The 69,901-nt window shown below is 43.7% G+C and overlaps 4 protein-coding genes across 11 annotated transcripts; all 4 read right to left on the reverse strand.

The window, feature by feature from the left end:
- Positions 1 to 15,975: 15,975 nt before the first annotated feature.
- PRRC1 (proline rich coiled-coil 1) lies at positions 15,976 to 46,133 on the reverse strand. 8 transcript variants are annotated; one of them, XM_072030977.1, is made up of 11 exons: positions 46,022 to 46,041; positions 45,529 to 45,563; positions 45,347 to 45,401; positions 39,621 to 39,737; positions 35,076 to 35,459; positions 33,621 to 33,784; positions 29,844 to 29,946; positions 24,893 to 25,056; positions 23,460 to 23,563; positions 20,816 to 20,918; positions 15,976 to 17,530 (listed from the first exon to the last, which is right to left on the reverse strand). In XM_072030977.1, the coding sequence occupies exons 4-11, from the start codon at positions 39,715 to 39,717 to the stop codon at positions 17,321 to 17,323; spliced, it is 1,329 nt and encodes a 442-aa protein (XP_071887078.1). In that variant the 5' UTR covers positions 39,718 to 39,737; positions 45,347 to 45,401; positions 45,529 to 45,563; positions 46,022 to 46,041; the 3' UTR covers positions 15,976 to 17,320. The 8 variants fall into 8 exon arrangements, with proteins under 8 accessions (XP_071887078.1, XP_071887077.1, XP_038026413.1 ...); XM_072030976.1 differs by lacking the exon at positions 46,022 to 46,041 and adding an exon at positions 45,757 to 45,855; XM_038170485.2 differs by lacking the exon at positions 45,347 to 45,401 and having other exon boundaries at positions 46,022 to 46,133.
- Positions 46,134 to 51,955: 5,822 nt separating this feature from the next.
- LOC140000760 (uncharacterized) lies at positions 51,956 to 54,280 on the reverse strand. The gene is made up of 2 exons (XM_072031499.1): positions 53,229 to 54,280; positions 51,956 to 53,096 (listed from the first exon to the last, which is right to left on the reverse strand). The coding sequence occupies exons 1-2, from the start codon at positions 53,450 to 53,452 to the stop codon at positions 52,034 to 52,036; spliced, it is 1,287 nt and encodes a 428-aa protein (XP_071887600.1). The 5' UTR covers positions 53,453 to 54,280; the 3' UTR covers positions 51,956 to 52,033.
- A 4,031-nt stretch (positions 54,281 to 58,311) lies between these two features.
- Positions 58,312 to 60,592, reverse strand: LOC140000763 (uncharacterized). Its single transcript, XM_072031504.1, has 2 exons — positions 59,541 to 60,592; positions 58,312 to 59,408 (listed from the first exon to the last, which is right to left on the reverse strand). Exons 1-2 carry the CDS (start codon positions 59,762 to 59,764, stop codon positions 58,346 to 58,348), a joined length of 1,287 nt encoding a protein of 428 aa, XP_071887605.1. The 5' UTR covers positions 59,765 to 60,592; the 3' UTR covers positions 58,312 to 58,345.
- A 4,001-nt stretch (positions 60,593 to 64,593) lies between these two features.
- On the reverse strand, positions 64,594 to 66,222 carry LOC140000779 (uncharacterized). The gene is made up of 2 exons (XM_072031539.1): positions 65,861 to 66,222; positions 64,594 to 65,728 (listed from the first exon to the last, which is right to left on the reverse strand). The coding sequence occupies exons 1-2, from the start codon at positions 66,082 to 66,084 to the stop codon at positions 64,666 to 64,668; spliced, it is 1,287 nt and encodes a 428-aa protein (XP_071887640.1). The 5' UTR covers positions 66,085 to 66,222; the 3' UTR covers positions 64,594 to 64,665.
- Between the last annotated feature and the right edge of the window lie 3,679 nt (positions 66,223 to 69,901).

The raw sequence follows: 69,901 nt of genomic DNA on the forward strand, positions 1-69,901 counted from the left end.
ATTTTCTTATTCAATTTCCAAAGAGTTTTAGAGAATTTTGTCAGCAGCTCTCTTGTGATATAAGATCAAAACAGCCATGGTGAGTCTGGCTAAAGATCCCTCTAGCTATGCATCATATTTCTGACCCTGTCAGAAGCTGATTCCATAAGAAATAACATAGGAACAGCTCAGCACACAGCAAAACTTCTCATGCTGAGGCCTCCCATTTTCTAGCAGAGGTAGTTTAGAGGTACAGTTGCATCTATATCCTTGTGATTAATGACATTTTGTACTTCTCCATTAAACTCTTTTTGAACTTATTTATACTTCTGATTTACCAGGATTTGGTTCCTCAAAGAATACTAGTTCTGACTCTGCAGCCAATATGCAGAGCAATGACCTTGACTAAAGCTTTTTTTTTTCTTTTTTTTTTTCCCACAACATGTTTGTGTGAGCACAAAACTTTATGACACATTTTTATTTCAACCCTAAAAAAATCTATAAGAACAGTTTTTCCTAAAGTAATGAAGTTTTCCACAGTAGTCCCTGTGATTTTAACATGCCGAAGACCACAGTCTGCATCTCTTACCTCTTGAGCACAAATAGAAATCTTGCTTTAAGAGGAGAAGGGACTGGACTGGCAAACCTGGAATATGGCTGTCCCATTGACTCTCAATCTGGTCTGGAAAGTATGTTCGTTACTTTTGGTATTGATGCCAACATAAGAATCTCTTCAAGAGGAGAGCATTTTTCCCTTCAGAAAATGAACTGAATCAGATACAGAATGTGTCTGCATAGATTCATTTCTGCTCACCTCCATGTGTGGCATTAAGTTCAATGGGAAGAAACAGGCTTCTGAAACAGAAGCATTCACACATTTAATTACTCAGAAATAACTATTGTATTTCCAATTCACATCCTACATCAACACTCACTTGTAGACAACACAGCCTGTAGTAAACAGAAAAGGAAATGTCTGCCAACACATTTGCTGTGAGAGAGTATTTCCAAGAAGAACAATATTTCAATTAAAGTAGATGTATTAGTAACCTTATCACAGAATACTGAACAGCTGAGGTTAAAAGGGACCTCTGGAGAACATCTGGTGCAGCCACCCCGCTTAAGCGGGGATACCTACAGCAGTTTGTCCTGGACCATGTCCAGGTTTCTTTTGAAGATCTCCAAGGAGGGAGACTCCACCACCCCTCTGGGAAACCTGTGTCTGTGCTCAGTCACTCACACACCATAGAATTGCTTACTGGTGGTTAGAGAGAATCTCTTGTGTTCCAGTTTGTGCCCATTGACTCTTGTCCTGGCACTGGGCACCACTGAAAAAAGCTTGGCTCTATCCTCTTTGCACCCTTACTGCAGGTATTTATATGCACTGATAATATCTCCTCTGAGCCTCCTCTTCTCCAGGCTGACAAGTCCCAGCTCCCTCAGCCTTTTCACAAAGGACACATGCTCCAGTTCCCTCAATCATCTTCGTGGCTGTTTGTTGGACTATGCATTATGTCCATGTCTGTCTTGTACTGGGGATCCCAGAAGTGGGCTCAGGTATGGCCTTACCAATACTGAGTAGAGGAGGAGGATCACCTCTTTGCAATTTGCTACCTAAAGCTTCAGTAGAGTCAGTAAATACAAAAAGCACAAAGTACAAAGTTCAGCTATTAGCTAGACTGAAACCTTCTCCAGTGTACCTCCCTCCATCTGCTTTACATGCTTTCCCTGCTTTTTTTTTTTTTTTTTTTTTAATAATGAATGAAAAGAATAGCATTTTTCCTATTTCTATTAAAAAGGAAAAAGAATATCAAGTGAAATATCAACTAAACAAGAAGTCGCAGTTCGTCTGTAGCCTAAAATACACGAGTGGTGTTCTGCATTCATACTTTCTCTACACACATCTAAGCTGAGTGAGATCCTCTCTCAACACTGTTAAAAAGCACTTCTTTACAATCACCAGCAGCCTGCAAAATATTCTCAATAAATCATGTAATGCAGTGCCCTATGAATCACTTCAAGAGTTATTCTCTCTCATACTTGTTATGTGAAGACTACACATAGATTTTAAATATCATAATCTAATTAGAATTTAGGAAGATATTTTTCTCTTGCCCCTTTTTTCGGGAGAAGTTTTTATATAAAACTGTGGTTTTATAGAGAGTCTGCCATGTACATGAGAACATAGTTCTGATGGCTGCTTAGACAAAATAGAACTTGAGACATATTACTATTCCACACACACACACACACAAAAGACTTCACACTTACTCCCACCCTTATTTATAAAGAATTATACAAGAGTAATTCATAAAACACCAAAATTCAGGTTTTCTGTTAATGCTTATAAATATATATATGTACATATATATATATATATATATATATATATATATATATGTTAAAATAGAGTTTGGTTCAAAAACCAATTTGACAAAGGTCTAAGTGCATCTACTCTGGAAAGCCTCAGGTTGTATCTTGTTCACTTGGCAGGTTTGAAGCGTGGGAGCCAAACACCAGCAGGAAATTGGTAAATATTACAAAAACTACCCCAAAATAAAGTTTTTAAATCAAACATTTACTAGACTAGAGTCTTGTATGTCTCCTGTAAATGTACAGTGTATGTACTGTGGTGGCTACTGCATGAACAACACTGCCCTCCTCTGTAGGAAATCAACATCTCCATAGCTGCTAACCTGTCTCTTAAGGCCTTCTGAGCAACAGTTCCTTTCAATATTTGAAGAACTCTTCAAACATATTACAAAAATAAATAAATTATTAATAATAATGGAGAAAAACAACCTGAGGTGTCAAGCACGTATCTCTGAGTGTCAGATCAACCCTCCTGAGTGATGTTAAATGGCAAAGACAAAGGTGGAGGGCCAAAAAAGCAAGCAGCATTGACCAAGTTGTTCTTCAGAGTAAAGGCAGAATGAAGCTTTGTCAAAGGTTAGAGGAGCTAACATGTCCCTAATGGGACCCAGTGTGAGGGTGACAGGCTTCCACAGCAGTGAGGCTTCCTTAAAATGAATGTAAGCCTATAAAACCAGGTGAATAGAATTAAAAGAAGAAGCGGAGGTGAGGTAAGGGAGCATCAGTTAACCAGAGTAGGCTGAGGGGAGATTAATAGAAAGACAGATTAGGATGGCTGAAATGATATAAATCAGGAAATGAGAGTTAAAAATACAGCTGAACAAATCTGTTAGATGCTTAGAAATTATTTTTTTCTTGTGCTCTGGTGCTTGTTAAAGCTGCCTGCAGATAAATGTTTGACATGGTAGTCAAAACAGCCACGAATTATAGAAGTGTCCTTGTTAAGAACAATAACAGCAACAGATAAAACCCAGATAAACAACAAAATCAGCAGTTCATTTTCTTTGGAGACTGCATAACTGGTGCAAGGCATCTGGGAGTAACAAAGAAAGTATGTCCACATTATGTTTACATATATCACATCTTACCTTGTCTCCATTTTAAAGTTTTCATCAGCTGTGCCTGAAAAGTAGCACCTACACCCACCCATGATAAGCTGTTGTAAAACCTTCTCCACTTGGCATCAGATGGAGCAGAGCATGGCATGTGTATGTCAGCTTTCCCTTCCAGCAGGTGGGAAGAAGCCCCCAGGTATACATGGCTGCATTGGCTACAGTCACTGGCATCTTTTGTGTTTTGCTCTGCTGTCTTGGCACTGATATCCCTGGAGTGGATAATTACAGGATTGCTTTCACAGTAGCTCATCTCTCTCGGAGGAGTACACAGAAGAGAATACACAGTGATGGATTGCACATCCAAAATTTAAAATGCCAGCTGCCTTCAGTCCAACACCTCTCATGTGTGACTCAATACTTGAGGAAAAACAGACCTCTGAAGACTGAGAGATATTTTGCCTTGATCCAAAACCAAAGCCAAATAGATTTTGTGAATGTGTGTGAAATGTGTGAAACCTTGTCAACCTCAGTGTTCTTATCCAACAAATTCATGTAGAAGCACAGAATTAGGGATGTCATATAAATAATGCTAAATACATGCAAAGAATGAAGGAAGTGAACATACGCATTTGCTCCATGGGAACTTGCCATCACCAACACACTGGTATAGTCAAACTGAAAGGGATTGATGTCGCATGTACAAGTGATCTAGCTTGCTCTGCAGACAGCTTCCCAGCCCATTAGAGGAATGTCAAACCTTTGGGTTATTTTAATTGTAACCTCTCACAGATAGTATGTCTTCACTGAATGAAGTAACATAAAGAAGGAAAATCTTCAGTGCTTTAGGGTACTAAGACTCAACGGGATGACTGTGAAAAAATACATGCACAGATATACCTTCTCTTTGTTGTGATACTTTTGCAAACAACAATCACTTTTATGTAGCTGCCTAGGCAGAGTGTGCAAAACCATGTGGTGTCTCTGATTGCTTACTAAAGTTCCCAGAGGACTTTTGTGTTTTCTGCCTCTAAGCTGCTTTCCTGCAGTGATTACTGCACTGAGGATGTGTTGAATATATAATTACATTATTTACTAGCGACTTTCCTCACACTATACGAGCCTAAGTAAATTAAAAATTATGCACTGAAACTATGTTATTATAACTGTTTTATTCATACCAACATATTAGGAATTTGCTAGAATTTGCAATACAGTAGCAAATTTCTGATTAGGTGCTTTGAATTGATTCAAAAAAAATCAGCAAAGATAGGCCTTTCTTTTGAAAAGTAAATTTATAGGCAATCAGGCAACTCTGCAGTTAGGATTCTGTGTTGTCAGAGGCAAGAAGTTCTGCTCAACTTCAGCCTGAGAACGTGTCAACACTGACCAGAGAGATCTGCTCTCACAAAACAGTGTTTACTCAGCCCTTCTCTTTAATACCATATGAGTTCTGTTAGCACTAACTAGAAGGGTGACTTTGATCACAGCCTGAAATGCTAGCAAAGGAAGTAGTTTGTTTACAAACTCATGTTTTCATCCAACAAAAACAGGAGAGAGAGGCTTCTGCACCAAGAAAATAGAGAGCAAATTGTAGGTAATATAAACAGGCAGCAGTGAAGGGTACCTAAAATTAGCAAAGCAAATGAAAATCATGCATTCACACACATGACTCTATGTAAGTATTCTATTGACTTTGCTAGTACTGATTCACATACATAGTTATTCCTTATTCTGTTTCCATGCATCAGTCTAAACTTTGAATACATATCTTCAATTGCTTTTCACCCAGCATTAGACAATCATCTAAAAATAATGAACAAAAGCAAAATCCTTCATGCAATGTCTTCCAGTGTTAGTTTGGATAGTTACAGTGGCAAGAGAAGATACTCTGATACTACATATAGGTACTGTCATCAAGAGTAGCTAGACTTTGCACCACCCATGACTCCACGCTTCCACCCACCTCTCCTTTACACACACACAGTCTCCAAAACACAGCTCCAATTTCATGTTTTCCCTCACCCTTATCATTATGTCATCATAAGTGAGGTTTATGAACTTCATTCCTTTCTCAGATTTGTTCTACATACTTCATCACTATTTAGGTCTTCCTCATCTTCCTAAGGCTAAAGTACAGTTCCCATCATGGATAGATTCCTATACAGCTAATGAGAAACTCCTAAATCCACCCAAAGTCATATGTGACATCTACAGGTCATGTTTCTTTTGTTTCTTGTTTGTACGTAAGAATCCAGAAAACATGAAGTTTTTCAAAGTTATTTGCTTGCTTATTTGTCTGTCATTCATAGTAAGAGAACCCGTCCTCACAGATTCACAGGATTTGTGGTATCTAAACTTTTCAGAACAGAACAGCACTACCACAACACCCTCTCTTCAGTAACAATTTTAATTTCTTAGACTTAGCAATTTGTCACTAGATTTTGTATGTCTGGTACTAGTGTGTTGAAGGGAGATGGAATGTCCAAGAAACTAAACTCTGCAAAGTAGTTTGCAGGAGATACAAAGACTGCATCCACGTGGCAGAGAGAGACCCATTTCGATCATGGAATCATAGAATCTCCTGAGTTGGAAGAGGCCCTCAAGGATCATTGAGTCCAACTCCTGGCTCCACACCAACCAAAAACCAGCCTGTGTGTCTGAGAGTGTTGTCCGAATGCTTACTGATCTCTGACATGCTCAATGCTGTGACCACTGTCTTGGGGAGACTCTTTCAATGCAACCATCCTCTCAGTGAAGAAAACTTGCCCAGTATCAAATCTGTACCCCTCCTGATGCAGATTCAGCCAATTGTTCACCCATCATATTATGTCCTTGGCTAGCCGTCTGATGGGCATTTTGTCCAGAATGATCCTGTGAGAGACAGTACCAAAAACTTCGCTGAAAGCCAAGAGTATGACTATTGGCTTTCCCTGGTCAGCCAAGCAGGTAACCTTGTAATAAAAGGAAATTTAATACTAATAATAATCCCCTTAAACAGGACTTTCCCCTTATGGACCCATATTGGCAGTGACCCATGACTACACTGTCTTTCAGTAACTCTCAGAATAACCTTCTCCATAAAAAGAGGAACTGAAGTGAGACTGACAGGCCTCTAATTACCAGTGTCTTCTTTCTTACCCTTCTTGAAAACTGGAAAAACATTTACTGCCTTCCAGTCAATTGGGACCTCTCCAGATTCCCAAGACCATGGAAAAATAACTGAGAGAGGTCTTGTGATTATGTCACCCAGCTCCTAGAGTACCCAGGGATGAATCCCTTCTGTAGAATTTGTGGGATAACTGCTTGACCTATATAAGCAGATTTTCTAAACGTGCTACTCTGCAGTATATCTATTTTTACTGCTTCTTGGATGGCATAACTACCCTTCAAAATCCCATGACTAATCATAATACATTTCTTTACACAAAATACAACTTCCTGCACTTTCCCTAGAACATGTGTTAAAAATCACCTCTTGTTTGCAACGGTTGTTCCTGCAATTGTAAGAATTAAATCATGAAACAACTTTAAATGCATGGTCTGTTGTAAAAGCAGACCAAACAGCTCTCTGCTTAATACTTGAGAATAAAAATAAATTATTAGAGTGCATCTCATTACAGTTGAGTGATGTGCTTTACAGACTGTCTCACATTGGTATATTTAATTAAGCCTATATCTTACATGTATTCATTTTCTCACCAGCAGACTTATTAAATCCAATTTTAGTATAAAAATAAGGCAATATCTATTTGTTTTTATTACTGAGCTGAAAATAAATAAATTCCTTCCAGTGTCCTCTTAGATGAGAAAAGTGTTTTCTTCCATTAGGAAATGGTCCTAAAAAATCACAGTAGAATTGACTCAGCTGCACAAGATGTAGAGCATGCAAATATAGATAGAAATAAGCTTTTTCCAGTGAAAACTTAAACCTCAGAAAATCTGTGATGGAATACAACAGAAAGTTGAAGGACAAATTTGACTCCATGGCTCAATGCACAGTTCACAACAAGCTTCTACACTAGTTAATTTTAAGCTTGATCTTTATCAAATACATGCTATTTTCTTTGATCTGCCAAAAATAGATTAAAATAAATTTCAGTCTAAATTCATCATTACTAGCACTAGGTTTAAAATTAAAATTAAATAATTCACTTGCACTCCCATCATAGTGTATATTTTATGGAAAGTATGTTTTTGTGATTAAAAACTATGACATCAAACTGAGTTCTATTTCTTTTTGCACTGAAAAGAGCCAGCTTAACCTTAGAAAACTAACTCACCTGCTCTCCCCTTAATGATATGAGGTACTTCTCTATTTTACAGACAAGTTCATGGATACATTCACTCATACTTGTAGAATGCGAAGACACTTGGAAATCACTTTTTCAACAAGAAATATTTAAAATTGCCTGTAACCTTTTTAAATCTACATGTACTTTGATTCCAGTGTATGAAAAATGGCTGCATTAGTTCAGAAGCAGCAGCTGAGTGTTTTTGGGTCTGTCATTTGTCTACAGCACTGTGTATTCACAATTTAATTACCAGGTCATAGTCTGGCTACTTTACAAAGTCAACTGGCTAGAATATCTAAAGCTTTGACAGAATTCTACACAATGAGATGATAAATCAAAACAACTGGCACTTTTTCCTTTTAGGAACTGCAGCTCTATACACCATTACTTTTACGTGAATAGTTTTTTCCTTAATTGTATAACTATGGATGGAACAGAGCCATAAAGTCAAAGCCAAATGGCTCCAAGATTCATGATGTCAAAATGTGAGGTTTTGATAGATTACAGGCAGACTTAATTGTGGCTGTTAAGATCCACATCAGAAAATTAACTAAGTTTGAAGCTATGCTATTCTGGTTTTCAAATCTTTTAACAACTTTTGATGGGTTACAGAATGTTCTCATTTTTCTATTTGTTCCAATGTCTGTTAAGGGGAAGAAGAAAAGAAAGTTGCTTTTGTTGCTGTTGTTGTTGTTTTTAATCACTTGGTCAAATATTAAATGTAATTGTAAACTAGACCCATAGATTTCCAGCTTTGACAGTTCAGAGATATATTGTTATTTTCCATATATAAAGTTTAAATTAAGTTATTTTGGGAAAAAAAAAGACTATTTTTACAAATATGCTGAATGATTTTTACTAAAATACCAGTTTTCACAGGTTTCTATTTGTACAATTTCTTCAGAAACCTACTACTTGAAAATCACTCACTGAAAGAACATATGCTGTATGCAAGGATTAACATAAAAGGCAACTTGTCAACTTCATTAAACATACATACTCAATCAGAATTATGCTAAAGCTCTCTAGTGCAAGACTTGCATGGATGCATTCATGTTCTTCTAAAGCTGGTCAAATTCAGCAATAGCAGACACACCCAAGGTATTTTTAGAGGGATTCAGGATTTACACTGTATTCCCATCTGCTACCTCAATTACACTCTACTACCTCCTGCATTCAGTGCATTGAATAAATCATCTAAAAGACATCTAAAAGATGATTAAGCTGTTCTACCTTCTTTGTTTTAGCCATTCTGCATCCCTCACTGAACATTCTTACTTCTCTGGTACATCTTGATTTCTATCACATCCTTTCAGACTTCATTCCTTTCTTTGCCCTCTTTTGCCATTGCTCTCTAACTTGCCCAAGCTGAGCAGGTGTCTAAAAATGAAGATTGAATTTGGAAGGCATTTCTGAAAACCTGTTGTCAAAGAAGAATCACAGAATCACACAGAATCACAGAATATCTATTTTGGAAGAGACCTCAAGATCATCGAGTCCAACCTCTAACCTAACGCTAACAGTCCCCACTAAACCATATCCCTAAGCTCTACATCTAAATGTCTTTTGAAGACTTCCAGGGATGGTGACTCCACCACCTCCCTGGGCAGCCTATTCCAGTGCCTAACAACCCTTTCAGTAAAGAAGTTCTTCCTAACATCTAACCTAAAACTCCCCTGGCGCAACTTAAGCCCATTCCCCCTCATCCTGTCACCAGGCACGTGGGAGAACAGACCAACCCCCACCTCACTACAGCCTCCTTTAAGGTATCTGTAGAGAGCGATAAGGTCGCCCCTGAGCCTCCTCTTCTCCAGGCTGAACAAGCCCAGTTCCTTCAGCCGCTCCTCATAGGACTAGGACTTGTTCTCCAGGCCCCTCACCAGCTTCGTCACCCTTCTCTGGACCCGCTCAGGCACCTCCATGTCCTTCTTGTAGCGAGGGGCCCAAAACTGAACACAGTACTCGAAACAGAAGAACATCCTGGAAAGTGTATAGAATCATAGAATCATAGAATATCCTGAGTTGGAAGGGACCCTTAAGGATCATCAAGTCCAACTCTTGACACCGCACAGGTCTACCCAAAAGTTCAGACCATGTGACTAAGTGCACAGTCCAATCTCTTCTTAAATTCAGACAGGCTCGGTGCAGTGACCACTTCCCTGGGGAGCCTGTTCCAGTGTGCAACCACTCTCTCTGTGAAGAACCCCCTCCTGATGTCAAGCCTAAATTTCCCCTGCCTCAGCTTAACCCCATTCCCGCGGGTCCTGTCGCTGGTGTTAATGGAGAAAAGGTCTCCTGCCTCTCAACACCCCCTTACGAGGAAGTTGTAGACTGCGATGAGGTCTCCCCTCAGCCTCCTCTTCTCCAGGCTGAACAGGCCCAGTGCCCTCAGCCGTTCCTCGTACGTCTTCCCCTCCAGGCCTTTCACCATCTTCGTAGCCCTCCTCTGGACACTCTCCAACAGTTTCATGTCCTTTTTATACTGTGGTGCCCAGAACTGCACACAGTACTCATAGGTTCAAAAGTGGTTAGTTTCTCATTTCAGATAAACTGACCGTCCACCTAAATAAATTGTATCTGCTGTTTCTGCAGGTCCTACATATCCTACTCTTCTCCAGAGATAATTAGAGTAAATTTGAAGAAGGTAGCTGGATGAAATTTACCCAGAGTAGTTTCAACAGATGGGTGGGGAGTTCTACAACCAAGGTATTTCTAACAGAATGGTGCAGTTCTGAATGATGAATGTGATGAAAAGACTGATGTGGAGCCCAGAGCAGTAAGTGTTCAACTCAGTCTAGCTGCAGCCCAAACAGTGTGTGAGAGCAGCCCCAGGTAATTTCAGCTGACTGTGAGTAAAGAGAGCTTATTCTGCTAGGAATATTATGTAATATAGATTATTTTCTGCTTAAAATGAGTAAGTAGTAATTATTTGCTCTTACTCATCACTGCATAACTTCAGTGAAATCAAATCATTTGCAACTGGACTGAATTTGACCCCAGCACCTATTTGGAGCATACACCTCATTTTGACTTTTGCAGTCTCCTGAGTCATGTATATTCATGACCTACTTAGCAGGTCAACTTAACGAGGTATGAGTGGAAAGGGAGCACAAGCCGCCACACTTTTGCAACCTGTACATTGACACAATTAACAACTGTTTTAAAAAAGCAGTGCCAAAAGCTTCACCACAGAATAACAACCGGCTTGAAAGTATCCAGAGACTAAGTATGTTTCCCTGTTTTTCCTTCTGTGGTCATCTGTACTAACTAGAATAAATTTAGCGCAGGTAAACCTATCTCTGCTGCTTTCTCATGTGCTCTTTGTTTCACACTTTTGTAACCAGGTAGGCACTGGTTCCTCTTTTTGAGGGTGACACTATCCACTACTGAGAAAAGTGCACAGCTTCTTTTCACAAAGCATTCCACTTATTCCACTTGGACTTCTGCTGGATAACTGCTATGCAGGCTGCAGGCATTTCGAAATAGATGGGGTGTCCTGCTTCTGCAAAGAGTGGATATTCTAATTATGGGAACATAATCTCTAGGTATATCAGGAAAAAGAGATAAATAAGAGACGTAAAAATATTTCTCTCTCTCCTAAACACTCAGCTTGTCTCAGTCTGCTTAGATGATCAGACCCAGACTGGAAGGCAAATTAAAGGCTTGCACCAGAACTCTGAGAAGCTTCATTTCCAAGCTTTGGCTTCCCAGATTTTCAGTCACACAGTCTCATCAGACTTTCATAATTAATATAATTAATTCATTCTGCCATTCTGCTCCAGGCAACCTCTCAGCCCACATTATTTTATTTTTATTTATTTATTTATTTATTTTTTGGTGAGGTTTACTTGTAGTGGAATTGGACCAAACAGGAAGAGTACATTTATTTTCCTAAACCTGTTGATAATAACAAACACCCCAAACAGCTGCTACAAATGGAAAAGCTCAAGAATGGCCAGTAGGAGTAATGTGATACAGTGTCTAAGTGACCACACAGTGGTATTTTAACAGGATGGCTGTGGACATAGCAGTTTTGGTTTTGTTTTGTTGTTGTTGTTTTTACCCTAAAGAATACTAATCAGAATTAAAAAAAAAAAGAAAAAAGAAAAAAAAAAAGAATAAATATATAAATATTAAACTTCACTCTTATGTACTAAAATTTCATTTGCAGGAAGAAACAGAAAAAAATCTTTCACTAACTCTTAGTACTGACATCACAATAAAGAATTTCAGCCCTCTACTTGCCATCAGGAGCTAGATCTCATTTTTTAAACAAAAAACTATTTTAAACAAAACTATTTTTCAGCCTCAAGAAAAAGTAAAAAAAAAAAAAAAAGTAAAAAAAAAAAAGTTAAAAATATCATGTTCTTCCTGTAGAGAAGATCCTTGTGCTGATCTTTTCCTGAAGACTGATCCATCTCTTACTAGCATGTACAGATCCTCTCAATTTCAGCCTGAATTTATCACAGGTCTGCTAATTAGTATTCTCCATAGCATCAATTAAAATGCCGTCACCATGCAACCTACAAGTGACTTAAATGAATCACTACCTTAACTTTCCTAAGCAGTATATTTAAACACTTAGCATTGACGGGGTTACACAAAAGCAGCTAGTGTTGCTGCTTGGTATGCTTGGTAGGGTATCAGGCAAATAGCAGAGCTAATGCATAGTCCCTCAAATTTTTTAAGATTCAGCCTTAATTCTGCCCCAGGTAGATCTCCTTCAGTTTAATTCAAACTGTAAAGATTTGGCTTTTTTTTTTTTTTTTTTTTTTTTTTTTTTTTTTGTGGTATAACAGATAAATATGTATTTTGACATGCATAGAGGCGCTAAAGGTTTTTAATCAGGATGTCTTTGTCAGGGTCATAAAAAAGCTACTATGCAGTGCTGAGAAGCAGTGCTGCAATTAGCCTCAAGTGACTGAACTGACCACATGCTGATAGTGAAGGAGATTACAATATCATTATAAAGATGTGCAGTGAAAACCAGTGCCACCAATGTCATAGCAGAGCATGCAGTCATTGTTACTCTTCAGCATACCTACAAGATGCAGACCATCTCTCACAGCCTGACCTTCTGCAACCTGCTTGGTACAGTGCCATAACTTTGACTGCAGTGAGGCAGGAGCTATAATAGCAGCAGGTCATACCACGTTATGTTCTTTCTACAGTGTGATTATCAACGTATATTTCCTGATGAGACAATTACAACTTCTTTGAGGCAAGTTATCTCCAAAACATCATGATAATGCTGGAAAAGTCCATGGTCATGGAAAAATTGTTTTCAACACTGCTTGCTACAAAATCTATAATAAACAAAAACATTGGAACAGCAGTTCCAACATATGTGGAGATCATGTACAGCAACTCTGATTTCCTTATATAGCTCTCTTCCCTTTCTTCTGGGTGTATCCCCAGACCATTTTCAACAATCATTGACATCCTTCATCTTCAAATGGGGGAACTTCCTGTTTTTTTTTGTTGTTTTGTTTTTTTTTTTTTTTTTTTTTTATTTCCTTATGACACCCATTCACAAAGCAGCAGCAACTACTTCTGCTCTGTATTTACAGTGGTGACAAGCAGCTGAGAATTGCCGTTACATGTCTCAATGTGTTCTGACATGTGCTTCTCATAGATTTACCACAGTATGTCAATATCCTACCTGTTGAGCTTTCTCTCCCATCCCATCCCATCCCATCCCATCCCATCCCATCCCATCCCATCCCATCCCATCCCATCCCATCCCATCCCATCCCATCCCATCCTATTTGAGCAGACTGTGAAAAGCTGAATGTTATCTTTAACTCGCTCCAAAATTCCTTCATGTCAGCTGCAGCTCAGACTTGGAAAAGTGTTTTCACTCAAATAGGAAGTAATTTTTTATTTGTTTATTTTTAGATTTCCAGTACATACTGCAGACATTTTTCCTTTCCCTGACCTCTTAGGGAAGAAGCTGCACTCTTGCTCTTTGTGTGAGGATGTTATTTTCTTAAATATGCAAGAGAGAGAAAAAAACAAACAAACAAACAAAAAAAAAAAACAAACAGAAATTCGGCACACATAAACCCACTGATAATTTCATGTCCTCTCTACTTTTTATCATGTAGGATACCATAACTCTACAATTACCTTAAAGGAGGCTATAGCGAGGTGGGGATGGGTCTCTTCTCCCAAATACTAGTTGATAAAACAACAGCAAATGGCTTTAAGTTGCAGAAGGGGAGGTTTACGTTGGATATTAGGAAAAATTTATTCACTGAAAGGATTGTTACATATTGGAACAGACTGCCTAGTTGAGTCACTGCTCTGACCCTGTAGATCTTCAAAAAATATGTAAATGTAGTGCTTAGTGACATGGTTTAATGGTGGACTTGGCAATGACAGGTTAAAGGTTGGACCTGATGATCTTAGAGGTCTTTTTCAATCTAAATGATTCTATGATATTGTTGCAGTGAATAAGAGGGCAGCATTTAACATATTATACACTGCAAGCTGAAAAGACATTAAGAGCAAAGATACCTGCACTGAATAATGAGTTCACAGAATCATCTAGTTTGGAACACACCTTCAAGATCATCAAATCCAACCATCAGCCTGACCTACTCCCATCACTAGACCCTGTCCCTTAATGTTATAACAACGTGACTCTTAAATGCCTCCAGGGATGGGAAATCCACCACTTATCTAGCAGCCCCTTCCAGTGCTTGGCCACCCTCTCTGTGAAGAAGTTCTTCCACATATACAATCTAAACCTCCCCTGGAGCAACTTGAGTCCTTTTCCTTGGGTCTTACCAATTGTCACCTGGGAAAAGAGACTGATACTCATCTTGCAACAAACTTCTTTCAGGTAGTTGTAGAGAGCAATGAGGTCCTCCCTCAGCCTCCTTTTTGCCAAACTAAACAGCTGCAGCTCCCTCAGTCTTCTGTCTTGTGTTCTAGTCCCTTCACCAGCTTCATTGTTCTTCTCTGCTTATGCTTAATTAACTCAATATCCTTGTGGTGAGGGGCCCAAGACTGGACAAAAGATTTGAGGTGTGATCTTAGCACTGCTGAATACAAGGGGGTAATTTTTTTCCTAGCCCTGCTGGCCATGCTATTTCTGATGCAGGCCAGGATTCCTTTGACCTTCTTGGCCACCTCAGCACCCTGTTGGTTGACGTTCATCTGGCTGTCAACAAGCACCTCCAGACCCTTTTCTGCTTGGCAAATTTCCAGCATCCCTTCTCCAGGCCTATAGCGCTGTGTGGGGTTGCTATGACCCAGGTGCAGGACCCAGCAGTTAACCACATTGAGTGTCATGCGACTGGCCTCAGCCCATTGAACTATCCCATCCAGATCCCCCTGCAAAACCTCCCTACCCTCAAGCAGATCAAGTCTTGTCTAACTTGATACTGTCCATGAACTTACTTAGGATGTGCTCAATCCCCTCATCCAGATAATTGATAAAAATGTTAAACAAAACTGGCCTCAATGCTGAGCCCCAGGGAATGCCATGGGTGACCAGCTGCCAACTGAATAGAACTCCATTGACTACAGCTTAGAGCCATGCAATCTGTCCAGTTCCTCACCCAGAGAACCATACACCTGTCCAAGCCATGAGCAGCCACTTTCCCAGGGGAATACTATAGGAAACAATGCCCAGCATTTTACTAAAACCCAGCTACAACCATAGCTTTTTCCCTTGCCCACTGAACACATCATCTTGTCGTACAAGGAGGTCAGGTTAGTCAGGCAGGATGTGCCTTTCATAAACCCATACAGGCTTCATCTGATTATTCAATTGTCCTGCATGTGCTGTGTGATGATCATTCAGGATACACCTGCCCATAATCTTCTTTGGCATTGAGGTCAGACTGACAGGCCTAGAAACTCCCTGAATCCTCCTTCCTGCCTTTGTTGACTGGAGTCCCATTCACTGAACTCCAGACAAATGGGACCTCTCCAGTTAGTCAGGACTGGTGGTAGTTTATTGAAGGTGGTTTGGCGAGCTCTTCTGCCAGCTCCTTTCAGTACCCTTGGATGAATCCCATCCAGTCCCATAGACGTGTGAATGTTCAAATAATGTAGTGGGTCACTTACAGCTTCCCATTAGATTATAAGAACTTCATTTCACTCTTGATGACAAACAGAAGTTCCAGTATCACCCTTTTAACTTTTGATACTAAGTCCCCCCAGTAAAAAACTTCATTACCTCAACAGTCAGATATGGGCTTGGTTTTTTTCCCCATTAAGGTGCTCATCAGCTACATTAAAAACAAGTAAACCTTTATAATAGGTACAATTATCTAGGAAAAACATTTATTCAACTAATTTACAGAGTAAGCCAATTAAGGCAAAATATATTACTTGGAAATAGACAGGCTTTCACTGGGTACAAATATGAACTGGCTTAACAGTATTGTATATAAATATGTCCTTTGAAAGCATCAGGAAAGGTAAAAGCAAAAGAATACAAGCTGCAAAACCGTTTAAGGCAAACAAAAAGTAATTGTTTATTCTTTGTTCTTAAAAAAAGTATTATTACCAAAATATTCTCTTCACAATTACTTCCATATTTCTGCATAAAGATTTACGATTGTGTGAGCATAGATAGAAGTGAAGCCATGAAAAAAATCAGAGAAGACCAAAAACTTATATGAGAAACAGTGAGCCCATGACATCAAGAAGGCATTTAAGACTTATAAATGTTTAGAAAATGCAGGATAGCAAAGCAAGTGATATACATCTCACTATTTTCCACATCCAATTGCTGACAACCATAACTTGATAGAAGAAATTATACTAATTCCATATAAAATGTGTGGTTTGGAAATACTCTAGTAAATGATGTTGAAATGCAATGCTGAGATAATTTCATGTGTATGTGCTACCTGATCTAAAAGCCACTGAAGCAACTTGAAATCTGCTGTGTGTTTTATCTGGAGATGATTTCATCTCTGCTACAGAGAAGCTATACGTAGAAAAAGATGCAGCTTGGAAAATGAGATTTCAAGAATTATTTAGCCCAGACTTGAACTAACTGGGCATGGGTTTGTGCTGTTCTTCAGCAGTTCACTCTTACATGTTAAAAAAAAACTACTCAGCATCAGTCCTGAGAACTTACATACACCAAACCTCTGATGTGTGAAATACTACTTAAGCACAGGCCCCAAGATAACATCTAATTCAGAAGTTGTCTCTCTAGATTGAAATGCACATTTAACATACATATTATGCTGTCAACATGTTTATATTATTAATATAAGTAGCTAAACAATGATCCCCATCTTTAAAAAAGTATATTGAGTAACTGAAATATTAAACATTTCAGAAATGCCTATTAAGGTGTCAAGTAATAGCACATTCCAATTTATAAACTGTGATGTTATTTGTCTTACTTATAAATATATCTGTTTGTTCTGATTTCCTCTTTTGTGAATTATATTGGAAATCACATGGTTATTAAAAATTGGAATTGCTCATTTCCACTATTGGAAACTACCTCCACATCTTAAAAAGTAAAATACAGTTTACAGGTAGATTAGAAATCTGTGCTGTATCCCCACTGAGAATTAGAATACATAGTTTTCACTATTCCAGAAACAAAGCCAGTATTCCTTAGTGTCACGGATCAGCCTTCTTTCAAACGGTCCTGGGTGGTAGATGTTGTTTGTACATTCCTGCCAGAGCCTTGGCTGCACTGTAGATCATCTGTCGACGGGACATGCCAGTGAATACCACGTGCCAATCAGTCCTGTTGACATTCAGTATGTTCTTCTCAAGCACTTCACCCACTGTCACCAACAGGCCTGACCATCTCAGATTGTAGTCCTGAGGAGTGAGACTCTTAGCCTGTGTAATGTTTTGAGAAGTGATTACTGAATGAGCATGAAATGAGTAGTTTTGTTTGTCTTCACCAAGACTAGCATTAAACTTTCTTACAATGGGACTACATGGCAAATAAAATAATATCAGAATCCAAATCTCAGACTGCCCTGCAATTTTGCAAGCCAATTACACTTTTTAAATTTGTGTCTATCATGATCCAAGTGACATCTGAACAATTTAAATGTGAAACATATTTGAGGGCATAAAGACATTCTGCTATTAGTATGAACTAGTTTTCTCTTTTGAAGTAGCCAACAGATGGAATCAGTAACAATACATATTCATACAGTAAATTCTTACTCTCCACAGATTTTTTTTTTTTAGCCAAAAGGCTAAAATGTCCTTTTGGAGCAGACAAGTAACAAGAAAACAGCTTGGCAGAAAAGGAAGACTGCTATTTGCATGAGATCACAGTGTGCATACACTGTAATTCCCCAAGGCTGGATGCAGATGGTAAATAGCGGCGTTAAATACCACTGCATTTATCTGTTTTCATTCTCACCACAGACAACCACCTCTGGCCACTCTCACATACAACGAAGAAGACTTTCAGCCTAAGAAAGGCTGTTCTTAGTATTACTTATTTCTTCATAACATTGCACAATGGGCCAAATTCTTCATACAGTTTTTGTTTTGACAAATAACTGAGTTAGTCTTTTTCCACTGCATGTGCAGCAGACCAAAGTTCAGCAGTGTGTTTCTGCCTTCCTACAACCGCTGTCTTGTAAAGTGACAGTATGCATCACAGAATTACAGAATGCTAGGGATTGGAAAGGACCTTGAAGAATCATCTAGTCCAATCCCATATATAAATTTGTTAGAATATACAATCTGCTCCAATATGGAAATAACTTGTTGCTCTACAGAGGTACAGAAGAGGCAGAATTCCTTTGTAAGGAAAAAGCAAATTCAACACTTCTTATTAATCCAAACATATTGGCAGTAAGAAAATAATTTAGCGGACAGTAGGGACTGAATATCTGTTATGGTATCTCCATTATGATCCACAGTTGCACATAACTTCACAGACAAATTTAGAATTTTTGGTGCTAAATATCAGTAAACACCAAATAAAATATAAAAAAATAAAAGTCTAGTATTTTCCCATGTTCTTGCAGTTTCTGGTTTGACAAAAAAAACAACAATGACATCTGGCCTCTTAACAGAAGCTCCTCATAACAAGATCTCAAATTCACCTTTTACTTTCTCAAATCAAGCAATATTTAAGAGTTATAAACAGCCATGAGTCTCTAATTATCTGCTCAGAAAAGTTTATGCCATTGGTAAAGACAGTAAGAATTATATACTAATTCTAAAAAGTTTCATTCTATGCAGATGCTTTTATCACGTTTTCTATTACAAAAACAACAAAACACACAGCTAGCAATTTAATTGCTTTTCATGTATTCTTTTACACCTTTTGTACTGTGAGTAACAAATAAGATCTATCATCCAATGCACATTTCTTCTGTTTTCTGTCTGAAATACCACTATACGATTACTGTTTCTTTTTTTTCTCCTCCACTCTGTAATCTAGATTTAAATTACAGATATTTATCTGGATTCATACTAAGTTTCTCTCACACCCCTGAGAGAAACTCAAAGAGACATAATGGGAATAAAGGTAACAATTGGTGCACACACCCAATCAAGAGCCCAACAATTTGCTACTAACAATAGCTTTTAAATGACGAAATAGTGTTCTGTAAAACAAAAATGAAGAACGGCTACCATGATTATTTTTTTTTTTTTGGGTCTATGGAGCATTGATATGAACTATGTAACAATTTATGCAGTAATTTCACATTGCTGTGCTTATTTTCAGATGGGTTGCTTACATCCCTCGGTGAAGTTGTATCTGCTTAATTAGTATTTTTTCCTGTAGCTTCACGTCTTTCAGCACTCTTTTTAAGAGCATTCTGGAAAACTACAGAAACGGAGCAGTATTTCTCATTTTGCTACTCATCAGCTTTTCAAAGTTGTTAAGAGCTCTGAAAACTAAGAACTATCCCACAAATCACCACTCTAATGGAACTGGTATTACACACACAAAAATTAAACAATCACTATTTGTTTTCTCAAAACAATCCTCTGCAGATCAAACTCTCAGTTTTGGTTTGGAATTCTTTACAGAAACATTAAAAATAATTTGCGAACCAGAATTAACTAATGTATGACTCATATCTGCAGTCAGGCAACATGCAGCGACTGGATTTTGGAATAATTCCCAGTGTGGCCCAAGTAATGTAAGCAATCTCATGAAAAAATTGTCGGTTTAAGAACTGCCCAGTACTGGTTATTTTCAGTGGGATGACCCATGGAATTTCCAAGACTTAAATCTTTCTATTTCAGAAATTTTAAATCTTTGTGAGAATAGCACAGTCAAAAGAGGAAATCTGTCTTGTTTTTAGGTAAGAGACTGTCTGTTGTGGAATCAGGTCCATGCACAAATATGGAAAGGTATCTGTGATTTATTTGAAGTTTTAGGAACACTAACCAATACAGGATGCTATCCTATCAGTATGCTGGTAATTAGCAACATAAAATATCTAGGTTTTATGAGCTTTATTAAAATTGGAGTGTTCTCAGTTTTTATACTTGTGCCTGAATAAGATGTTAGATACTTCACTGATTTAGTAACATGTGCATGTGTGTGTACATACACTCCACTATTACATAGTTTTGTTGACCTCAGATGAATCTCAGGGAAACACTCATTTTCTTGGGTAAGAGTGCTTACTGTGTTGTACTTGGTGCACTTGCTTAGTGCATTCTTGAGCTGCAAGGCTTTCCTGTGTGACTGGGGGAAATGCGAGTATTCTTATTTTATCTAAAGATTGGTAAGGTTTATTTTTAGACACTGAACCAGACTGACAGATGTAGTACAGTGATTAAAATTATATTCCATTTTGAGGAAATATTTTTTCTCAGTTAATTTCTTTTTGGTTAATATTTCCTCTTCGTTAATTTCTTCTTGGAATATTTCTTCTTGATTAATAGAAAAGTAAAACAAATGTTTCATTGGCCGTATACTGCAGAATGAGACTCGTGAGCAAGGATTACTTTGCCACAAATGCCTAAAGATTTTTAAGTAGTACTTACCTATGACTTAGAAGCATTTTTTATCCTCATTTATAAAGAAAGATTTAAGTGAAGCAACAATACGAACTCACATCATAAATGATATTAAAACTTAAATCTTATGTCTTGACTGTTAATCCAACACCTGTAAGAAACCTGAAAACTCACCTGCTGAACATACTGTAAAGGCACTGGTGTTGCTTGTGTAAAAGCTTCCAGATGAATTCCATGAACTGGGTCCTCAATAATTAAACATCCAATGTCAAACCACCTGCAACAATATGCAAATTAATTCACTTTTTAGTACTATGTATCACTTGATTGAAAACTTGTTTGTAGTTGAATTACAACTCAGACATTTTACAAATTCTGCTACATATGTAGTTATATGCAATGAAGTTTCATTTAAGTGTGTTGCATATTTTAAATAAAATTTGTATACATCATCTTTGGTGTGTATGTATATAGTGTGTACTATAGTGCATGAGTATGCATCTAATAAGCATAAAATAAATAAAATTATACAAAATATAAGGAACAGATCAAAGAAACACAGAAAGCTGGAGGAGAGGGGGCCGGTACAGATATATTCTTTTAGACATACTTATTATGTTACTTTTTTCATGCAATCTTTTCTATAATGCATCTCATTAAAATAACTTTCCCTAACAATCAAAAACCTTAATTCTCATTCATGTTCTATATTCAGAAGATTTTTTTTTGGCATATAAAATCTTACTACAATCACTTAAATGCTTTAGTCAGAAAACTAAACCTTTCTGAAAAAAACCTGCACCTTTCAGAAAAAATGATGCCTGCTGCAGAAGGCTTGGTAAAACTACTGAAGAAGTACCAAGAACGTTTCTCTATCTAGTTTACAAAAATATTAAGCAATTTCTCCCTATCAAACTTTTAACATTGATACAATCCAAACAAAACTAAGGGCAACTCATCCTTGCCTCACTGTATTCAATTTCCAGAACACTTTTACAGTTGAGCTGCCACAGGAGAGACACACTTCATAGAAAACAAACACAAAAGCAAGGCCAAAATCATAAAAGATTTAGAAAGCTAAATATTGAAGCTGTTGTCTTCTACATATTATATGTGTCTACATATAAATTAAGTTTTATACTTTAAAGTGTGGGAAACAAGAATGTTGTTATGAATAGAAATGCAAGACTCAAATTTAACAAATGACTGTCTGGGGGGGTGACAATAGCTTACTGTCAGAGCAAGACTGCAGTAGAGTGAGAGGGGAAGAAGTACTTTCACTTGCATTCTCTTTTGCAGGAGGCAACAGAGTACTGGAATGCCCTGTGATAGAGCACTATTCTCACTTGCAACTATGAAAGACTTCAAGGATAAAGCGCTCTCAATTTATATAAAAAAAGTCGTTAAATGGAAAGATAACAAAATACTTCGCAACTTATTCTGCAAACAGTATTCAGAATGCACAATTGGAAGGGGAGTGATGTCCTTCAGCTCTCTGAAAGACCATTGAGAATTGTGTGGTTATTTGGAAACACTGCTCTCCTTTCAGATATTTGTAAGCATGATAAGGATATCAGCAGAACACAAATTTTATCCTTGATACTGAAGTGCAACACCACGATGCTCACTTCAGAATTATTTATCAATTATTAACACCATGATCTATTATTTCATTGCAGAAAAAATAGAGCCAAAAATAGTTCAGATTTTTTTTTTCGTAACAACATGCAGGGAAACTTTCAAAGTCACCTGTTGGATGAAGCAAGCATCAAGTAATTCTTTGTTTCTACTGTAAATAATATTGAAGATTATGATGTTCTTGGGGCATGTATGGTGTGGACAGAAAAGTTAGCATTCTGTTCTATGATCTTCCTGGGCCAGCTCTTTCATTTCAAATATTTTATCCAAAATTCTCAGGTTTAGGAATGAGTAAACTCAAATAAAGAGAACAGCAATTATTCTGAAACAGAGACCTTATTGTCACAGTTACTCCTTTGTGTAAACATAATAAAACATCTAAATTGAACTAGGTGGAGATAAATACTTAACAAAAATTAAAATGCTTCCTAATTTTCTTTACTTAGAAAGTTCACCATTCATGTTCCACTAGGGATATTAAATGTACCTCCAAAAATGGAGCAAATATATCAAAAAATAAATCAAAGTCTATTACACGAACAACAGTGCAAAGATGAGAAAAAATTATTTCAGATTGTATCAAGGAAACATGATATAGTCTCATTGTTTTGGAAAATAATTATAAAACTACTTCAAGAACTGTCTGTCAAAAAGCGTGTTATGACATCAAGTTGTAACTATTGTGCCTTCAGATATGTTACATCTGTGTGGAACAGATTAGAAGCAGTACACTCCTGGTGAAATGAAAATGCATAATATAGTACCTCAGGAAACTGCACTACTCCAAATCCAGAACATCTCTAAATATACTTTCTGAACTGAATACAGTTTCAGAGAGAGAAAAGAACATACACACACGTGAGAAAGGAAGTCATTAGCCAAATTTCAACTTTTACAGCTCCTTAATTTTGTCAGTTTTGTACAACTTCATCGTGCTTTTGTAACGTGAGTCTTGATAAAGCTGACAAGGATATTGTCTATTCAACTCTGAAGACGTCTGGCCAATAAGCTGAACAACCTCTCCAAAATCAAGTCTGCCAAAGCAATACTGAAGATAGACTCCCTCCTGTCTTCTGCTGAGAAAGTGATCATGCTAACTTTTTATAGTAGGTCCCTTTGAGTCAATAAAGAATACTTCCTCCCTCCCCCCTGCCACCAAGAATAGGTATCAGGTTCTCACTTGTCAGGAAGCAATTCCTCAATGAAGTTTTCCACTGACACAGCAGGTTGTTTTTCATGTATTACTCCTGTCCGACGCAAGCTGTCTATCCTTTCTTGGGCTCCCTAGAAAGTAATGTAAACTGTTACACAACAGTCTGAGTCACAACATAGTACAATACTTGCAGATGAATACAAAAAGAACTCCTCAATGTACTTTTCAAGTTAAACAATATGAGAGATTTGGAAAAATTACTCTTATTTCAAAATTAAAAAAAAAAAACAGTTTAAAGTGGAATCCTCAATAGTTACAAAAAAAAAAAAAGCTCACAGGGGAATCCTCAATAGTTACAAAAACTATAAGACTAATTCAGTATTTTTAGTTTACTATTTTTCCATGAAAAAGACCTACACTAGCATACAAAGAATTCCTAATCTGTAACTGCACCAAGTTTTACTGTCAGCTAAAGCATAAACATATATTTCTTTTACCATTTCTGCAGCTTAATATTTCTCTGTTTTAGATCCTTTATGAGTGTTGTAAGACCAAAGGAGAATCTCTTTGTTGTGGTACCCCTTCAAGTAAGATCTAGAAATCATGTCCCCAAATCTGTTATAACTTTTAGGTTGTAATAAAAATATTAGAATTACACAGCAGTAGCCAAAGGGAAAGAAGAGGCAGGTAAAGAACATATACGTTATCCCCCTTTACCTCAGTATGAAATCGTATCAGCTAACACACAGGTATGAGGGTAGTCTTAACTCAGCTGTGAACACTGCCCCAACAATTAGGAGAAACTATTTAATTTATAATAAACGAATGATTTGCTTACATTTAAGAAACAACATACTGGAAGTAGTTTTTTACAGCATTTTTGAACATGCAGTTTAAAATCTGGTGAAACACCCTTTGCTAACCATTTCTTTGGGCCAGCACAGCTGTTAGTGAGGCTGCACAGTTCATTCTTACCTTTTAAGGGTTACATAGATCTGCTTGGGAAGATCCCTGTGACAAGTGTTCAAACTATCAAAGTGATCAAACTATCTTTGACCTACAGAATTAGTGCAGAGACAACCTCAGCCTCAGAGTCTCCTTTCATTTCTAACATTCCCAAAATACTGCGCTAGTAATAGCTGAAGAACAAATGCCTGATATACTTAGAAACTATAAAAAAAAATTTCACAAAGTATGCTAGATGTGATGGAAACAAAAGACATAAGGAAATTGATGAAACCATTCTTCATCTGAGATGAATGCATTTCCAGGAAGAAATAAAAGCATGTTTCAACAAGCCACTTGGAAACATTTAACGATCCAGATCATAAAAAAAGCAAAGGTTCACCTGTACTACCAATTGACCTTCCCTTTATGGAAGATAAGTTTGCTTTGGGTGAATGTTTCCACAATCTGTCTTTGCATTGGAGGCACATTAGTACTGTTACATATCAACTTACTTTTAAACCTGCAGCATAGCCTACAGGTTGGGGTGCGATGTTAGACTGTGCAGCCTCTCCAGTAACAACAGCCATTCCGAAGACTTCTTGAAAAGCATCTCGAATTGCTGCAACTTTCACTTCTTTATTAGAAGTAACCACAATGTCCAGTTCTCCACCAGTTTCTGTAAAATACATAGTGTTGGTATTTATTTCTCCACGTTCACATTATATATAAGCTAGTTCAAATATGTTCTATATCTTAAGAATATGCTCCGGTTGGTCTTTTCTTTCCCATGCACTGCACAAAAGTTCCTTCATGAAGCAGAAGTAACCGAAACTAGAAAGTAAGAGTCAGATGAACAGCAAAGAGATTTATGGATGAAAAAAAGACTACAGGAACTGAGAAATGTTCAGTACCCTGAAAAAAAGCAGATTCCTCATTTACTATGAGAGTCTGGGGATTTAGGAGAGTAACTCAGACATCCATTTCTAAGGATGTTTTGATATTCAGGGAAGCAGTAAAGAATGCTGGTGTGACATGGAAATTTGTCCTTATGAAAGAGACCAAGAACACAGATGCAGTTAACAGAATCAGTGAACAAATGTCAAATTACATAAGCTTTAAAACAAAGGATTGCATCACTTTCTAGTGGTCCTTGGACTGTAAATTTCAGTATCTTGTTGTTAGTCTTCCTCCCTACAATTTTATATTGATTATAGACTAAACATCTATGGATCAAAAAGTTGTCAATATTTCCAAAGAACTTCCATATGAAAAAGATGAGTTTCATAAAGAAGGGTGAGTTTTCACTAACATTATTTTTATTTTTTTTTTTTTTTACAATAAAAACACTTCATGAACTAATAGAAATCTAAGACTACTCCGAAAGACTCATGAACTCAAATGTACCTTGCATTTGTCTATCACCACTGAATCATTTTACTGTCAAACTTAATGTATGCAAAAATATCTCTGAAAACTCGTCTCTGCTGTGACAAGGTTTCTTAAGAACAGCTTTAATTTTTTTCAAACATGGAATATTTCAGAGTAAGTTACATAAATAAATTGCATCAGAAAGTTTAAAAAACTGAGGCAACTTCATAGACATGTCCACAAATGGGCACTAAAAATAATGGGTTGGGACATGACTTTTACGATCCTTAGTCCAATGGCTGTGAATGACTGTGAAGTCCAACATGAATGGACTACAGAAAGTCACCAGATCCACTGTCGTTTATTAAATAGCATGTCCTTTTGTTTCTGCTGAAGACAGAAAATTGGGCTAGATGAACCACTGGTCTGATCCAAATGCTTTAGGGACTGAAGGATCTACCTTATGAAGAAAGGCTGAAAGAGCTGACTCATCTTGGAGAAGAGGAGGCTCATAGGGGATCTCATCAGTGCATAGAAATAAACAAAGGAACAAAGATGACAGAGGCAGTCTCTTTTCAGGGGTGCCCAGTGACAGGTGAAGATGCAACAGGCACAAACTGAAGCACAGAAAGTTCCTTCTGAACATCAGGAAAAATGCTTTCACTACACGGTGACTAAGCAACCAAGCAGGCTGCCCAGAGAGGTGGTAGCACCTCCTCCCTCCTTGGAGATCTTCAAAATCCATTTGGACATGGTCCTGGGTACATGGTTTTAGATAGTCCTGCTTGAGCAGGGGGTTGGACAAGATGACCTCCAGAGGTCTCTTCCAAACTCCACCACTTCGTGATTCTGTGACACATCAGGACATTTTTAGGACCAGAGCAGCGAACTAATAAAGCCTTTTAACCTGTCATCACCCAGGCCCACTGTTTGTAGAAAAACAAACTGCACCTGTAAGGAAAAAAAAGGACTAAGTCCAGTGATTTTGCTTGCGCCCACATGAACCTCATGAGATTCAATAAGTCTTAACTGCAAGGTGTTGTACCTGGGTTGGGGCAGTCCCAAACAGGAGTACAGACAGGGAGAAGAACTCATTGAGACCAGCCCTGGAGAGACGGACTTCAGGGTTCTGGTGGACGTAAGGTTCACCATGAACCAGCAGTGTCTGCTTGCAGCCCAGAAGGCCAACTGCATCCTGGGCGTCATCAACAGAGGAGTGACCAGCAGATTGAAGGACATGATTCTGCTCTGCCCTCATGAGGCCCCACCTGGAGTGCTGCATCCAGGTCTAGGGCCCCTAGCATGAGATGTGGGGCTGTTAGAGTGAGTCCAGAGGAGGGCCACAAAAATGATCAGAGGGCTGGAGCACCTCTCCTATGGGTGACTTCTTTGCAGCTTTTCAAAATTTAAAGGAGGCTTATAAAAAAGAGGGAGAGCAACTTTTTGCTTGTGCAGATAATGTTAGGACAAGGAGGAATGATTTTAAACTAAAAGAGGGGAGATATAGATTAGAGGTTAGAAGGAAATTCTTCACGCAGAGGGTGGTGAGGCACTGGAACATCTTGCTCAGAGAGGTTGTGGATGCCCCATCCCTGGAGCTGTTCAAGACCAGGTTGGACAAGGTCCTGGGCAACCTGATCTAGTGGGTGGCATCCTTGCCTGTGGCAGGGGGGTTGGAACTAGGTGATCTTTTAAGGTCCCTTCCAACCCGAGCTGTTCTGTGATTCTAAACAGAAAATCTCACTTAATTACACCTGCTGATAAAGCCTGCAGTATTTATCCTTATCTAAAATAAAATCCTCCAAACAAAGCTTTAAGTTTAAATTTTAAAGGAAAGAACAGTTTATTCTTGGCTCATATTACTCAGCAGACCTCGATTACGGGAAATATTTTCTTTTTATGAAGAATTCCCAAAGGTATGCCAGAACAGTAGTAAGCCTTTTTTTTTTTTTAAATCTTGTTATATATTAATTAGTTTACTGAATGGAATTGGATGTACACATCATTGAACTCTGGTGCATTTATTTTCAACATAGCAAAACAACAGGCCAATAAAAATAGGGAAATTACTGAAAATATCTTTTTTCATTGATTCCTTCTTGATAAAAATCAAGTTAAGTACATGTTCTTAAAATTGACTGCAGGCTTTTGCTGAAGCTAGCCTTGTTTTGCGTGGCCTAGGGATAGAAAAACTGCTAATGAGCTTTTTAGTCAACTGAAAACTAAGCCAAAACATATCTAATAATAAGTTACTGCATATTAACTTAAGAACTAATTTTGACTCATGTTTGTATTCTGCACATGATGAATTTAGATTATGTGCTTTTATATTAAGGATCATCATGTAACAAAAGCATTTATTTCTTTTCACCACAGAAACAAACAAAGGTAAAACATGCATTAAAAGAAAATCTGTGACTGAATCTGTCACACATTATGGTAATATGGAAATAGTAAAATCTAAAGTGTAAAAATTTGAATGTATTGGTGTATATTTAAGACAGAACTGTCACATCCAGTTAAGGTCCAGTCCCTGTACATTGTACACCTTGAGCGTTCCTGAAATGCTGGTTCCAAAGACAATTTGAGATTGATTGTCCTCTTTTGTTCTAAAACTTTTGCTTTTTTTTTTTTTTTTTTTTAAATGCTTATAAGGTGACCCAACATTTAACGTGCAGACAGATATTTAATTTCATGTGTTTGACTCAGACTGAAGTCTTTACCCTGAGCCACTGAAAACTGCTGGGATATATTTACTTAAATTTAAGATGATTAACTACTTTCAATGATCAGGTCGTCTTCCCCTTTTATTTGACATATTGTCCACTGCATTAGTGCAAGACTGCAGCAATATCGTTAGCCTGATCACAGAATAAATCCAGTTGAAAAACAGCTCCGAAAAACAAAATGCAAAAAATATTAATAGTTATTTCTCAGCCACATCAGCTTCCTGATCAGCTTGACCTACATTCAGACAAAGGGCAGTATTGGCACAACAAAAGAGGGAGGACTGCTTAGAGAACTGCTGGAAGGAAAGGGGGGGGTAAGGATAAAAAAACAAACCACCACCCTAGATAAATTATGTCTTCTGTTCCATATTTAATAAGTAGAAATCTCAGGTCACTATGTGTGACATAACATGTACTTCAGTAAAACAAAAACCGCTGAATACAACAAAGTTTCTCCCTCCTAATAACTTTCAAACTAATTGAAATGCTATGCTTTTCCTTGAAGGCTCAATGCCCAGCAATGCTTCAGACCTCATTAGACTGCTTAAAAATTTTCATTTTCCTACTGCTTTAAGTTTGCCGAATTTCCTAAAAATAGTATAATACTAGCAGAGTAAAGAAGTAGAACAGATCAAAGTCAGAAGAAAGCCTCAAAAGCCATGTAAATACCTCTGTCCTTTGCCTCTCTGAGTCTGTCCACCTTTCAACTTGTTTTAGTTTGAATGTGGTACCTTATACAATACTAGTATTTAATCATGCGATCTAATAAATTGATACTTACAATGTACTTTGAACTCCGTAACACTTAAACGGAGATACAGTGGGAAAAAAAAGTATGGAAACTCAGACATTATACACGAGTGTTCTTTATTATTTTTATCATTTTTTTTTCTCCTCATCTTCCACAATTTGTATTAAAATTGTATTACTATGCCATTACATGAACTATAGTGGAATAAAAATGCCAAATGAACCTCAAGACATAAATGAAGCCAGCCTCACAGCGAGTGATTCATTGGAAAATACACTTGAAAAATCAGTACAGTACTGTGGCTTTGAATTAACATACCACATATTTAAATTCTTTACTCTTTTTGTGGTGAGGCATAGGCACAGGTTGCCCAGGGAAGCTGTGGATGCCCCATCCCTGGAAGTGTTCAAGGCCAGGCTGGATGGGACTTTGAGCAACCTGGTCTAGTGGGAGGTGTCCCTGCCCATGGCACAGGGGTTGAAACTAGGTGATCTTTAAGGTCCCCTCCAACCCAAACCATTCTATGATATACAAACTTCAAGCGTATAAGTAGTATGCTATTAGGTTAACCTATTATTTGCAAGTATTATGTAATGGTTTGTCACAAATACTTACTGATATATGGAACCATCCCAGGATCCAGTGTTGTGATCATAGACTCCACTGAATGTTTGGTTTTATCAAGGACAGACTTCACCATGGGATTCTCAGCTACCCCCTAAAATTAAGCAAATAAGACTTCCATATTTATCTTCTATCAGGATGCCGAAGTGTTACAGTTAAAAAACAAACAAACAAAAAGGTCCCTTAAAATATTAAACTATTTTGTGTTTTCCCTATCACATTTACACTATTTAACATTGCATCTCACTCCTCAGCATATATGCTATGGGAGATGACTATCACTGCATGACTCTTTAGTTAAAGCATTCACTTCAAGTATTGTCTTTCCCATCCTCCTCTGCATTAATGCATTACTCAGATTAGCTTAAGAAGAAACATCTCTATCAGTGATAGTGTGCATTTAGTAAGGTTGTAGATTTCCCATGCTAACTATAAGCACCATCAGAGCATGCAGCTAGATTTGGTCTGTGCTAACTTAGGCTGAAGAACTCTCTTTTCTAACCTTCATAAAGACAATAGGATCTATTTTTGTATTGTCCATTACTAAGAAATATTTCTAGGGCAATTGAGCTGAAAGTCCTCAATTTATAAATAGATTCTAAACAATACTGGAAAAATGTTCTGTACTCTCCAGCCAAATCATAGGTGGAGCTGCTGACAGACTTCAAAGTTGATTAAATATAAACACAAACACTGTCCTGTGTCTTGCAAATAGTCTTAATGAATGTCTGTATCTCTTCACAAGTTTACTTAAATCCAGGAAAGATTACAGGGTGAAAGAAGAAAGACAACAATGCTTAATTAGGGAGGGATAAGTAACTGGAAACTGTAACATTTATAACTTAAGAACTGTAACACCTGTAACATTTCTTTGGTAGGCAGGCTGCTTTAAGTCTAACATTAAAAATGCAAATGCTTACATTTGCTTCTCTTTAGAACAAGCATTATTCAGGGAAGCACTGTGCATGCACTTTTTTTGGCAAGCGCTTGCTTAATATGTAACATGTTTCAGTGAACTGCAGAATCAGACAAGCTTTAATTATCTTAGAATAACTTCTGCTCAGCAAAGCTTTGTTTCCACAAATACAAATGCTTTCTATTTCTTTGTTGCAAACTTAACAAAGGCAAAAAGCCACAATCCTACATCTCCTGAGATATCGTATAGATACTAATAAGGATTGTTTTACCCACACCTCACATTGAAATAGCTCACTGCTGAGTTTAGGTACTCTTCCCATCACCGTGGAGAGCACTAAGCCTGCCTATAGAATTTGATAAAGGAAACAGAACAATTTCTGATGCTAATATAATGAAACTTTTTCATGGCAGAGCCCATTGTAGCCTCTTATTTCCCATGCATACAACCCCAGACACTTTTCTGAATGGTAGCATCACTCAGTAATACGTAAGTTATTGTGATTTCTCATATATCCACAGGATGCTGTCATGAGCAGGCCAGTAATATTCCTTCTTCAGTTCTAGTAATATTCCTTCTTCAGTTCTCTCATAATTTAAGGTTTGTCTGCTTCAAGTGAAGAAGAAGAGACCTGAGGGAATAAGATCCGCAGAAATGCTGCCAGTAGGAAGTTCCACTTCTGGAGTCAAGCAGTACTTCTCCAATCACTTCCAGCTTGGCTTCCTAACTAATAACTAATACACATCTCCTGCAGGTAATCAAGTTCATGAAGAGCAAGAAACTGCTGCTTCTGCCTTTGCACACTGCCTTGTGGTCACTGGCCTGTCACAAAGCAGCGAGAAATAATCTACATTTTTTCTATCAGTGCAAAACACTGAGGTTCACAACACTGTGAACCATGATGTAGTTAGATTTGGAATTTCTACCAAGTCATTGCTAAGTCAACATAAATCCAAACAGATGGGGCATCTTCAACTTTGGAAGACTGCAAATACACATCTGTTGAAAATGTAGGTATTGATGTCCTCTTTGTTCAACCAGTCAAATACTCAGGCCATGAGGTGCAATGACTGCTTTAGTGTCCAACTTTGCTTCTGACAGATGCAACCAATCTTGGAATATATCTATAACGCTCCTCAGCCACCTTTGACAGATCCAGGGAACTGGATCTCAATTCTAGACCATAAACTTGTCAATCTTAGATTGTCACAATCTTGAGTATTACCTAACTTGAAGGGAATCTAGAAGGTATAAACATCTATCTTAAGAACACCTGAGAAAAAAGTAGTTCAGACTACATCTAGAATAGAAACAAGGGTAACTACTGCAACTACTATTTCAGTTCTTCAACAGGAATCCAAGATGCATTTCTACAGTAATTACCAGTTTGTCTCCTAGATTCCAGCTCATCTTCAGAAGACAAAGTCTGATGTATGCTGACAAACATCAAGAACTTGATAGCTTCATTGTAATTAATGATTCCTTATTCTCTGACCTAAAAAGTCCTCAAAAAGAGGCCACTGAGCACATGGACCACACAGAACACTTAATATGTCAATAAAGGTTTAGTTTTTATTATTGACGACAGATAGTGATTTTCTCCAAAAATGGAAACAGGACACCTTTTGAACCTTCCTGCTATAAAGGCAACAGTAATGGGGATGAGATTGGCTTTTCTGATAATTTGCAACTACAAGCTCTCATACTTTCAAAAGGGCTACAAAACCATGCCACAAGAACATTCTCTGGAACATTACCATCTACTGCAAATACAAAAAGAAAGATAATGACTGAGAGAAGGACATTATTTAAGGGAAGGAAAACCATGTATTTTCATAACCATGAGAAGACGTATCTCCCTGAAAAGGGCAGCACAACAAGCTGCTCTCACTGTAGTGATGGAGGTTTAATCTGGCGCTTCAAAGCTGCTTCACTATCAAGATGTGTATTCCTTGCTGGTAGAGTTTGCCATGTCACAACTTTTTCTCATTCCAAAGAGCTTGAAAGTCCCTCCAAGACTCTACATTCCCATCACGATGTTAGTCCCCTCAATCTTTCCTTCAGGTTTGGCATAAACCAGCAAAGAAGATGGTGCTGCTCTTGAGGATGGGGTTTAGCATTTAACAGCCCTTGGATTTTGCAACAATCTACACAAAGCTACTTATATGTAGCATTTTCCAAAGCTTCAGAAAGGTTACAGACTAATAAATTCTAATTGTGGATGCTGCTTGCTATTTCCTCGGTATTGTGAGACTGCTCCAAGAGCAGCACTCTTCAGTGTACATTTCACACTTTTTAGTAGAACAGAAAAGTCGTACAAGATATCTTAGGCATTTCTCAGGTAAACTTTTCTTAGGTGGAAGAGATTTTATTGTTCTCCCCTTGAAGAGACTTGTCTGTTACAGAACAGGCAGGACTTGCATCCCAAAGAAATCAAACTCACTTCATAAGGAAATGTTAAAAAAAATAAATTTTGTTGAGGTAAAACATTATCATTTTGTTCGGCATCCAATTGCTATGAAGTACAAAGCAGCTTTCAAGTCTTAAGGATTTTTTAAAATGTCACCTGATTTAAGAATTGGTGACATAACCTGTTAGGCAAGTCTTCCTGTCACAAAAACCAGAATTAATCTAAAACACCTGCATTTGTGTAGTCCTTCCTCTTCTATGCAGAGGAAGAGAAAAAGCATTAGCTTCAACAAACATCACAACTAAAAATGGCCACCTTTCACATGACACCTGAGGAAAGATGGGATTCACACTAACATGCATTTAAAAAATAAGGTTTGTCCTACTGCAGCCAGTAAGAAGTCATAACTTCTTGTGAAAGGTAACAAGAGAAAAAACCTTACTTTTATAAACCCCCACAGTCCTCCAGCAGGTGCTCCACCCTGAGTAGTAGACACTCTGGGATCTTCATGTTCCTCAGGAAAAGTGATTGCAGAACCACTTCCAGTTCCAGAAGCCAAAGGGGATGAGAAAGATGCTTGTTGAGTAATAGGATCTGCCAAAACACCTTGTAAAAGGGAGAAATAAAACACAAGCGTTCATTTATTCTACCGCACTTAATTTGTTATACTGTAGCAACATGCATTGTTTAACAGGAAAATGAGCAGGAAGAATTTAAGAATACTGGGCTGTTTTGCTTCGTTTCTTGATGGCCCCAGAACAATTCTGCTTGTTAAAGGTTAGCAGATATAACTACTGTAAATGAGTTCAACAATGTCTACTAATAGAACTGAGCCTGCCTGTACATTATGTGTAAAATTAAACAATGTTTTTTTTTATTAGAGCTTAGTTCAATAGTGGTGCTTTTAATTGTATTCAAATTTTAATAATATGCCCTCAGTTGAGGAAAAAGAGGAATGGGTGTTGCTCTCTGCATATAAAGATAGGAATGTTCTCATACATAATAAAAAGAGAGGTAGGAAAATTTCTAACCCTGGGTGCTGGAAATTAGTAGCAATAGAAAAAGGAGCAAACAAATGAAAAGCTTTACATATTTTTAAGAAAAAAAAAAAAAAAAGAAACTCAAACAATAGAAAATTTTAGCCTGAACCTTTACCCCATTATTCAGGTCTATTTTAACAGATTTTCCAACACAGGCTTTAATCAAGAGTTATTTTTATCTTACATTGCCCAACAGATAGGTCTTTTTAAACATTTTCCTAATACAGAACACTTAAAAGAGATATCACCAATAACAGAAAAAGCCTGGCCCAATTGTAAGTAAACAGCCAAGTTTCCATTCCACTAGCAGAAAATGACATCAGTAGAGCAAGCAACTACAGAAACTGCTTGCATGGAAGGTATGTATTTTTAGCTGTCCTAATGCAATTTAGCGACTTGAAATAAGAAAATAGAAGCCGGTGTCAGGGGATGAGCAGTTCATTAAAGATTAAAAAATAAAACTAAAATATGAGATTACAGCCTGCAATGTCATACCATACTGTGGAAATACCATGTCTCTACTTGACTCTGTCCTAAACAAAAGATATGTCTCCACATTCAGTCTGACTCTTCTGCACAAGTTAACAAAACCCATATCTTGCAAGTAGTTTTTTGCAAGCCTGGATGCTAATAGACCTCCATAAAAAGGGACTCTGTTCTAGACCATGACTGTATTTTAAAGGCTACTCTCCATTCTTCTGAGTGTGGCTATATCAATTAATTGTACCTGGAATAATAAGAACTTAAACTTGCAGGACTGTAGCAGAGCTGGGAATAAAAAAGACCACCACCCAGGAGGTCAACACGCTCCACGTCTCACAAACATGAAAGCATATAAAAAAAATAAAAAAAGATACCTGTGACCGGAGGTGCAGAAAATGATGGCATCAGTGGGCTCTGTGGTGCTCGACCAGCATGACCTCTGGTAATGTCATAGGTTGAAGACATGGAAAATCCTGAAATAGGTGGACCAGTGGGAGGTGCAGAAAGACCAGGGCCAGCTGTAGAGCTTAATGGAGGAGGTGTAGAGAACTGGGGCAGGGAGGTACTAAAAGCTGAAGGGGCAATAGGAGGTGGGGCAGGAGTTAAAGGTGGTGCAATAGTAGAAACTGCTGCGGAAGGTACAAACGGAAGAGAAGCCGAAGTCATCATAGGAGGAGGAAGTGGAGACACCGCGGCTGGCATGGGTGGTGAGTATGCTGGAGATGACATGCTTGGTGTAGCAAGGGGACTGGACAAAGCTAGGAGAGAGAAAAAAATGTGTTTTAGTAATATCACTCCTTAACCTCAGAAATTCAGTTACAGAGTTGGTCAGATAACTTCAAAAGCAAGTTTTGAACAAGTCTGCTTTTTTTTCCCTTGAAAGGGAATGTTAGTTTTGCTTAAGTTTGCACACAACATTGATTCCACTCATTTTTTTGTGACAGTATCATGTAATCCACGTCCCTTTTTCTTGCATTACCCTATTTGCCTTAGCCTAAAACAGAAAAAGATGAGTCAACATTTGTCTACTGAATGGACAGCTGCTGAAGGCTGCTGCAGAAATTTCTAGCCAGCTAAGTCAATGCTTAATCAACAGGAGTTACGGTGATGCAGGAAGTGTCCATCTTCAAGAAAAATCAAATGTATACTCAGGTTAGATATAGGGCTAGGGTAGTTACTTCAGAGGTGTCAATCTGTAAGGTATACTGACCAGGCAGACCTGTATTCCTTGGTGTCTAGTCCCATAAACCCTATGCTTTCTCTGTCTCAGTCTGGCCCCACATGATCCTTGGATAAGCCAATTTTGCTCACTAAATCAACGACAGCCAGAAAAGTAAGTTAGAAAAACAAAAATGATCTTTTTTTTTTTTGATAGCAATAAACTGTTGGATCAGCTCAAGCAATTCATGCACCTCAGCCTAAACATGATCAACAGTCAAATGATGCGTGGAATTACACTAATGCACTGATCTCATACACCCCTCTCAGTAAAAATAATAAAAAATTGAGCAAGCATCATCCAATACATGCACATTTCTTTATTTATAAATTACTTTCTTGTAGCACTGTACCAGCATATTATGTGCATTATAAAACAAATTTTAAAAGGATGAGATAAAAATGAATGGCATTTTTTTTGAAACACTTTTTAGTAGTAATACGAACACCTTTCTGCTCTCCCTAACACTTCTTATTATTAATATACTATTAATAACTATTAGAATCACAGAACGGTTTGGGTTGGAAGGAACTTTAAAGACTATCTTGCTTCAACCCGCCTGTCATAAGCAGGGAAACCTTCTGTTAAGTAAGGCTGCTCAAAGCCCCATCCAGCCTGGACTTGAACACTTCCTGGGATGGTGCATCCATTTCTCTGGGCAACCTGTGCCAGTGGCTCACCACCCTCAGTAAAGGATTTCTTCCTCATGTCTAATCGAAATCTAGCCTATTTTAGTATAAAGCCTTTAATGCTTTAATTTTTACTACGCTCCCTGGTAAAGAGACCTTCCCCAGCTTTCAGTGGGCCCCCTTTAGGCACTGGAAGGCAGCTCAGAGCTAGGTTAAGCGACCCCACCTTTCTAATACTGTCTTTTTAAGTGAGATGCTCCAGCTCTCTGCCAATCTTTGATCCTCCTCTCAAGTCCAAATATTAATATAGAATTATATACTCTTTTTAATACTTTTTTTTTCTTTAGTGTGAGCAGTGTGATTGAGTAAGCCTCATTATTTTCTGAAGTCTTGGTCTAACATTTTCATATAGTGATTAAAAGGTTTGGTTCTATGCTCAGTTTAATCTGACACTTGGATTTACTATCTGTCATAGCTGAAAAAACACCTCACAAAGATCCCAGATCCAAGTGGAGGAATCGCATCATTCACTATGCTTTCTAAATCATGATTCTTCTTTTCCATTCCATCCATTAATTCTTTAATGCATTTTTCTTGAAATTCAGATAATAAATTCATGTAAGCTAATCAGAAAGCAAACTAATGTTATGCTTTCATATTTTTTAACAAATCAGTTCAAAATCCACAGAAACTCTTTCTGTTCAAGATTTTTAAACAAGCCAGGAACTTTTACATCTAAATTTATGTGTACAGACAGGAGTTTTCAAAGGTATGCACTTGTATTACTTTTCAGAAAAAGCATCACATAATAATGGAAACATTCCCAAACAGCTATTTTCAAAACGCTGTCTCCATATCACAAGTTTCTAACGAAAAGCGTACTTTCTCATTGCCTGTTAAAACACCTCCTTTGCCTCTATGGGATACATTACTTTTTTCTATTAGTTTTAGGAAGTATCTGCTAGGTAGCACAATGCTGATACTGTCATTACAGAAAAGGTTAGACAATTTAGAAAAGTTTTCTCTTCATAGCAGAAAAACATGCAACTCATCTTTAAGCTCAATAACTCTAAGCACTTTGCCACAAAATAACCAGCAAACCCCTCTATCATGCAAAAAATGTCACTGGTCAACCCTCATCTCACTGCAAATTATTGTAAATATTCTGCTATTTAAAGGCTGTTTTTATAAAATAAACCATATCAATAACACCCTGTAGCACTCTGCATTTCCAGCTCCAATTTCCTTGCTGCAATAGCTTGACACGAACAATGCACTAAATAAATTTCACATTTGGTGATACCTCTGTAACCTTATACTGCCATCTGTTTTTTAATTCCAGCCAAAGCATCCAGCCATTCTATCAGTGGTTACTCTTACACAGTTGTCCCATAAAGCTGTGTTTTTACTAAAAAGGTAATTTACTGTTGAGCATGTATCTTCTACAGCACATCTCTCCTTTAGTGGCTCACAATGAAATAGCTTTTGTACGTCATTATTAAAACAGAATCCAGCAAATACCACAAGCTGAGACATGCTAGGAACACCCATACTTTCAGCCAAGTGTATAGCAAACCTCCCACACTGCATAGTTTGTTTCCTCAAATCTTCAGCAATGTTTTCTATACATCTTTCAACAGTATTTGCTGACAATGTGCTGTCACTGCATTGTTTTCCAAGTATTATTTCAGCCATTTTTACCATCAAAGGAAGAACATGTTTCCCCAATGGTACATAGTTTTTTGTCTTTCACTGTTAAAAAAAGAAGCCTCTGAAGAGGCTTCTAAAAATTTAGTATTAACTGTAGTGAAATTTGGTAAGGTACTGTACTGACTACTATACGACTTGGAATATTGCCAAAAAAAATTGTAAAGTTTAGTCTTCATGTTCTGGATGCTTAGCTTTTAAATGTCTTGCTTATTATATTGACTTCATGCTATCACTAGCTAGTATCAAAAAGTACAGTATAAACTTTGGGTAAGGTTCATCCCTGACAGTGGCAGATATAAAACAGCATTTCAAATAGTCTTGAACATTTTGAAACTTTTTTGGCCAATTTCTTCTCTCATCTGATTAGATCGTCATTGTTTTTACCTCACAATGTAGCTACCAAAGAGTTCTTACAATGTGCAGAAGCATCACCTCTGTCATTTCCTTGCTGCCTGCTTGTGTTCACATTGTTAGCATTATCTTCAATCTGTGCTGGAATCTTTCTAAAACACTCGCCCATTTTGTGAGGGTTAGTTTAGTTAAACTAGGTAATATAATCCACAATTCCACTAAACCAGACACACAGTGTTGAAACACTGAAAGCAAGATAACAAGTGAGGCTGCTACTGTCAACCCCTCTGTGTTATGGAACACCCACTCTTCTGTAAGGACACCTCATATACCATACATAACTTGACTGTCTGACATACTGGATTATTCACTCGGGTTGGTGGGTGTCAAGGCATATATTAAATGCTCAAAGAGCTTAATTGCTTTATTTTTTTTAGATAAAAATAAATGTCAGTAGAAGTTTGAACGTTTTCTTCTCACACCCCAGTGAATTGTCTGGTGCACCTCACGGGGTAAGCACACAGCACTTTGGAGACCACTGCACAAAATACCAGACGTGTCAGAAAAACTAAGTATTTGATATTTAGCATATGGTGTTCAGATCCTTTAAAAAAATAGATTAAGTGCACATATAGCTTTGACTTCCCACAGTACTAAAAAAGTGATTACTTTTCAGGTTTACTACTATAACTTCCTTCTATGCCGATCTTCTAACCGTGCATTGTAGCATAAGGTGCTATTTCTTAATAGTTGGCCACATCCTTAAAAAACACAAGTGTATCCATTTAACTTTATAAAAAAAAGTTTCAAAAATAAAAAAAAGTTTAAAATATTGTGTGTCAAATGTGCAACAGATAAACACACTTCCATGATTAAGAAACAATTTAAATCCTTCAGATTAGTCTGGAGAAGAGCACCGTAATTATGCTAATTGCAACATTTTTGAATGAATGGCTGTGCTTCAGAACACATGAACAAATGTGACCAAGTTGCAAAATAAGTTTTGGTACCTAATGAGACAGGTGTAGCAGAGGCAGCAGTAGCCCCCACTGTGCTTGGTGGGGGTGTGCCAGGTGGAGTTGTCTCTATTCCACTCTCTTCCATCATTTTCCTTCAGCTACGAAAACCTATAAGAAAAAAATAAAAAGCATAATTTCAGCAACAAAACAAAAATTTTAAATTAAAATGAGAGGGCCACAACACAGTGATTTACATTACCCAACAGAATGGGGAAATCTCAACTCTAGGAAAAAAAAAGTCTGCTCTCAAGTACATAATTATATAGTATTCTTCATTTCTCCTACACCTTACCCTTATTTTTAGCACTGTAATAATATGTCAGACACCAAGCATCTTTCTAAAAATCTTACTGTGCATGCCCATTTACTGTGTCTAATACATACTGATGGTATTTAGATGAGCAATACTACAGACATAGTTACCCATCTCAACCCCCTCATGCCATTGTAAGAAAAACCTATCTACCAAGCAGTACTTTGCTGCATTATTGAGTGGTAGCAATTCAAAGGCCTGTAATTTTCAGAGCTACAGCAGGAAAAGATGCAAAACATGACCAGGGCAAGACCAAGGACCAAAGCCTCCCCCTGCCGGCAGCAGAGAAACAGCACTGAACAAGAAGTTGTAACCATCTCAGGCCTAGAAATTTCAGCAGACGCTGCTGAGCATCGCACCTGGACCAAAGCACCTAGTTGAACACTATGAACAACAAAATCAGCATGGCAGGGAACCAGCCCAGAGGCTCCTGACTCTGTGACCTAATTTCTAACCAGCGGTTTGCCTACCTTAAGGAAGTACTTTGGGCCAGCTTAATTAAGCCCCAAGAAAGCTAAATGAAACCAGACAGGATTTAGTTCAAATACGGCTAAAATTCCATGGAAATCAAATGAACTCGAGACGTTATGAATAGTACACTGAGTAAGACTTCCAGTACAGCCAATTCCTGTAAAATCCATGTATCGTACTAGTCTGGTAACAGTGTTAGAAACAAAGACAAATGACAAATTCAGCTTTTGTTTTGAAGACCAAGTTCATCTTGTAACACTTTTAAGTAAACCTTCAAAATATACCACTACTGAAAAAGCAAAGCTATGCATTCATTTAAAAGTTTAAAATTATTGTGTAAAGCCTTCGGACAAGAAAAGGAGAGGTAAAAAAATATATATATAAAAATCAAGACTCAAAAACACCTGGAGAATTTTGTTCTTCAGTGCAGAGACAGCAAACAGAAAGCCCCGCCTCCTCCCAGGCCTGGTAAGCTACACACCAAGGATTTGTATCACTCCCTGAAGGAACATTTCTTAAGGAAATTTTAATAAAATAAAAACCCTACATAATTATACATATGAAAAACTGAGACACTCAAACATTTTCCACCATATCCATTACGTCAGCAGCTACTGAGGAGTGCCAGATTATTCCCTTAACAATTTATAGAGGAAAAGGCGTAGATAATGTGTTGAGTAAGAATACCCACATGCATATAAAAGTAATTCCACTTGCAAAAACACATTTCTTCCTCTCTCAAAAAAAAAAAAAACAAAACAAAACCAAAACATAAACCAAAAACAATATCCTCACTATCCCACTGTTGTTTAAGTGCATAGACAACTGTAAGTTTAAAGTGGAGGAAAGAATTAACTCATAACCAAACTGAAAGATCCAAAAAGTAGGATGCAACTTTTAGTCCTGTCAGGCTTAAAGCATAACTCAAAAAACAATGAAAGCATCAAAATCTTACGGGAGGAGAAATTCCAGACCCTTTGCCAAACCACTAAGCTTTGCATAAATGATTCAATATTAAATGCGCCCAGCCTCAGACAGCAAGCAAACGTGGTATACAATATACAGACAGCACTCTTCATGAAAACTCTTATGATGGAAAGACTTCAGTTTCTGGGGACCTCTTTAATCCATTTAAAAGCTTCGCTTTAGGCAGGATGGATGGGTCAGTAACTGCCTGGTGGTGCACAGACTGTCCTTACAGAGTTAGCACATCCATCTCGTCGTCCCTGAGAAAGGAACTGCACACAGCCTCCCGTTAAACTTCACTACGCAGAGGAATTTGCAGTGATAAGATTTCTGTCTTTTAATCAGGTTACGTGAGTTTACATTCCATCCGTAAAAGCATTTCTAAGTCATCCTTCTTCCAATTATACACTGCAAAGCCAGGAAGAATTTTCCATTGTGCAACTGAAGTAATCACTGACCCAAACCTCCTAGAAACATCTTATTTTATCGAGGCTCCGCTGATCTGCTCCCTGAATGCAGCTGATACCAAAATTAAACACCCTGGCCATGCAGAATGACCAAAAAGGTTCCACAGGGCCACTTCTCAAAAACTCCACACAAAGCATTTTTCAAAGCCTGACAGACATTGGAAATGCAGGAAGGGGGAGGGAGGTGGGGCCAAAAAAAGATGCTGACGAAAAAAAGAAACCTGAACTGGCATCTGGAAAACTAGGGATAAGCAGTAATGTAAATAGAGTCTGTAGTTGCTTTTCTCTACTGCCTTTAAAATAAGAACTGCTACAGCACCGCCCAGCTTGCAGCAAAAATTGCAAGTCAGTTCCTGAAATAGAAATAAAATAAAAAGGAGGGGGCCCAAAATATGAAAAAAAATAAAAATAAAAATCGGTGTTTTCACGTTTTCTCCCCTCACTGGGGAGACTGCAGGACAGCCAACCATCTGCCAACCCAGCCTGGTCAAAGACAGCGGCTCACGAGGGGAACCCTGCCAGCAGTGGGGTTTGTTCCCATTTCCCCAGGGCCCACAGCCCTGGGCATGCATCACCAGGACACGTCCCCAGTAAGCTGGATGCCTTCCTGCTGGTACCCTGTCACAAGTATGCTGCTCTGCCTCCCTTCTGCCTGCCTCAAGCTTTATCCCCTGACCCTAACACATCCTATACTCCTTCATGTATTGTCCACTATAATCCATTGGGATTTTTGCCAATAGCTGGAGAAGAGACAACTTCTCCCCACCTCTGGGTGGAAAGGCAGAGATTTATTTATTCCTTCACAAATCACACAGCCAGGGCAGCCTGTAATATTTTCCTCCCCCTCCCAATTCATTACTTTCACTCTTTTATTTTTCCATCTACCCAAAAAGCCTTTCAGCTTACATGTCTTCACGTTTTCTATGAGCTCCTACTCCCTGATTCCCCCCTGCCCCAAGACATCCTTTTGCAGCTCTGAGAGGGAAACGGACCGTGCTCTGGCTATGAAGAACACAAGATTGAGAAATGTCACACAACAGTCAAATTCATTGTCAAGTCCTGACCTGGCAGCCTGCACAAATAACTGCTTTCTAAACACTGAATTCTCAACATAAGCTAGTCATAGTTTGCAAGTGCTGCATGGAGAAACATAATTTAAACAAACAAACAAAAAAGGTTAAAGAGAAAAATAAGACAAGAAATAAGTGAAGACAGGACAGAAGGGAGTTTGCAAAAAGAAAGGAAAGGAAAAACACAATAGATGTAATTGGAAGATAATAGCTCATCATGTCAAAAGAGTCCAGCATGACATATAATTAGAACTAATTCTGCAGCATGTATGGGTTAGCATTTGAATCTAAATGGCCTGTCTGAGCACAGATATATATGAGAAATTGGGAAGCAAGCAGTATATGAGAAATGTGTAAGAACAGAACAAAAAAAAAAAATACAGGAAAAAAAAAAAAAAGAAACAGGAAAAAAAATACAAGGAATCCGCAAACTTCAAAAATAATGTCCTCAAAGTTTCAAAGGAGGATTTCCAACTTCCCTAAGAGAAGCTGCAGGGCAGAAGTTCCCCAGTAAATCATACAAATCCTTAACTACTGCTTGAATTGGCCTGTCTAAAAAATAAAGGTTTAAGTTATTAGTTATACGACAAGACAAAACCAATTTACAACGAGTAGCCCCTGAAAATTAAGATTCATTTCTTAAGGATATAAGTCTATAGAAAGCTACAGTGAGATTTACTGCTTTTTACCTAGACAGTTTTTATTCCATCTAAGTTTCTACAAAATATTATTCATCACAGCCAGCCATGCTGCAAATCTTCAAGCCATTCTGTTTAGCCAAAAACACATGCTGATGTGCAACTTACTACATTCTTTACTTCTCCCCTCTCTTCTGTCGCTGCTTTATCATCAGCAAATATTTTTCAAGCAAATATTGCCACGTAATGCAACACAAATAGATGGAAAAATTAATTCAAACGTTAATTTAAATACACAGACTTTTATAGTCCTTCCTGCAAACTGGAACACAGTGTATTACTAAGCTGAAGAGACAAAAGAAAAGCTTGAGACAAGCAAACTGCAGTATGTACAAGTAGGTGAAAATTACAGCAGTACTGCCATCTACCGATTTTTGACCAGAAGTTGATATCACAAGTTTGATAATCTCACCACATTTAATTGGAAGAAAACCCTTACTTATGCGTATATGAAAGCAAAAGAAGTGATGCAGAAAAGGAAAATACAGAAAAACAAAACAAAACAACAACTTCCCTACATTCCCAATGACCAGCCTTCCTTAACATAACTCATTTAAGGACAGACATTACTTTTGTTAGGCTTCCATCTTTTTTGTTTGGTTGGTTGGTTTAAAAGAAATCTTTATCAGTATTAATAGGATGCATTAGGGAAGACACTTAATCCTGGCATTACAGAGGGAAAGTGTGCCATATCTGCAAGGTCTGTCCTTAGCTGACTGGTAACTGCATTTTACTGATTCTCACCAGATGAATCTCAGCCATTAACCTAATTCCCAAATGCAAGGCCTGTGTGTGCTGACGGAAAAACAGGCTAAAGCTCTGACTGAAAATTTTAATGGAGTTGATGTTAAAAGCAGGAACTAAATCATTCGATTTAGAGACTAAAAGGCTGAGCTGGGAAATTAATCATCTTTTGACTTTAGTTTAATAGGAAGTGATTACATTTGCTTTAATATTTCAGCAATAATCTTAATGACAGAACCATACTTCAAAAGCATTCTTCAGGTTATTACTCTAATATAAGAAATTGACAGTTAATGATAAGATTGCCCACAAATGGAGATTAGCAAATTTCACATGGATAAAAACACATTATCCAGAAATCAGTCATACTTTAGAGTTTATACTAAGGTCTTATTTTCAGTCATTCTTAATTAACCCCTTCTTGTATTTCAGTAGATACTCCTGCTAATAAAAAACACACAATATACTCAAGAGCTCTAGGGGACAAAACTGTTCTCCAACCGGAGCCTAAAATGAAAAAAAAAAAAAAAAAGTACAGCTGGAATATCAAATCCAAACACTATTAAACTTTTCATCTTTAAATCACAATATGTATAACTATTTTACTAAAAGTGTAAGTAAAGTAAAGAAACACGCTGTGTGTGGTTACTCACACTAGTAATGGCTAAACAGAGTTGGCAGCTTTCCAGAATAAGCAGTAGCCATTTATTTATTTATCTGAGCAAATGAACTGTTTGGAGCCATACACCCAAAGCAAACACCACTTCAAATAAAATGGTACATCCTAGGTTGCATTAACTGAGTCACAGGCACATACTTCCATTGAAGAGGCCAGAAGCCCAAGGGGCAAAAAAGCCCAAGAACTTAAAGATTCAAATAAAATATTAGCACAGACTGACTGCCCAAGGGGCAAGCAATAAAGAAAGTGACAAAGATGAATGACATCCTATTAAAGATGAACTTGATGCTGGTCAAAAAGACAACATACTTGCAACACGAGAAGTTAAAAGTTTCGTCTGAAACATTCCTCACGCTGCTTTATTCTATTTTAGAGGGGGAGAGAGAGACAGAGGTAAAACTTCCTCCAGAACCTGCAGACGGGACCTAGAGGACACACAAAGCCTCGCTGAAGCCACAAGAAGGGCAGGCAGGGATCACCATTTCAATCACCTGGTGGTAAATGACTTGTCCTGAAGCCCACAGCTCTGAGGAGAGGCAACCGAGGGACGAAAAATAAATAAATAAATAAATAAAAGCCTTCACTGACCGCCAGCCAGAGCCCGGCCTGCCTCAGCCCCACCACTTCACCATGGCGGCACCAAGCGCCCCCCCGCCCCGGGCCGCCCCCAGCCCCGGCCCCAGCCCCGGCCCCGGCCCCGGCCCCGTCCCCGTCCCTACCGCCGCAGCCGGCACCGGTGAGCGCGGGGCAGCGACGGCAGCGGCGCGACCGCGACCCCGCCGCCCGGCCCGGCCCTGCCCGGCCCTGCCCAGCCCCGCGGCCACTCCCTCCCGGCCTCCCGCTGCCAACGCGGCCCCCCCGGCCCCGCGCTGCCCGCGCCCCCCCCCCCCAGGCCCGGCCCCGCCGCCCGGCCCCCGCCGCCGCCGCGCGGCCTCAGGGGGAGCCCCGCGCCCCGCGCCCCGCCGGCAGGGACGAGGCACGGACCCGGCCCGCAGCCGCCGCCGCCTACAAGTCCCGGCAGCCCCCGCGGCGCGGCGCATGCGCGCTGCTACGCTCCCTCCCTCCCTCCCACCCGCACTAGCCCCGCCCAGCGCCACGCGCTGCCACGTCTCCCGCGGCCGCCGCCCGGACCCAGCCCCGCCCCTGCCTCCACACAAGATGGCGGTGGGAGGGGGGGTTGAGGGGTGGGGTGCTGCGCGCTGCCCCGCCCCTGCTGCCACGTTCAACGGCGGCTCCGAGCGGCAGATGGGAGCCGTTGGTCGTAACGAGGCGGGTTGCCGGCTTCATGTGTGTAAATAAGCGCCCTGCCTGCTCGCCACCCGCTGGGCATCCTGGAGTTCAGGCTGACGGGCTGCTGGCTTTGAGCTGGGCTTTGTAGCCACACGCAGCCGCGAATGGGTGTGTGATTCAAATACCTGGACAAGGAGATGTCAAAACACACACCTGAAATCCTTCTCTGCCCCCGTATTTTGTCAGTCTCACAGCATGGGCTTCCGTGCTCGGCCACAGAAGATAAACTGACACTGGTCTGATATGGCTCAGGTCAAAATGTCAGAATGAGCCGTCAGCTGCCAGGCTAGTGAACAGCAGCCCAGTAAAAAACCTGATCTTCTGTATAAAATAACCTAGTACAGTAAGGGTTTGTAAAAAAAAAAAGAAGTGGCTTTAATGATACAGGAGAACTGTAAAGTGCCAGTGCAATGGAAAATTGACTGAGGAATTCAGAGCAATTGAACCAAATGAAGCCTAAGAGAAACTTCTGAACTTTTCAAAAAACATCATTATTTGCTCCACGTTATTTCAGTGATGAGAAGATAACCAGCCATGTGTGTCAGTGCGACTAATTTTATCTGTTCCTTGGCTGTATCATTCCCCCTTTTGCCTGAATCAGATTGTCAAGTGGAAATGTGGATGGAAAAACGTAGTTTTTCTTACAAATACTATATTCAAAATCCTCATAAGATTCAAGAGTCAGCTCCCTTCCTCTCGGTTCAGAGTATGCCTTTCCACTCCGCACTAGCCTCTGAGAACTTGCCTTCCTGCTTTTTTTATTTTTTCCCCTTTTCCCTGTGGTCTTGGTGATTTTAGTACTGTATCGTGTGTGCAAGATGCTTTTTGTGTTCTCTCTTCCGTGCCTCGGAAAGCCAAGTATTCTTCATCACTTGAGTTGAATTCCTCCTTTTCTTTGGCTGGAACATTCCAGTATTTTAGCTGCTGCTAAATAAAAGGCCATTTAATTGTTCCCTCATTTAGCGAAATGGAAGACATGCCGATCATTTTTCAGCATGGTATGTGATTATTTGAAAGTTAAGTTTAAACCCATCAAAAACTGCTCAGCATTCATCGTGACATTGCTGAAGTCACCAAGTGCATTGATTTGTGTAAATGAAGATTTTGCGCTCCCCATTCTTAGGAAACCATTCAGAATTGTTTTGTTACATTGATCTCAGTCTGGCCTATACCAACTCTGTGGCAACCAGCTGAATTAATAGCATGTTCTTGAAACAATTTCTGTAATACAAACGTAACTCTTAATTTTGCTTAATCCATTTTTTTTCTCAAAACTGCTTTGCAAACTTAAATTGTATCTTCATAAGTCTTGTCATTCCCATTATTAAATGATTAAGTGAACCCAAATGAAATGGTTATGATTACCTTTATAATGTACGTAACAAATAAACAAAAAAAACTGCCTGGTGGTAACTGTCAATTAAAGGAATAAAATGGAAAAAAGTTTAGGAAACTTTTTTTCTCCTCTTTTCAATAACATTTTTTTCTTTAATTTACTCCCATGTAAGCGTACTCTTCAGCGTTCTGATGACAGTGGAATTTTGTAGTTGTGCAGATATCTTGTGGAAATACAAAAAAAAAAATAGCTGCGGCTGTATCTAAAGTGCATCAAGAGACAAAACCTCTTTGTGTGGACCATGACTCAAGGTGTACAGATAAAGGAGTGGTCTAGCCAGCAGTGTCTCCTGTACAGCGTGGCCTGCTGGACCTCAGTGCCAGAGCTTCCCTCGCCTCCCGGTGAGCAGAGGGGCTGTGAGCAGGGCGATCACAGGGACACAGGCTGTGACCTCTCTTTCAATGGAGAGCCAGCACAGATGGTGTAGGCTGAATTACTCTTTTGTATTTCTGAAGCAAGCAGAGGAAGGTATTTTGAAGAGTATTTACCTGGTGATTGTGTCATCTGTCTTTTTTTTATGTGATAGACTGCAACTGAGGACTAGAGCCATAAGGGGTTTGATGTTAATTCCCTCACTACAGCAGTTGAGTGCCTCCCATCTTAATTGGAATAGCGATACTCCACAGGGTCATGGTGTTTGCTTCTCCTTGCTCCTCAGCTTATGGGAAGCTTGAAACATCATCAGTTAAGTATTCAGAGGGTATTTTTAAATCCATTACTTAGCTTATTTTTAAGCTCAGTGAAAGCTTGATAAACATGGCTTTTCTTTTATAGTAAGTTTGTTTACCTTCCTGCTGGGTCGATGGAACTACAGTTTTTCTCCTTTTTCTGCCACTGTTTATGTGAATGGTTCTTCTGATGCTACTCAGGGGAAGATGTTACTACAATGCTTCTTTAGCAGCCTCAGCCTATGTTTTCATTTCTAGAAGAAACTTTGAAAATTGTCCCACTGAACTAGTTACTGCATGGTTCCCCAAGGTTCAGTTAATGTTCTTCTGGAAGATGTTCGGCCAGGAAGAGTTGGGCGGATTCAGAACTTCATTTAGGACACATAATATATTATACTTAGACCATTTATGTTAATGGGAATTTGTTTTGCATTTTGGCAAGTCCAAGTGCTTCTATTACATAATCATAAATGTATTTCATTTTTTATTAAAAAAAAAAAAAAAAAAAAGTTTAATCTGGATTAAAACTGAGGTTTTATGCAGGGTTAGCGTCTGGTCATTTGACCTGCAAAAATACTTATGTGAAGCAAATACAGAATGATCTCTTCCTAAATTTGCAGAGCACCTGAAGTACTGTCTGTGAAGTGTTTGCTGCTCCTCTCACCTCCATGGGTGTAAATTCAAATGACAGAGATGTCACTTTAAAAGTGATTATGCTATTTCTCTATATGTCTTTGCTAATGAAAAAGAAAACTCCGTAAATTTTTCAGTCCCTGTAGACCATTTATGTCTGTAGTGTGTGTGTAGAATATGCAACAAGCAAAAAACAGCCAATAACTGAGAACACAGCAGTGTGATCTAAATCCATCTGCAGTCAATAAGCCCGTTTACATGAGCAAGCAGGTGTGTGGCTGCGTCATGTGCTAGGTGCAGTTGAGAATTTTACAGAAAAAGGGTTGCTTTTCACCTACATGAAAATGAAATCCCTGAACCAGTTTACTGCTGAGTTACATGAATGCTAAAGCTGACAGAGGCAGGAAGACGGAAGGCAGAGCCACCTAGTTTGGATATAAATCTGTTTAAGCTGTTACAGAACTCAGACAAAATAGTGATAGATATTTCACTTATGGTATCTTTCCAGTGCTTTATTGCAGGAATCTTTAGTTTCCTCAGCTTTTGTGTTTTTATTTTGATGAGTCAATTGAAAAAAAAATTCAAAGAAGTGTTTTTTTAAGGTCATAACATGAAGTTATATAGAATAGTTTAAGGCAACGAGATTTGTTGAAATATCAAATACCCTTGCTGGAGTTGCAAAAATGTCACAAGGGAGATTGACACAATGGTGTGAAGTTCATTCATGGGAAATCAAATGATAGGTTGTCTTTTATTTGATATGTTCTTTATGTCCTTCCTACAGAAGTAATGGCTAAATGAGCACACAAAACACTTTGTAGTCCTATAGAATTGAGTCAGGGCGAAGATGAAAGAAAACAGCAGAATCAAATCAATTCAAGTACAAAGAGTAGAAATACAATCCTCACAGTGATGGAATTAGCCTCTGAAGTGTCTAAATTGTGACTCTTTAATTTTCAAGGTAGTTAGCTATTCAAAAATTGGTATGCTTGTGGTTCAGGAAGGCACAACTACTGAGATGTTCTTGATATTAAACCACAGTAACTGGCATGCTAAAAACAGGTATCTTGAAACGTTCATTAGGTTAAAAGAGAATCTTTATGAAGGTAGGAACATTTGAAAACTTGTCTTGTGAAACTGGCTTTTGAAACAATCAAGAGAGTCAGTCAAAATGGATATGATGGAAAAACACTGATCATTCACTTGCACAAATATATAAAACAGTTAAATAACAGTGCCTTGAGGTCAGAAACTTTAAAAAATAAAAATAAAAAAAATACATCAACAATCAGCTAAGTGTAGCTAAGTATAGGGGTCAAAATCTTCTAAATTGCTTCTGTATTAATCCAAAAATAATTGTTATCTGGATCCTTAAAATCCTAGAGTTTCATTCTGCAACATGTTATTTTGAAGGTGTAACAGGTGTATTAGTATAGGTATGCCCAAGTTTTCTCTCAGTAGCTAACAGCAGCAGTGAGCACACCTGTAGGAGGTGCACCCAGGTAGAAGAACTGCTCAGCGTGACGGCAGAGCTACTGGAGGAGGTGGGCAGGCTGAGGAGCATCAAGGAGCCTGTGAAGAGATCAGCTGATGGAGTAATATTCCACCATTCCAGGGACAGATGTGTCAACATTTTCACATGTGATACAAAGGACCCCTTATTCTCTCTCCACCAGATAGAAAGTGGTGGCTTAAGAGATAAGGGGGAACAGAAGCCAGTTTCTGCTTGGGGATGGCAGGTGAATCCCCTCTCGCCTACCTTGTCTTCCCAGCTACTCTTACACAAGAAGTGTGTTACCCTGGAACTTGAAGGACACAGAAGCAATGATGTGGACGATGACCCATCCAGGTTGGAACAGTCACCGTGGGCAAGCCACCCCCACATCATGGCCACCTCCATTGAGAAAAAACAAGATGTTGTCATTGGTGACTTCCTTCTGAGAAACACAACCCATAGGGGTTGTGCTGCCTCGCTGTGGGCTTGGTGAAAGATTTTGCTAGAAGACTTCCTAGCCTGGTATTGCTCTCAGATTATTATCCATTCTTGTTTTTTTAATGTAGGCAGTGATGAAGTTGCAAAGAGAAGTCCAAAGGCAGTCAGAAGAGACTTTGGGGCCTTGGGACACTTACATAAAGGGTCAGGAGGATAAATACTGTTTTCTCTATCCTTCAGTAACAGGGAGTGACATTGAAAGAAACATGCAGATGCAGCTTGTCAATCCATGGCACAGACAAAGCAGAGGCATTTAATGCCTTTTTCACCTCTGACTTTAAAATCCATGATGAGCCCTGGCAACACAAGAGCACTGAGTGGAAAGACCCTGACAGCAAGAACGATAAACTCCCAGCAAGCTCTGAATTTGAGCATGATTTGCCACTCCAGCTGGATATATATATATGTGTATGGGGCCAAATGGTATTAATCCCAGGGTACTCAAAGAGAGGGCTAATCCCATCAAGAGACCTCTCAATTATTTTTCCATTGTCTTGGGAATATGGAGAACTCCCAGGCGTAATGGCTAGCAAATGTTGTCGCAGTTTTGAAAAAGGGGAAGAAAGAAGACCATGGTAATTACAAGTCTGTCAGTCTGCCTTCATGCCTCCTAAAATTATACAGTAGATTATTCTGGGAATTCCTGAAAAAAAACTGAAAGAAAACGCAGCCATTGGTCACCACTGACATGGGTGGGCCAAGGGAAAGTTGTGTTTGATGAAATCAGTTTCATTTTATGACAAACACTGCATTACCAGCTGGCTGGGGGAAGAGTATGTACTGCTCTGCTCTACATTAGTGCAGGCTCGCCTGGAGAACTGTCTGCCACAAGGCAAGGGGTGGAGACACCAACTGTCTTGTCACAAATACTGAGACGTTTTCTGCAGTTTTCCTGGCTTTATTTGCTTTGTCTAAAAGCCTTAGAGTGCTGTGAGCCCTCCTGTTCCCCCCCGGTTGCCGGCGTGTGCCCCATGTGCTGGCCCAGCCCCAGCTAGGCCAGCTCCTGGGGCACTGTGCTAGTGTCGCCGGCGGGGTGGCCTCTTTGCGGGTGGGGCAGAGTCCTGGGAAGTGGGGGCCCTCCTCTTGGCAGCTCGCCGGGGCCCCCTGCGTCTTTGGTCCCCACCCTGGCCAGCAGTGGAGGGACCAGCCCCGGCCTCCTCCGGCTCCTCTGCTGCCGCTTGTTGGTTTCCAGGTGCAGGAACCGGGCTGGATGGACGGCGGCTGGGTCCCCGGCGGAGGGCAGCGGTTGAGGTCCCAGAGAGCTCCTGTGCGTTGGTCTCCACGGAGCTCTCTGGGCCGGCTGCTGGTGTCCCCAGCGATGCGGCAGCGTGGCTGGGGACTGCTGCAGGGCTGCCCTCCTGTCCTGCGGCAGCTGGGGAGGCCCCCAGGCCCAGGATGTTTCGGGCCTCCCCGCTGCAGCGCTGCACGGCAGCGGCAAGGAGCCGCTGCACGAAGCCGGCCGTCTGCCTGCCCAGGGAGGTCCTGAGCAGCAGGGCGAGGGCCCCCTCGTCCAGGCCAAAGAAGCGCAGCCCTGAGATGACGTTGCGCTGCGCTTCTGAGGCTGCCCTGCTGTCATCCCCGAGGAGCTGCCCCAGCTCGTGGCGCAGCCAGGGCAGCAGGGGCTGGAGCACAGCAGGGTAGAGGCGGAAGAGGGACGCCCAGGCGAAGGGGTGGAGGCCGCCCACAGAGGCTGCGGGCACTGGTCCTGCAGCCTCTGGTCGGGCAGCTGGCTGGGCAGGAGCTGCGTCTGCCTGCTGGGCGCCGAGCGGTGCCTCCGCAGGTGGTGGGATGACGAGCTCCTTGAAGCTGTTGTCCGCCCGCACCGAGTGCACGATGGAGCTCACCCTGCGCTTGCACAGGGGGCACTCGGGCTTGCTCTCAGCCCACCGCTGGATGCAGGCGAAGCAGAAGCGGTGGAGGCATGGCAGCACGTAGCTGGTGTTCACCCGGCTGTCCAGACAGATGGGACAGCGGGCGTCCAGCTCCGTGGCCATGCTCTCCACCTGCTGAGGTGAGCTGGGGAGAAGTGGCGATGACGAGCCGCTCCCTCTCACCGGCGCTGCAGCAGCAGGAGTCACACTGCAAAAGGCAGACAAGAGGCCATGGGCATGGGCCGAGCCGGGGCCGGCTGCAAGAGCTGTGCAGCTCCCTCAAGGAGGAAACCCTTCCAGCTGCCCAGGGCCCAGGGCAAGGTGTCCCCACCGCACTCACCTCTGCTGCTCTGAGCGCTCGTCCGGGGTCTCCCGACGGCCCGAACGACGCAGGGCCGCGGAAGAAGCTCCGATGGCTCTGGGAAGGGCACTGAGAGCTACTGCAGCAACTCCCAGGGCACGACACCAGCACCAAGGCCAACCTCGCTCCTCACTCCAGACCTCACGTAACCGCTCAGCCGGAGTGCGGGCACTAGCCGGCGCGGTGGGACTCTGCGCCCGCATATGAGCAGCCAGGGCCACGCAGTCACAGTGCGTCGCTCATGGCTCTCACAGTGCATCGCTCGGAGACATCACAATGGGCTCGCTCTGGCGGGGCTCTGGCCCTGGCACCTGCGTCTGTGTCTAGCACAATGTCATTACCACTCTGCCCCACAAAGTGGTTGTCTTCTTCTCGGCATCGATGTTATCCACCAGGCACTGCAGCCTTGGCCGTGTCTCCCCAGGGCACCAGCAGATCACCCTGGCCACGGCAGACATCTCCAAGTCCATTCAACGACAGTGTCCAGTCAATAAAACCTCACGCCTGCCTTTGAGGCAGCACCACACAGTCCCACAAGCTCTCCCCACCCTCCAGCTCTGCTGGCCAGTTCTCTGAGTTGCCCTGCTTCTTCCCATGCCAAGCCAAAGGCAGCCCTTGACTTGTTCTCAGTGTTTTTCTCCCTTCTTTCACCCCTCTCTGGGGTCATCTGCTCTGCTCAGCACTTGTCCTCCTTGGGGTCCTGGGTGGGAGAGACATCAACAAGCCAGAGGGGTTCAGGAGAGGCCGCTGATGCGGTGGGGCTGGAGCACTTGCCCTGTGAGGAGGGTGCGTGGAGCTGGGGCTGGCTCAGCGTGGACCAGAGGAGGCTTAGGGACACCTGACAGCACTGCCTGGTGCCTGGGAGAAGGGATGACAGGGATGAGGACAGGCTCTTCCCAGCAGTGCCTGGCAGCAGGAGCAGAGAAAAGCAGCATCAGCTGGGACTGGGGAGGTTCAGGCTGGAGATCAGGAAATACCAAAAGTTCTGGGAGGCTCCCAAAACACCTGAATGGTTTGTCCAGCAAGTTGTTGGCATCCCAGAGCTTGGAGGTTTTTGAAAGCTGCGTGGGCCCAAACCGAGGACACAAGTGTCACAAGCCCATGTAGGGACGGACTCCTGGGGAAGTCCAGGAAGATACAGCATTGCCAGTGTGAAATCCAGCAAAGATTTCCAAATATGCAAGAAATTCCAGAAGTAACTGTTTCAGGGGGTCCATTGGCTGCAGAGCTTCACCCAGCTCAGCTTTTCCCCAGGTTCCTGCTGTGTGTCTGCAGGGTCCGATGTGGCTCTGCCACTGGGACCTGGGTCTCACTGGAGGACCCTGCAGCAACTCTTGGTGCTCCAAAGCAGCAGTGACTCCAAGGTGGAGTCCAGCAGGACCCCAGATGCTTCCCAGCAAAGCCCTTCTCCCCAGCTGGACAGCTCCCAGTGAGTGCTGCTTCCTGGGGCCATTCTTGCTCAGCTGCAGGACATTGCCCTTCACCTCGTTGAAGATCTTCCCCGCTGTAGCTGGCAGGAAGAGCGGAGGCAGATCTGGGCCTGGACAAGTCCAGGCTGGTGATAGGGAAAACCAGAGAAGTCTTTTCAGGGTTATGAAGAACAGTCAGGAAGCCCTGTTGGGCTTAGGAGTGGGTTTTCTAGCAAGTTGGAGTCATCCCTGAGCATGGAGGTTTTCAAGAGCTGAGCTGACCCAGCCCAGAGCACAAAGGAGGCCACAAGCCTGTGAAGGGACACACGGGGAAGTCCAGGGAGGGAAAGCGTCGCCCGTGTGAAATGGAGACAGGGTTCCCAAATGAGCTCATTGCAGCCCAAGCAAGGCACAGAGGCTCTACCGATGCAGAAGGCCCAGCTCCATGGGGCGCTCTCTCCTCAGGGCGCAGAGCCCCTGGGAGAGCACACGTCCCCTCTCTGTGGAGCTCAGAGCAGGGCTTTTGAGCCCTGTGGGAGCAGAGGGCCAGGTGCCATGGTGCTTGATTTAGGGAAAGGGCACCGTAAAAGGCCCTGGTACCAGCAGCGGTGGGACATGAGTGAGTGGAAAGAGGTCCAGCAGGAGCAAGCAATCCAGCTCAGAGGTGCTCAGCTCAGCACCAGAAATCTGACTCGTCTATAGCACCAGGCCCCACGGTGCTCAAGAAAGGGAAAAGGTCCCCTGCAAGAGTAGAGGGCTCAGCTCCTTCTGCTCTGCAGCAACAGGCACCCAGAGAGCTCAGCTCCAGGCCCCACGAGGGACAAATGGTGGCAAAGAGGCTGTGCAAGAGCAGCCAGAGAAGCCCCCCAGCGCTCTGCTGACAACAAAGAGGCTCTGCAAGAGCAGTGGGCAAAAACTGACCCAAACTGCCAAAAGGGATATCCCGTACCAAACTGGGATACCAATCCAGACGATACCAAACTGGGTGGAGCTGTTCTGTTGACTCCAGCGAGGGTGCTGAGGCCCTGAGGAGAGACCTAGACAGGTTGGAGAGCTGGGCAATCACCAACAATCTGAAGTTTAACAAGAACAAGTGCCTGATCCTGCACCTGGGAAGGGGCAGCCCTGCCTATACGTACAGCCTGGGGGTGAGATGCTGGAGATCAGCCCTGCAGGAAGGGATCGCGGGTTCTGGTCAGCAGTGAGCTGAACACGAGCCAGCAGTGTGCCTGGGCAGCCAGGAGGGCCATCCGTATCCTGGGGTGTATCAGGCACCCAGCCAGTCGAGGCGTAGTGGGTTTACGTGGCAAGGTTTTTATAGCAGAGGGCTGCAGTGGTGCCCTCTGTGAGAAGAGCCCAGCAGCAGCCCCGTGTTAGATGAGAGCCGGTTTCAGCCAGATCCAAAGGGACCCACTGCTGCCCAGAGCCGAGCCAGTAAGCGATGTCTTTTGCACCTCTGTGAGAGCAGATTGAAGTAAAGGAAAAAAAACAAACCAACAAACAAAAACCAACCAACAAACAAAAATCTACTGCACACCAGCACGTGGTAGGGTGAGGAGTGAGAAGCAGCCCCACAGCCCTCCAGGACAGTGCAGCAGGAGGGCAGGCGGTGCTCCAGGCAGGCCGCAGGACTTCTTCACCCTCCAGGTCCTGCACTTCAGCCACAACAAGGCTATGAAGCGCTATGGGCTTGGGACAGAGTGGCTGGAAAGCTGTGCAGAGGAAAAGGACCTGGGGATGTTGATCGACGCTCACCTGACCATGAGCTGGCAGCGTGCCCAGGTGGCCAAGAAGGCCAACGGCATCCCGGCTTGTATCAGGAATCGTGCAGCCAGCAGGAGCAGGGAGGTGATCGTCCCCCTGTGCTCTGCTCTGGTGAGGCTGCACCTCGAGCACTGTGCTCAGTCCCGTGTCCCTCAGTACAAGAAAGACATCAAGGCCCTGGAGCATGTCCAGAGAAGGGCTATGAAGCTGGTGAAAGGCCTGGAGCACAAGTCCTGTGAGGAGCGGCTGAGGGAACTGGGGTTGTTTAGTCTGGAGAAGAGGAGGCTCAGGGGAGACCTCACTGCTCTCTACAGCTACCTGAAAGGAAGGGGTGGCGATCAGGGGGTCAGCCTCTTCTCACCGATAACTAGTGATAGGACTGGAGGGAATGGCTTGGGAGTTTCAGGATGGAAATTAAGAGATATTTCTTCTCCTGTAGAGTAGTTAGGCATTGGAATGGGTTGCTCAGGGAGGTGGTGGAGCCATTGTCTGTGGGCGTGTTGTGACTGCTGTGAGCCTTCCGGTCCCCCATGCTTGGCAGCATGTGCCACACATGCCATCTCAGCCCCGGCATCGCCAGCTCCTGGGGCACTGTTGAAAAAGAGCAGTGAGTGCCCTTCTTTCCTCGGCCTGCCTGCATGCACTGTTGTAGAAGCATATAATCTTCCAGGTTGGAAAAGACCCACAAGATTATCAGGTCCAAACATCAGCCTCACCTGGACAGTACCATGACGAAACCGTGTCCTTTGGGCCACAACCACTTGCCACTTAAATACCTCCAGAGATGGGGATCGCACCTCATTCCTGGGTAGCCCGTCCCGAGGCTGGAGAAGCCTCTCCATGAAGAAACGCTTCCTAACAGGCAAGCCCGCTGCAGCTGGAGCTGCACCCTGCGCATTGCACGCTGGCTCTGCTTTGGCCATCAGCGGGTCGCTTGTGGGGGAGCCAGCTCCATCCCACTTCTGGCAGAAGCCGTCCCTGCAGCTCCCCTTCATGGCCTTGCCACGTCAGCCCAACGCACTTTCCCGCTCAGCATTACAAGGGAAGGTAGTGATAGGAGAAAGGGTGACGCTTCTATACTTCAAGAGGGTAGATGTAGATCAGACTTGAGGCAGACGTTCTTTGCTCAGAGAGTGCTGAAGCACTGCAACGGCTTGCTCGGAGAAGCTGTGGTTTCCCCTTCGCTGGAAGCGGTCAAGACCACAGTGGACGGAGATTTGGGCCTCCTCAATTAACGGCAGGTGTTCGTGGCCATGGCGGGGCATGCTGGGAGGGGTAGTGTGACTGGGTGCTCGTGAGGGACCCTTCCAACCCAACCCATTCTGCGATCCTATGGTTCCAAGGTGGTGTCCAGCAGGACCCCAGATCCTTCCCAGCAAAGCCCTTCTCCCCAGCTGGACAGCTCCCAGCGACTGCTGCTTCCTGGGGCCGTTCTTGCTCAGCTGCAGGACTTTGCCCTTCACCGCGTTGAGCTTCTTGGGGTTCCTGCCTTGTCTGGACACCGAGCAGCTGCAGACGTGCAGGCCTGCAAATGGGCAGCATGCGTTTTTGGGGGGAGCAGCTCAGTAGTGCCTTGTTTGTGGGGAAAAACACTCAGCACCAACACCCCAGCCGGCCCTGCGAAGGGCTGCATCGATGTATCCTTCGGCCACCTGTCTGAAGCCAATGGCCTTCGGGCCCAGCGGACACACGAGGAAGCGGTGGGAACATCAGGAGGCAAAGGGGGAGAAAGCAGCGAGGGTAGGGACAGAGACACCAACTGTCTTGTCACAAATACTGAGACGTTTTCTGCAGTTTTCCTGGCTTTATTTGCTTTGTCTAAAAGCCTTAGAGTGCCGTGAGCCCTCCTGTTCCCCCCCGGTTGCCGGCGTGTGCCCCATGTGCTGGCCCAGCCCCAGCTAGGCCAGCTCCTGGGGCACTGTGCTAGTGTCGCCGGCGGGGTGGCCTCTTTGCGGGTGGGGCAGAGTCCTGGGAAGTGGGGGCCCTCCTCTTGGCAGCTCGCCGGGGCCCCCTGCGTCTTTGGTCCCCACCCTGGCCAGCAGTGGAGGGACCAGCCCCGGCCTCCTCCGGCTCCTCTGCTGCCGCTTGTTGGTTTCCAGGTGCAGGAACCGGGCTGGATGGACGGCGGCTGGGTCCCCGGCGGAGGGCAGCGGTTGAGGTCCCAGAGAGCTCCTGTGCGTTGGTCTCCACGGAGCTCTCTGGGCCGGCTGCTGGTGTCCCCAGCGATGCGGCAGCGTGGCTGGGGACTGCTGCAGGGCTGCCCTCCTGTCCTGCGGCAGCTGGGGAGGCCCCCAGGCCCAGGATGTTTCGGGCCTCCCCGCTGCAGCGCTGCACGGCAGCGGCAAGGAGCCGCTGCACGAAGCCGGCCGTCTGCCTGCCCAGGGAGGTCCTGAGCAGCAGGGCGAGGGCCCCCTCGTCCAGGCCAAAGAAGCGCAGCCCTGAGATGACGTTGCGCTGCGCTTCTGAGGCTGCCCTGCTGTCATCCCCGAGGAGCTGCCCCAGCTCGTGGCGCAGCCAGGGCAGCAGGGGCTGGAGCACAGCAGGGTAGAGGCGGAAGAGGGACGCCCAGGCGAAGGGGTGGAGGCCGCCCACAGAGGCTGCGGGCACTGGTCCTGCAGCCTCTGGTCGGGCAGCTGGCTGGGCAGGAGCTGCGTCTGCCTGCTGGGCGCCGAGCGGTGCCTCCGCAGGTGGTGGGATGACGAGCTCCTTGAAGCTGTTGTCCGCCCGCACCGAGTGCACGATGGAGCTCACCCTGCGCTTGCACAGGGGGCACTCGGGCTTGCTCTCAGCCCACCGCTGGATGCAGGCGAAGCAGAAGCGGTGGAGGCATGGCAGCACGTAGCTGGTGTTCACCCGGCTGTCCAGACAGATGGGACAGCGGGCGTCCAGCTCCGTGGCCATGCTCTCCACCTGCTGAGGTGAGCTGGGGAGAAGTGGCGATGACGAGCCGCTCCCTCTCACCGGCGCTGCAGCAGCAGGAGTCACACTGCAAAAGGCAGACAAGAGGCCATGGGCATGGGCCGAGCCGGGGCCGGCTGCAAGAGCTGTGCAGCTCCCTCAAGGAGGAAACCCTTCCAGCTGCCCAGGGCCCAGGGCAAGGTGTCCCCACCGCACTCACCTCTGCTGCTCTGAGCGCTCGTCCGGGGTCTCCCGACGGCCCGAACGACGCAGGGCCGCGGAAGAAGCTCCGATGGCTCTGGGAAGGGCACTGAGAGCTACTGCAGCAACTCCCAGGGCACGACACCAGCACCAAGGCCAACCTCGCTCCTCACTCCAGACCTCACGTAACCGCTCAGCCGGAGTGCGGGCACTAGCCGGCGCGGTGGGACTCTGCGCCCGCATATGAGCAGCCAGGGCCACGCAGTCACAGTGCGTCGCTCATGGCTCTCACAGTGCATCGCTCGGAGACATCACAATGGGCTCGCTCTGGCGGGGCTCTGGCCCTGGCACCTGCGTCTGTGTCTAGCACAATGTCATTACCACTCTGCCCCACAAAGTGGTTGTCTTCTTCTCGGCATCGATGTTATCCACCAGGCACTGCAGCCTTGGCCGTGTCTCCCCAGGGCACCAGCAGATCACCCTGGCCACGGCAGACATCTCCAAGTCCATTCAACGACAGTGTCCAGTCAATAAAACCTCACGCCTGCCTTTGAGGCAGCACCACACAGTCCCACAAGCTCTCCCCACCCTCCAGCTCTGCTGGCCAGTTCTCTGAGTTGCCCTGCTTCTTCCCATGCCAAGCCAAAGGCAGCCCTTGACTTGTTCTCAGTGTTTTTCTCCCTTCTTTCACCCCTCTCTGGGGTCATCTGCTCTGCTCAGCACTTGTCCTCCTTGGGGTCCTGGGTGGGAGAGACATCAACAAGCCAGAGGGGTTCAGGAGAGGCCGCTGATGCGGTGGGGCTGGAGCACTTGCCCTGTGAGGAGGGTGCGTGGAGCTGGGGCTGGCTCAGCGTGGACCAGAGGAGGCTTAGGGACACCTGACAGCACTGCCTGGTGCCTGGGAGAAGGGATGACAGGGATGAGGACAGGCTCTTCCCAGCAGTGCCTGGCAGCAGGAGCAGAGAAAAGCAGCATCAGCTGGGACTGGGGAGGTTCAGGCTGGAGATCAGGAAATACCAAAAGTTCTGGGAGGCTCCCAAAACACCTGAATGGTTTGTCCAGCAAGTTGTTGGCATCCCAGAGCTTGGAGGTTTTTGAAAGCTGCGTGGGCCCAAACCGAGGACACAAGTGTCACAAGCCCATGTAGGGACGGACTCCTGGGGAAGTCCAGGAAGATACAGCATTGCCAGTGTGAAATCCAGCAAAGATTTCCAAATATGCAAGAAATTCCAGAAGTAACTGTTTCAGGGGGTCCATTGGCTGCAGAGCTTCACCCAGCTCAGCTTTTCCCCAGGTTCCTGCTGTGTGTCTGCAGGGTCCGATGTGGCTCTGCCACTGGGACCTGGGTCTCACTGGAGGACCCTGCAGCAACTCTTGGTGCTCCAAAGCAGCAGTGACTCCAAGGTGGAGTCCAGCAGGACCCCAGATGCTTCCCAGCAAAGCCCTTCTCCCCAGCTGGACAGCTCCCAGTGAGTGCTGCTTCCTGGGGCCATTCTTGCTCAGCTGCAGGACATTGCCCTTCACCTCGTTGAAGATCTTCCCCGCTGTAGCTGGCAGGAAGAGCGGAGGCAGATCTGGGCCTGGACAAGTCCAGGCTGGTGATAGGGAAAACCAGAGAAGTCTTTTCAGGGTTATGAAGAACAGTCAGGAAGCCCTGTTGGGCTTAGGAGTGGGTTTTCTAGCAAGTTGGAGTCATCCCTGAGCATGGAGGTTTTCAAGAGCTGAGCTGACCCAGCCCAGAGCACAAAGGAGGCCACAAGCCTGTGAAGGGACACACGGGGAAGTCCAGGGAGGGAAAGCGTCGCCCGTGTGAAATGGAGACAGGGTTCCCAAATGAGCTCATTGCAGCCCAAGCAAGGCACAGAGGCTCTACCGATGCAGAAGGCCCAGCTCCATGGGGCGCTCTCTCCTCAGGGCGCAGAGCCCCTGGGAGAGCACACGTCCCCTCTCTGTGGAGCTCAGAGCAGGGCTTTTGAGCCCTGTGGGAGCAGAGGGCCAGGTGCCATGGTGCTTGATTTAGGGAAAGGGCACCGTAAAAGGCCCTGGTACCAGCAGCGGTGGGACATGAGTGAGTGGAAAGAGGTCCAGCAGGAGCAAGCAATCCAGCTCAGAGGTGCTCAGCTCAGCACCAGAAATCTGACTCGTCTATAGCACCAGGCCCCACGGTGCTCAAGAAAGGGAAAAGGTCCCCTGCAAGAGTAGAGGGCTCAGCTCCTTCTGCTCTGCAGCAACAGGCACCCAGAGAGCTCAGCTCCAGGCCCCACGAGGGACAAATGGTGGCAAAGAGGCTGTGCAAGAGCAGCCAGAGAAGCCCCCCAGCGCTCTGCTGACAACAAAGAGGCTCTGCAAGAGCAGTGGGCAAAAACTGACCCAAACTGCCAAAAGGGATATCCCGTACCAAACTGGGATACCAATCCAGACGATACCAAACTGGGTGGAGCTGTTCTGTTGACTCCAGCGAGGGTGCTGAGGCCCTGAGGAGAGACCTAGACAGGTTGGAGAGCTGGGCAATCACCAACAATCTGAAGTTTAACAAGAACAAGTGCCTGATCCTGCACCTGGGAAGGGGCAGCCCTGCCTATACGTACAGCCTGGGGGTGAGATGCTGGAGATCAGCCCTGCAGGAAGGGATCGCGGGTTCTGGTCAGCAGTGAGCTGAACACGAGCCAGCAGTGTGCCTGGGCAGCCAGGAGGGCCATCCGTATCCTGGGGTGTATCAGGCACCCAGCCAGTCGAGGCGTAGTGGGTTTACGTGGCAAGGTTTTTATAGCAGAGGGCTGCAGTGGTGCCCTCTGTGAGAAGAGCCCAGCAGCAGCCCCGTGTTAGATGAGAGCCGGTTTCAGCCAGATCCAAAGGGACCCACTGCTGCCCAGAGCCGAGCCAGTAAGCGATGTCTTTTGCACCTCTGTGAGAGCAGATTGAAGTAAAGGAAAAAAAACAAACCAACAAACAAAAACCAACCAACAAACAAAAATCTACTGCACACCAGCACGTGGTAGGGTGAGGAGTGAGAAGCAGCCCCACAGCCCTCCAGGACAGTGCAGCAGGAGGGCAGGCGGTGCTCCAGGCAGGCCGCAGGACTTCTTCACCCTCCAGGTCCTGCACTTCAGCCACAACAAGGCTATGAAGCGCTATGGGCTTGGGACAGAGTGGCTGGAAAGCTGTGCAGAGGAAAAGGACCTGGGGATGTTGATCGACGCTCACCTGACCATGAGCTGGCAGCGTGCCCAGGTGGCCAAGAAGGCCAACGGCATCCCGGCTTGTATCAGGAATCGTGCAGCCAGCAGGAGCAGGGAGGTGATCGTCCCCCTGTGCTCTGCTCTGGTGAGGCTGCACCTCGAGCACTGTGCTCAGTCCCGTGTCCCTCAGTACAAGAAAGACATCAAGGCCCTGGAGCATGTCCAGAGAAGGGCTATGAAGCTGGTGAAAGGCCTGGAGCACAAGTCCTGTGAGGAGCGGCTGAGGGAACTGGGGTTGTTTAGTCTGGAGAAGAGGAGGCTCAGGGGAGACCTCACTGCTCTCTACAGCTACCTGAAAGGAAGGGGTGGCGATCAGGGGGTCAGCCTCTTCTCACCGATAACTAGTGATAGGACTGGAGGGAATGGCTTGGGAGTTTCAGGATGGAAATTAAGAGATATTTCTTCTCCTGTAGAGTAGTTAGGCATTGGAATGGGTTGCTCAGGGAGGTGGTGGAGCCATTGTCTGTGGGCGTGTTGTGACTGCTGTGAGCCTTCCGGTCCCCCATGCTTGGCAGCATGTGCCACACATGCCATCTCAGCCCCGGCATCGCCAGCTCCTGGGGCACTGTTGAAAAAGAGCAGTGAGTGCCCTTCTTTCCTCGGCCTGCCTGCATGCACTGTTGTAGAAGCATATAATCTTCCAGGTTGGAAAAGACCCACAAGATTATCAGGTCCAAACATCAGCCTCACCTGGACAGTACCATGACGAAACCGTGTCCTTTGGGCCACAACCACTTGCCACTTAAATACCTCCAGAGATGGGGATCGCACCTCATTCCTGGGTAGCCCGTCCCGAGGCTGGAGAAGCCTCTCCATGAAGAAACGCTTCCTAACAGGCAAGCCCGCTGCAGCTGGAGCTGCACCCTGCGCATTGCACGCTGGCTCTGCTTTGGCCATCAGCGGGTCGCTTGTGGGGGAGCCAGCTCCATCCCACTTCTGGCAGAAGCCGTCCCTGCAGCTCCCCTTCATGGCCTTGCCACGTCAGCCCAACGCACTTTCCCGCTCAGCATTACAAGGGAAGGTAGTGATAGGAGAAAGGGTGACGCTTCTATACTTCAAGAGGGTAGATGTAGATCAGACTTGAGGCAGACGTTCTTTGCTCAGAGAGTGCTGAAGCACTGCAACGGCTTGCTCGGAGAAGCTGTGGTTTCCCCTTCGCTGGAAGCGGTCAAGACCACAGTGGACGGAGATTTGGGCCTCCTCAATTAACGGCAGGTGTTCGTGGCCATGGCGGGGCATGCTGGGAGGGGTAGTGTGACTGGGTGCTCGTGAGGGACCCTTCCAACCCAACCCATTCTGCGATCCTATGGTTCCAAGGTGGTGTCCAGCAGGACCCCAGATCCTTCCCAGCAAAGCCCTTCTCCCCAGCTGGACAGCTCCCAGCGAGTGCTGCTTCCTGGGGCCGTTCTTGCTCAGCTGCAGGACTTTGCCCTTCACCTCGCTGAGCTTCTTGGGGTTCCTGCCTTGTCTGCACACCGAGCAGCTGCAGACGTGCAGGCCTGCAAATGGGCAGCATGTGTTTTCTGGGGGAGCGGCCCAGTAGTGCCGCTCAGTAGTACGTGGGGAAAAATCACAGCAACACCGACACCCCAGCCGGCCCTGCGAAGGGCTGCATCGACGTATCCTTCGGCCACCTCTCTGAAGCCAATGGCCTTCGGGCCCAGCGGACACACGAGGAAGCGGTGGGAACATCAGGAGGCAAAGGGGGAGAAAGCAGCGAGGGTAGGGACAGAGACACCAGCTGTCTTGTCACAAATACTGAGACGTTTTCTGCAGTTTTCCTGGCTTTATTTGCTTTGTCTAAAAGCCTTAGAGTGCTGTGCGCCTCCCTGTTCCCCCCCGGTTGCCGGCGTGTGCCCCATGTGCTGGCCCAGCCCCAGCTAGGCCAGCTCCTGGGGCACTGTGCTAGTGTCGCCGGCGGGGTGGCCTCTTTGCGGGTGGGGCAGAGTCCTGGGAAGTGGGGGCCCTCCTCTTGGCAGCTCGCCGGGGCCCCCTGCGTCTTTGGTCCCCACCCTGGCCGGCAGTGGAGGGACCAGCCCCGGCCTCCTCCGGCTCCTCTGCTGCCGCTTGTTGGTTTCCAGGCTCAGGAACCGGGCTGGATGGACGGCGGCTGGGTCCCCGGCGGAGGGCAGCGGTTGAGGTCCCAGAGAGCTCCTGTGCGTTGGTTCCCCCGGAGCTCTCTGGGCCGGCTGCTGGTGTCCCCAGCGATGCGGCAGCGTGGCTGGGGACTGCTGCAGGGCTGCCCTCCTGTCCTGCGGCAGCTGGGGAGGCCCCCAGGCCCAGGATGTTTCGGGCCTCCCCGCTGCAGCGCTGCACGGCAGCGGCAAGGAGCCGCTGCACGAAGCCGGCCGTCTGCCTGCCCAGGGAGGTCCTGAGCAGCAGGGCGAGGGCCCCCTCGTCCAGGCCAAAGAAGCGCAGCCCTGAGATGACGTTGCGCTGCGCTTCTGAGGCTGCCCTGCCGTCATCCCCGAGGAGCTGCCCCAGCTCGTGGCGCAGCCAGGGCAGCAGGGGCTGGAGCACTGCAGGGTAGAGGCGGAAGAGGGACGCCCAGGCGAAGGGGTGGAGGCCGCCCACAGAGGCTGAGGGCACTGGTCCTGCAGCCTCTGGTCGGGCAGCTGGCTGGGCAGGAGCTGCGTCTGCCTGCTGGGCGCCGAGCGGTGCCTCCGCAGGTGGTGGGATGACGAGCTCCTTGAAGCTGTTGTCCGCCCGCACCGAGTGCACGATGGAGCTCACCCTGCGCTTGCACAGGGGGCACTCGGGCTTGCTCTCAGCCCACCGCTGGATGCAGGCGAAGCAGAAGCGGTGGAGGCATGGCAGCACGTAGCTGGTGTTCACCCGGCTGTCCAGACAGATGGGACAGCGGGCGTCCAGCTCCGTGGCCATGCTCTCCACCTGCTGAGGTGAGCTGGGGAGAAGTGGCGATGACGAGCCGCTCCCTCTCACCGGCGCTGCAGCAGCAGGAGTCACGCTGCAAAAGGCAGACAAGAGGCCATGGGCATGGGCCGAGCCGGGGCCGGCTGCAAGAGTTGTGCAGCTCCCTCAAGGAGGAAACCCTTCCAGCTGCCCAGGGCCCAGGGCAAGGTGTCCCCACCGCACTCACCTCTGCTGCTCTGAGCGCTCGTCCGGGGTCTCCCGACGGCCCGAACGACGCAGGGCCGCGGAAGAAGCTCCGATGGCTCTGGGAAGGGCACTGAGAGCTACTGCAGCAACTCCCAGGGCACGACACCAGCACCAAGGCCAACCTCGCTCCTCACTCCAGACCTCACGTAACCGCTCAGCCGGAGTGCGGGCACTAGCCGGCGCGGTGGGACTCTGCGCCTGCATATGAGCAGCCAGGGCCACGCAGTCACAATGCGTCGCTCACGGCTCTCACAGTGCATCGCTCGGAGACATCACAATGGGCCGTCCTGCCCCGCAGCGCTTGCTCTGGCAGGGCTCTGGCCCCGGCACCTGCGTCTGTGCCTAGCACAATGCCATTACCACTCTGCCCCACAAAGTGGTTGTCTTCTTCTCGGCATCGGTGTTCTCCACCAGGCACTGTAGCCTTGGCCGTGTCTCCCCAGGGCACCATCAGCTCACCCTGGCCACGGCAGACATCTCCAAGTCCATTCAACGACAGTGTCCAGTCAATAAAACCTCACGCCTGCCTTTGAGGCAGCACCACACAGTCCCACAAGCTCTCCCCACCCTCCAGCTCTGCTGGCCAGTTCTCTGAGTTGCCCTGCTTCTCCCCATAGCAGGCTCAAGGCAGCCCTTGGCTTGCCCTCGGGGATCTCCTTGATTCTGACCCTCTCTGGGGGGAGCAGGGCGTTCCCCTCTGCTTAGCACCCATCAGGCCTCATCCGGGCATCGCGTCCTCCTTGGGGTCCCGGGCGGGAGAGGCGTCCACCAGCTGGAGGAGTTGAGGGCAGAGCATTGATGCGGTGGGGCTGGAGCACTGGCCCCGTGAGGAGCGTGTGGGGCCGGGACTGGTTCAGCATGGACCCGAGTAGGCTTAGGGGCACAGCGTGGTGCCTGTGGGGAGGGGATGGCTGGAACGGGGACAAGATCTTCCCAGCAGTAGCTGGCAGGAGGAGCGGAGGCTGATCTGGGCCTTGACAAGTCCAGGCTGGTGATAGGGAAAAGCAGAGAGTTGTCCTCTCAGGGTTACAAAGAAGAGTCAGGAAGCCCTGTCGGGCTTCGGAGTGGGTTTTCTAGCAAGGTGGCGTCACCCCTGAGCATGGAGGTTTTCAAGAGCTGAGCGGACCCAGCCCAGAGCACAAAGGAGCTCACAAGCCTGTGAAGGGACACACGGGGAAGTCCCGGCAGGGAAAGCGTTGCCCGTGTGAAATGGAGACAGGGTTCCCAAATGAGCTCATTGCAGCCAAGCAAGCCGTATGGAAACAGAGGCCCCAGCTCCATTGGGCTCTCTCTGCTCAGGGCCCAGAGCCCCTAGGAGAGCACACGTCTCTGAAGAGCTCAGATCACGGCCCAGGGTCCATAGTTGTCAAAGACGGGGAAAGAAGTCCGAAGGCCGGGCCCCATGGTGCTGCGGTGAGGGGAAGGAAGCCCTCAAGACTAGGGACAGCCTCATGGTGCTTGGATAGGGGCTCAGGTGCCCTGCAAGAGCAGACGATGAATTGCCATGGCACAGGCACCGTGCAATGCCATGGTGCCTGGAGTGGTGGCACACGAATTTGCCGATGGGAAGTAGCGAATGAATTCCTTGTTTTTGCTTGGCTCGTGCGGGTGGCTTTCGCTTTACCTAGTAAACTGTCTGTATCGCAAGCCGTGAGTTCTTGCACTTTCTTTCGCCTTGCTGATTCTCTCCCTCATCCAACCGGGGAGAGTGAGCGAGTGGCTGTGTGCTCTGATCTTTTGTGGGATTTGCTGCTCCAGCTGGGTGCATATCAGTCTATGGGGCCCAATGGTGTGTGAACCAATCTGCAGCCAGTAACACAGGCTCAGACCATGCAGGCTCACAGTAATAAACCCAATCCCACTAGGTTCTGGAATACTGTCTTTCACAGACTTGTCACCTCTTGCAGTGCCCAGATCATATCTAGAGTGTTATTTTGTAATTCTTCAGCGATGGCTGAGTTATTCACGATAGCCTTTTTTAATTCACTCACCCCTAACCAATGGATAAAGCACCGCACCCAACTGTGAAATGCCGTGTTCCTTTTCACTAGAGGATTACCTGGAGTCCGCTTCATTCTGCGTGTATGGATCCCAAGGGGCCTTTGGCTTTGTATGTCTTCGTTAAGAGTTGCATTTGGAATGATTGCCCCCAGGGTACAAGCTCTCTTACATCTTAGGGGCAACACCTTCCTGGCTTCATTTCCACACAGCCACTACCACCCCTTGCCATTTGGGACCAGCCATCAGGTTACAGGATGATTCCCAGGTTGTGTCTGGTGTGCATTATATACAATAGCATTCCTATAATTACCATATTCAGTACACTATGGATAATTCCTTACCTCCCAGTTAACATTCCCACACCCCCTGAAATTCCATTACTATGAATAATGATATACATACTAATGTAAAAAATAAAATAAAAAAAAAATAAAACAAAACAAAACAAAAGAAAAAATCACAGAATCACAGAATTTCTAGGTTGGAAGAGACCTCAAGATCATCGAGTCCAACCTCTGAGCTAACACTAACAAGTCCTCCACTAAACCACATCACTGAGCTCTACATCTAAACATCTTTTAAAGACCTCCAGGGATGGTGACTCCACCACTTCCCTGGGCAGCCCGTTCCAATGCCTCACAACCCTTTTGGTAAAGAAGTTCTTCCTGACACCCAACCTAAAACTCCCCTGGCACAACTTTAGCCCATTCCCCCTCCTGGGTAGGCTTCCTACCTCATTTTCACCCACAGGTCTCTCAAGCTCCAGGGCCTCAAATCTGTTGTATAAATGAAATGAAATGAAATAAAATAAAATAAAATAATAAAATAAAATAAAATAAAATAAAATAAAATAAAATAAAATAAAATAAAATAAAATAAAATAAAATAAAATAAAATAAAATAAAATAAAATAAGAACAGAATTCCTTGGGAACACTGTGTAATCCAACTCTTTTCCCCAGTTACACACTGTATTCCTTATTTTTCCCTAAGGAGAATTTAAGAGTTAATTTACAGCTTTGATTGACAAATTCTCCTAATTTTTAACTCTAAAGGTTCTCCTAGAGGGACAGTCTCTCAGGTCTCAGGGTCAACTGCTGCCTTCACGCAGGCGTAACGAGTGTGATGACTCCACCTTTTCTCAGCTGTTCTTACTGGCACCTCAGTGGTCAGGAGTACTTGCAATGGTCAGTCTCACTCAGGTTATAGCTTTGATTCCCTCCATATTCATATCAGAACCCAATCTGCTGCTCGGAATGGATGGATCAGGACTTCCCAGGGTGGGATATGGGCTAACAATCCACTTGTCCTGAGAGATGCCAAAGAGGACGGCAGCCCAAGTTTACAGTTTTTAAGAAAAGCATCTTTTGTCCAGAATTGAGGTAATTCACTCCCTTTGCACAGATGCAGCAATCCAAATAATAGGAAACATGGTGAAACTACCACTTCTTTTCTTGGTGCCGTTTGCACTCAGAGCAGTGCCAAAAGTAATCATTTTGTTCACGGGAGCAGAGTTTCCAGAATTAACTTAGTCAGTTGCTTCTTTACTGTCTGATCCACTGCACCCTTCCAGAAGAGGAGGGATGCCAAGGAGTGTGAAATTCCCATTTAATTCCTACAGTCTGTGTTAGCCCTTGCAAGATTGGTGATGTAAAGTGACTTCCTTGATCAGAGTCAATATTTTCAATGATCCTGGAGCTGGGAATTATCTGCTCTAGAATTACCTTAGCTACTGTGCTCACAGTAGCAGATACAGAATGGCAAACTTTCACCTGCCCCGAGACATGATCGACCAAGACTAATAAGTATGTAAATCTACCTACTCTAGGGAGTTCTGCAAAAACTACCCATACGCTTTGGAAGGGTTGAATTCCTGGGTATTGCCTCCCTTTAGGATGTCTGTGGATAATTTTCCTATTTACCTTTTGACATACTACACAACTCCTGCATACTTGTTTAGCCAGATACGTATTTCCATAGCACAATGTGTGGATCACACATTGCTTGAACTCCCCAGTGAC

Source organism: Anas platyrhynchos, chromosome Z (genome assembly GCF_047663525.1).
Source record: "Anas platyrhynchos isolate ZD024472 breed Pekin duck chromosome Z, IASCAAS_PekinDuck_T2T, whole genome shotgun sequence".
NCBI lineage: Eukaryota > Metazoa > Chordata > Aves > Anseriformes > Anatidae > Anas > Anas platyrhynchos.

Excerpts from the sequence above, each read along its gene's own strand:
- LOC140000779 (XM_072031539.1), bottom strand. The coding sequence starts at position 66,084 with ATGCAGGCGCAGAGTCCCACCGCGCCGGCTAGTGCCCGCACTCCGGCT. Across the intron at positions 65,729-65,860 it reads GAGCGCTCAGAGCAGCAGAG|CGTGACTCCTGCTGCTGCAG; the intron begins GTGAGTGCGGTG and ends TGCCTTTTGCAG.
- PRRC1 (XM_038170485.2), bottom strand. The coding sequence starts at position 39,717 with ATGATGGAAGAGAGTGGAATAGAGACAACTCCACCTGGCACACCCCCA. Across the intron at positions 25,057-29,843 it reads TGGGATGGTTCCATATATCA|AAACTGGTGGAGAACTGGAC; the intron begins GTAAGTATTTGT and ends TGTATTTTACAG. Across the intron at positions 23,564-24,892 it reads GCTATGCTGCAGGTTTAAAA|GGAGCCCAAGAAAGGATAGA; the intron begins GTAAGTTGATAT and ends ATTACTTTCTAG.
- LOC140000763 (XM_072031504.1), bottom strand. The coding sequence starts at position 59,764 with ATGCGGGCGCAGAGTCCCACCGCGCCGGCTAGTGCCCGCACTCCGGCT. Across the intron at positions 59,409-59,540 it reads GAGCGCTCAGAGCAGCAGAG|TGTGACTCCTGCTGCTGCAG; the intron begins GTGAGTGCGGTG and ends TGCCTTTTGCAG.
- LOC140000760 (XM_072031499.1), bottom strand. The coding sequence starts at position 53,452 with ATGCGGGCGCAGAGTCCCACCGCGCCGGCTAGTGCCCGCACTCCGGCT. Across the intron at positions 53,097-53,228 it reads GAGCGCTCAGAGCAGCAGAG|TGTGACTCCTGCTGCTGCAG; the intron begins GTGAGTGCGGTG and ends TGCCTTTTGCAG.